A 63716-nucleotide genomic window follows, 5' to 3' on the forward strand; every position below is an offset into this window, starting at 1 on the left:
GAAAATATCCTTCTTCGTGTGTCCTCGATTCTTGTTGTCTTTGATAACCGCCCTAAAATTATATTATCCGTCATTTTGCTCTATTAAAAAAACTTACATGAGCAGGGGCATATAACTAAAAGTATAAAAAATCGCGGGAAAGCAGGTCAAATCGCCACTGATGACTGGATAGGGAGGAATCTTCTGATTTATTTCTTTCCACTCGGAGGCTTTCCAAAAAAGAATAATGGAGATGATGATTGTGCTTGGAAGTCCAAAAATAGCTGCTATTCTGGAGAAGAAAATTGACGATTTTACGTTGACGATGAAAATGATGACGACCAAGAATAGCGGAATGGTGCCAGTGAGACTCCAGTAAGAAGAGAAAGATTCTTCGACAGAGAAATTTTGGGATATATTTCTGAAGAATCAAAAAAAGTCATTTCCTCGTTAACCTTACTGTAATTCATTTTCATGAGCAATCTCGTAGCATCCTAGGCCAAACCAATATAGAGAATTGGATAAGTTGATATAACTTGCGAGCAAAGCACCAAAAACTTGCAGAAATGCGAAAATCAAGCAAACAAGTCCCCAGTTGCGACCAAATTTATAATCGACGATCATTGACAGTTCTGGTAACTCGTCTTTTTCAAGCGTGGGGATCAAGCCGACGCATTTTTCGCTCTCGGAAAATATCGTGATTCCGATGTAGGTGTAGCCGAAGACTTTGATGATCGCTGTCAAGAGACAGGTAAGGATGGAGCCATTGGCCTTTTTATGAGTTTTCATGATGAAAAGTTTTTTAAGAGAATTTTCTTAAAAACTCGTTTCCACATCCAAGGAATGGCGAAAAATCCATTTGCTTGGCCTGCAACAAAGAGCGAAACCACCGTCGTGAAGTCACCATTTTTCGCAACTTTTTTAAGCGACTGTAAAGAAGCAACAGAAGCATCTCGGATCGAGGAAATAATTCGGGTCGAGAGAGTCCGGAATCTAGAGGGCTCTTGAGTTGCATCAGTGGATTCCGTTGTGGATCTTTTTGTGAACACGCTGTCGGCTAAATTAGGCCATGACTATTATCTGTAGTTCAAAAAGCCAAAAAATTCCCTTCTACAATGTTTTTACCTTCAGATGTATTCCGAAAGCTCAGAATTTTGTCTTCTAGCATTTTCATATCAAATGCGCGGTCACAAAAATCTCTTTTTTTCTCTTAGTCAATAAGTATTTTTCGTCATTTCCGCCCTCCAAGAAACAGAATGTTACCATGATGGGCTTTTGGGTGCTTGTAGTGGTGCTTGTCATCAGTAAAGCACCACGGAAAGTGCCTAAAAGAACCAAAAATCCATCTAAATTGTATCAAGATTATTTTTGTAAGAATCGCTATTTTCTCAGGAATTTTGACGTTCGAAGCAAATTGTTTGATTTCATTTACCATGTTTTTTATTAAGCAATTAACAATTAATCAATTGCAGAAAAAGTAACAATGAATTGAAGAATGATGAAAATAACGCTGAGAACAACAAGGACTCCGGATCGAAGTAAAACATACCATGGTGATTTTTTGAATGAATCTTCTTTTCTCGCGTCAAAAACAGCAACCACTAAAACAGTCAAGCATTTTTCTTTTAAAGTTCTCACTTGAGCAAAAATACAAGCCAGTGATACTGCCAACGAGACTGAGAACACTTCCAGGCTTATTATTAAAAACTGCGCAAACAACCGAAAGTCCAATAACAACCATCGACAGCAAAATGCTGTAACCATATCCAGGAAAGATTTTTCTGAAAAAAGCGCCAGAAAGAAATGTTCGAAACGCATGAAAATTCATCGAATAAGCTCCAATGAATCGAAGAAACATCAAACCAAAGCAAAGAATTGTTGCGACTTTTGAGTCGCGGAAATTTTCGACAAAGTTTTGAGAGATTTCGCTTTTATCGCCCGGAAACGTGAGGAGAAATGTCAAGCCGACGATAATGTTGAGACTTTGACTCAGCTAGAATTCGTAAGTAAGCTATTTTTTGCTTGTATCTTACAATTTGAGATATAACAATGTCTCTTCTGGTGTGTTTTCTGTTTTCAACGTCCTTGAGAATTGACCTAAAAATGAAATTTATAATGAGAGAATATTTTGGCTGAAATTTCAAACTTACATGAGCAAAGGCATGAATGAAGAAACATAAAATGCTGCAGGCCAACAAGTCAGAGCGTCACTGAAAATCGGATACGGCTGAGTTTTCGAGTCGTTTTGAGACGCCCAAGGTGAGGCCTTCCAAAAAAGAACACAACATATGATCAAGGTGCTTGGCAAACCAACAGCAGCTACCAGTCTGGAGAAGAATACTGAAGATTTTACGTTCATGAAGAAAATGATCAGGATCAAGAAAAGAGGGACTGTGCCAGTAAGGGTCCAGTGGTTCGAGAAAGAAGAATCAGTCGTGAATGCCGTTGTTTTTATCAAGTTTGTTGTAATATTTTCGGAGCTCTCCAAGTACTTGCTAATCAAAGGTCGATTTCAATTTATAAATTTGATTATTTTTACCTTTCTTGGGAAATCTCGAAGCAACCGAGAATAAAATAATAAAGAGAAAAAGACAAATTGATATAACTCGTCAAAATCGTCCCGAAAACATGCAAAGCTGAAAAAGCGACGCAAAGCAAGCCCCACTTTCTTCCATATTTGTAATCAATTATGAATGAAATATCAGGCAGCTCATCTTTTCCAAGACTTGGAATCAAGCCGACATGTCTCTCGCTCATCTCAAAAACAGTAATTCCAATAAACGAATATGCAAAAATCGTCAAAAAAGCAAGCAAAAGACACGGCACCAGCGATCCGTTCGCCCAGACCCAAGGAATCGTAAAGAATCCATTCCCCTGCCCGGCTGTGACAAGAGAGACGATGGTGATGAAATCGCCATTTCTGGCGACTCTTTTGATTGATTCGATCGATTGCTGGGAAACACGTCGGATGGATGAGAGGATTTGAGTTGAAACATTTCGGCTTTTTCGAGTCCTTGGAGCGTTTCTTGTAGATAGGGTTCCAGATCTCTCTGTAAAAACACTTTCAGCTAAAAACGGACGGATTTTTCGACAAATTTGAAGATCTTTATTTGTACCTTCTGAAGCGTTTCTCGAAACAGGGTGATTTTTGTCTCTTTCCATGAGCTATCTTACTTTGTTCGATTTTTTTTTTCACTAAATCAAAAATTCTACTTTGGCGTAGTCGAAAAATTCATTTCCGCTTTAAGTTTTGTTACAAATATATTTGAGTTAATATCGAGTCAAAACAACTTTGCACAACGAATTCACTTGCATATCAATTTTCGATTTTTTTTTTAATTTTCTTCTTTTGATATTATATCTATGATATAAAAAACGATTACTCTTTTTAAGGTTTGATGAGGAGGTTATTCTTTTTATTGAAGAAATTTGCATATTCTTTTATTTTCTTTATCTCCTTTCAGTCAAACCTTGTGTCTAAGTTGTGAACAATGAAAGCGAAAACTTATTGGGAAAGGTTTTTATTTTAATTTTCGACGATTCAGAATAGTTTTGGCGTTGCATCTTTGACGACATCCACCAATCTGTCGAGATCTGATTTGTTTGTGTAGCAATTGACACTTATTCGCATCCACATATCACTGAAAAGACAGATAGAGATCATTATTCATTTCCTTATTTTCGTACCCGTTCGTCGTAGTAACTGCAACGACCAAATTATAGTTCGCCAATAATTGAAGAATTATTCTGTCGGTAATCGCAATTCCTTTCAGTCTTAAAAAACCCACGTTTGAGAAAAACAAAAGAGAAATTTTTTTCGATTAAATCACAAATCAAGAATTTTCTTCATTCCCTCAACCAGTTTATCCATATCACCAAAGGAATTATAGCAATTAACAGAAATTCGAAGATAGTTATCACCGTTAAAAGCCTTGATCTTCGCCGCAACTCTTTTTTCAAACATTATTTCTTTGAATAATGTTTCGGCTGAATCAGTGCTAGAATAAGCTTTTGTATTGAAAAGTGAGTTGCTTTTTTCTTACTCTGGATATCGATCTGTCCGCGGGAGTTTGACGATTTTCATAAAAGGAGCTTCCATCGAAGCAGGAACTGGGTACATTGAGCAGCCAGCTTCTTCACAAAGCCGTTTTCTCCCGTATTCGAAGAGTTCGGCGGCGTGGGCGTGGAGGTTTTCAAAGCCAAGGTCTTCAAGAATATAGGGACTTTCGATCAATGATTTCGAACCTGAATGATATTTGAGCGAAACTGGAATCGTAAAGAAATTGGAGTAGTCGTCAGTTCCTTGCTGAAAAAACTTCTCATGGAGGGTTCCTTTGTACAGATGACTCGTTGTCAGCGGCTCGAGAATCGAATGAAACTTCGGGTCAGCCCAGAGAATCGCCGCTCCGCGAGGGGTGTATGCCCATTTGTGAAGATTTCCGACATAGAAATCGGCGCCAAGCGTGTCCAGGTGGAGGTCGATTTGACCTGGCGCATGAGCGCCGTCGATAATGACGATGATGTTTCGCTTTTTGCACTCAGCTAAAAATAATAAACGATAAAAATCGCCATTGAACGAACCAATAAGACGCTGAATCGGAAAAACCAGCGCGGAAGCCGAAGAAATATGATCAATAATCGCCAAATCCAAGTCTTCATTCGCATCCATCACCTCCGTAAACGCCTTTACCACCTCATCTTCTGATTCAATCGGTATGTTAACCTCAACTTCCGCAACTTCGCAGCCCCATCTCGTCCGATGCAAATCGGTCATATTTCGCATGGCATTGTAAGTGTGACTGTTGATGAGAATTTTCTTGGTTTTTGGAAAGCAGTTGACGATGGTGTTGACTCCCTGGGTGGTGTTTTTGACGAGAACGAGGTTTTCTACTGATGAATGGACGAAATCAGCAGCGCATTTGCACGCTTCCTGTTTCGTGGCTACACAAAAAATACAGAGAAATTGACAGTAGCTCGTCTTGGGAAGAAAGTTTAGCCCGATCCTTGTAATACTCGAGCGCGTTGTTTCGAAAATGATCATCTGGAAATCTTTCAGCTTCATCAAGCAACTCTTTTTTTCTGTCCAAAACAACCTGAAATACAAAGAAAAGACAATAACTTTAAAAATTTTGAATGAAAAGAATCGTCTTCTTATAATTTAACGTCTCTTTTTTACCTTGGGAACAGCTCCATAACTCCCATGATTGAGAAAAGTATTCTTGTCGAAATCAAGCAGGAAATCCTCTCTATAATCTTTTGAAAACACCATTTTGGAAGAAAAAATGAAGTAATGGGTGTGTCAGTTGGATAAGCTGACAAAGGGAAATGAGCTTTGCAAATTCTGTTTACACAAGGTGTCAACTGGCTCCGGGCATAAAAATTTTCCCAAAGCAGTTGAAGATCTAGAGATTCAAAGCTTCGTTAAAATTAAATAGTTTATATACAAAAGATTGAATTTGAATAAAACATGAATTTGTCATGGACCATGACTCATGGTAGTTCAGTGGCTCCTCATAGTTCTTCAATAGTCGAATCTTCTGATCATTCTTTATGTCATCTGAGATTTGACGTCTTTGTTCTTTGAAACTGCACCTTTTGAAATTTCTTATCTTTATTTATCATTTTCAGATTACTTGTGAACAAAGAACAAAGAAAATTTAATATAATAATCATAGATTCAGATAAGTTTTCAGGAGACGTTCTTCCATTCGACCCGTGATTCGTTGGCACACGTTGATAAGGCGGTATCGAAGTCGTCTCATCTCACAGCCATCGAGAATCCCGAGCTGAAAGACAATTAAATCGTATCTTTTGTTAATATTGTCCCTAAACCGGCAATTGTTTCTTGTATCTGCCATTTTCGCAAAAATATCTCATCAAAAAAGTCGTGTCGGAAGCAGCCACGGTGGCCAAAAATAAACCTAGAACGTTTCTTTTCTGTCTTCCTCTACGCCCATTTGAAATTGGGTTTATTGACATTTTCTTATTTCATAAAATCTATTTACATAAACCATCGCATTTTCCATTTTTGTTGATTCTTCTGATTCAATACACAATCAATAATCCGCGAAACGCCTCATTGTTGCTTTCACTAGAGATTTGAGAGATTCTAGAGCCACAGCCGTCTGGGCCTCTTTTTTCGACCCTCCTTTTTCATTATAAACAAAGGAATTTGCAAGCCATTGTGAATTTAGCTCTATTCTGATAATCAGACCACCTGTAAGCAGAGCTGATTAGATGCAGCGCAATTATCACCATGAACCTTTCTTTCTCATTTTCCCAAAAAGCAGAGACTCGAAATACTCAATTTTCAGACCAAAAGGTGGATGGGAAAACAATATGTCTAGGGTCTACATTGGGGGAAATAAACTCATCCATTTTATTTGTTGATAATTACGAGCAATCAAATCAACGGGTGGTCTAGGAGGTGGTCGCGAGGGCTTGATATCATAAATTTTGAGCCGGAAAGATTAGCGTTTTCACAGACTTTGAAAAAATTTATGAAATCGATAAGTGAGGAGTTTTAATTCACAAAAAAAAATTAATTTAAAACTTATTTTCGAATTTATTTCTTGATGAAATACTGCAATGACGCCCTTAACTCATTTATGAAAAGGTTTATTTTTGAACTTTGATATTTGCTCCAATTTTCTTCAAAACTTGCTTCAAAGGAGAGTTACTTTTGATTGTCAATTGAACTTTTTTCTCTGAATTATCAATAAAATTTTATATCCAATAAACATATAAAAACTTATCCTGGTCAACAACTTTGGTGAAGATAAAAGTAGTTCAAGAGCAAGTTCGAATGTTTCATGATTCGACTGATTTCGCCAAAATCTATCATCCTCCGACGTAGACAAATTGTTTTCCCCACCAGAGACGGTATCTACCCGGCTCGCCAAAGCGAGTAGACCACCCTTAAATGGGGGCGTCACTACTTTTTAATATCTACAATAATTTTTTTTGGTCACTTTCGAAATTTGGTAGAAGAGATTTTTTTTCTAGAGCTTGAGAAACAACTATTAAATTTGATTGAAATTCTCCTCAGATTTTACCGTCTGCATATTTGTACAAGGCAAACAACGATTAAGAGTTTCCACATCCGACCAATTCGACCTGACCAGCGGCACTGTAATTCCTCAGTTCTAGAGACAACTCCCATAGACTCTCATGATAACGAGGTCGAAAAAATGAAAGAAGAGAAAAATAAATTGTGAATAAGGATGGTCTTAAAATTTCGTACACGCTCGAAATTTTCGAGTCGAAAATCGCTCCAAAATCTTCAAAAATCCAAATTTTTTCAGAGAAAAATGCGTTTGTCGACAGCGATTCTAGCTTCGATCCCCCTCTGTTCCTCCGACCGCATCCCCAGATCTGCTGGTTCCTGGGGTTATGCAGGTATCCAACCCCCTTTAAACCCGGCCCAATCCGATTCTAGAGCAGGGAAACGAGTGGGGCGATTCCGTTGCCGCCTGCAATGGAGTTCGACAATCCCCGATCGACATTCCAAAGAAAGTCTCTACCGCTGAGTTTCAGCCGTTTGAATTGACGAATTTCGATGAAGAGCAAAAATGGACTCTGGTGAATAACGGCCATGCCGTCCAAATGACTGCTTCAGAGCCTTTGTAAGTACTTCGAAGAATATTTACTTTTCTCAAATCGATAAAAACGATTCTTTTCAGAAACATGAAGACAAACGGCGGAGCTCTTCCAGGAGAATACACCCTTGCTCAGTTTCATTTCCACTGGGGCTCATCGGACCATGGTGGTTCGGAACACACGCTCGAGGGGGAACAGTTCTTCTCAGAAGTTCACTTGGTTCACTTCAAATCAGAATATGGAACGATCGGAGACTCTGTGGACAAATCCGATGGGCTGGCGGTTCTCGGCTTTTTCATTGAAGAGGATGTTACCGCAGAGGTAGATTATCTTAAAAATGAGGGAATTATGCAATTAAGGATACACCCCTCGATAATTTCTTCCTAAACATGGTCGGCCAGGCGGTTCAAGATCCAAAGAAGACTTCTGAAATTCAATTCTCCATGTCTGAAATTCTTCCCTCAACTCTTGACAACTTCTACAGGTACATTTTGAGATCCTCATTTAACGAAGGGATACCCTTAGTAAATGCCGAAAAAGTTCGAATTTGACTTTTCCGGTCCCAAAGTTATGATTTTGTCACCTTCGTTGAAATTCAATAGATCTCGCGGTTTTTTCGCCGCATTTACGGTCTTTGGAGGGGAAAATATACCAACTTGTTAATCTTTTTCTCACGATCACGTGATTTTCAGATATCTTGGAAGTCTGACTACTCCCACCTGCAATGAAGCAGTAGTCTGGACGAATTTCAAAGAGCCCCTGAAAATCTCGACAAAGACGAAAGAGTTTATGACTCAATTCGCCAAGGTTTATAAATATCAAAATATATCAACTCATCAATGAAAATATTTGCCACAGTCGTTGAAACGCTGAATCAGGACGATCACGGCGCAGAATTGGTGAAAAATTTCCGAAACGTTCAACCTCTTAATGGTCGAGAAGTCACTTTCTTTTCCTCGATGGAGAAAATCGTTGCGCCAATGGAACCGGAAATCAAAAGCGGTGGAGAAGAACCAGCTGCGGAGGGAGAAGAGCCAAGTAAGGGCAAAAAATGGGATGGTGTCCGGAACCGACAAAAATTTCGACAAATTTTGCGTGGGCGGCTACTCAGCTGCCGATTTGCCGGTTTGCCGAATCCAAGCTTCTTATTGGTTGAAAATTTCCACGCAAAATTTGTCGAATTTTTTTGTTGGTTCCAGACACCTCCTCAAAAAATAGGCTTTTTCGCGATTTTTATTTTCAGAACCAATGTGGGCTTGGATCGTTATTGGAGTCAGCTCTGTAGTGTTTCTCGCCGTTGGGGGACTTGTGCTGAAAAAGTGCAAAGATCGAAATAGCGAAGGATATGAAGCCGGACAAAACTGATCGTTTGAATTATATTGATAACAAAAATCTGCCTCTCCTGTTCAAAAAAATACTAAACACTTGACACTTCAATCTTTAAATAAAAAATTAACGAAATAAAAAATTGATAATATTTTAAGGTTTTTTACATTCTAAGTGAGAATTTTCGAATGTCATTTTTTCCCAGAAGTTTTCTCACTAGACTGAAGTTTTGACGGTTTTCTTGATTTTTGAAATCGCCTGAGACAGGAATGATCTTTTTCTTGGCGAGAATTAAAAGTCTTAGGCTAAGCCGGAGTGACATTTTGAAGAAGCTGGGTGCTGTTCTGACTCAGAAAACTGTGTTGAATCTGACATATCTTTGTGATTCCAGGGACGAAACCCCCTTGGTTAGGCTTTAGGGGGTCCAGGGGGGCGCCACTTGGGCTAGGCTTAAGGGTAAGGGTTAGGGGTATCATACGAATTCTAGCCAAATTATAAAAGAATTTGTCCTATACCCATTTTAGTTGCATACTCCCTTGCGGCATATATATGGGGAAGAGATCATAAGTCATGATTTTCGAGATGCTCTAGGGTCACTTGGGTCCTCTAATCCTGGGGGTCCGGACCTGTTACGTTCAGTTTTTTACATAATCGTAAGATTCTTTTTTTTTCTTATAATCTCCAAAGATAGGATTCTTTATCGTTTTTATTTTATATTTCTGTCATTATTTCAGCCGGCTTTTCTTTTGATATTGCTGAATCATTTAACCATCATGGAAAGGGATAAGTTTTCATTTATCTGAGCTCTTTATCCCGCTCTATTGAAATAATTCCCTTCAGACGGTCCCTTCTGAAAGAACATGAATCGAAGTATATGTAACTTATCGAAAAAATTGATCATTGATCCTCCTGACGATCAGTCAGAAAACAGATTCTTGGGATAAACATTCTGCTCAGAAGCCCACACTTGTACGACTTGTGACGGCGCTGTTGAACACGGACATAAAACCTGCTCGCGTCTCAGAAGAATCAACAAACGGAGAACGAAAAACAACGAAAACTAGCAACAAAGAAAAGCTCAAAATGAATCTTCTATTACTATTCATCGCCATTTTCACCGACAGTATTTTCGCCAGTCCAGTTTTGCGGCGAACAAGAAGGGATCTCATCAGCTGGAATCGATATCAAAACAACATCAACAAACACAACAGAGCCTTGTTCATCCAAGACGAGCCATTGTACAGAAAACACAGTCACAAACGCCATGCATTGGACAAAAACGAAATGAGCTATCTTCAAGACCTCTACGAACAAGCTCTTCAAATGGCATTCAGAGGACCGAAGAAATAATGAAACTTTCATTTTCCTTCCTTTTTCTTTTACAAATAGGATATTTGATAGAAGGAGAAGGAATTTTTGCCTGCAAAAAAATGATTGTGTATGTTCATAAATAAAATTCTGCTGAAGTAAAGCATCAAAAATCGTCATAATCGAGCAGGGCTCATTTGAAATGAGTCATTTCTTTTCAAGCAGAAATCAAGGAAGACTATTTGTCAGTGTGAAATTTTCGGATGCCCATCCTCCAACAGGACACGGGTCAGAATGAAAGCTCTGTAGCTCTCGAATCGCCAGGAAATGAACTGCTCCGGCTCCGACGGCGAAAATGTGAAAAATCTAAAAAGGTTTGACGGTCCCGCGATTTGAGAAAAACTTTACTTGATGGCTATGGAAGAAAATATCGAATTTTCCGGGGAAGAATCGCTCTGGAACTTCAGTAGCGTAAATGAGGACTCCTGTGGTTCCAGAAGAGAAGAATATGCAGAGCAATGAAAAGGCTTCTTCATTAAAAGCAACATCGATTCCGTGCTGAAATTTTTTTTTTTAATTTTTTTTATTTTTTTGAAAATTTGTTGAAAATTTTTTGAGTATTTTCGAAAATCTTTTGGAATTTTTTTTTTGAAATTTTTTTAATTTATGAATTTTCGAGGAAGGAAAACGAGTCGAAAGTTTTTTTTCTTCTTTTTTTTAAATACCTTAAAATAAGCATGAAACGTCGGAAAAATTGTCAAAAGCCCAAGACTCATAAAAGCAACAGCCCGACACGGTCTGTACTCCGTCCTTCCAAAAGCCTTGAATCTGCTCATCGTCAAAATGCCAACAGAAACAACGCACAAAGTGATCATGTAAGCAGATTGCGTCGTTGAATCACAGCGAAAGGAGAAAAAGATGATCGGCAAAAATCCGAAAAGCGCGTAAAACAGGATTCCGGTGTAGTCGAGTTTTTCGGAGTGCTTGGCGATTTTCGGGGAATGGCATCGAACTGTGTGGAAGTGGAAGGAAAAGGCGAAGCAGAGCGTGGCAGAGGCAACTGATAAGCATATCTGACGGCTCAAATAGCGATAAATTGAAAAAAAGGGTTGAAAAATTGGGGTAGCGTCAGGAACCGACAAAAAATTTCGACCAATTTTGCGTGGGCGGCTAATCGGCTGCTGATTGGCGTGTGAGCCGAACCTGGGCTTCTGATTGGTTAAAAACTTCTACGCAAAAATTGTTAAAATTTTTTGTCGGTTCAAGACACCTCCCCGAAAAATCGACTAAATAATCATATTTTTTGAGCCTTGCCAAAATATTCTCCAAAATACTAATACTAAGTGGGTTGAAAATTGCAACAAAAAATAAAACAATGAATCCAATAAAGCCTAGAAAATGCGACCAAATGTTGCCAGTTTCAGTATGCAATCGAAACCAAGAGCTGTAGCACAATTTGAATGATTCTAGCGGCGGTCGCATTGAGCCAAGAAGATAACGAGAACTAAAAAACCATGTCAAAGTGTCTTCGCTGATAAGAACCTTATCATCCAATCAGGAACATCATCAATACCGACCAAAGCCCAATTTCGATCGAGGCCAAAATATTCCTGCGATTTGACATGTTCCGGGTCTTTCAAAAGCTCAGCCATTTTCGATTCTCTCTCGTTTCCTAGATTTACTTCTCTGCATGAATTTCGAGATGGTTGCCAAAACGTAAAATCGGCACAGAATGTAAATAGCGCTCTGTTTGATTTTGTTAGTCAGTCCGCGCGCAATAATTAATTACAGTGATTCTTCTTTCCTGATGAAGTAGATAATTTTATTATTGATATTTTGCAAGTTTTTTTTTCTTTTATTTTATTCATTTCACAAAATATAAATTGAATTTTTATTAAGTTTCGAATATTTTCCTAACTCTTTGTCGTCATTCTATCTTCTCTTTAATGCAAATTGCATAAGCCCTGTTTCCGAATTCTCGACCAGCAAAAACATTTCCGTTGTAAAAATATGCTCCTTTCAGGCAGAGTTGCAAATTTTGATTAATTTTTCTGAGCTGAGCTGAGCTGAGCTGGCCTTTTTCAGAGGTCATTGAGCGGAGCCAAGCTGAGCAGACCCTAATTAGAGCTGAGCTGAGCTGTTTTTTACTGTTGTTTTGGTAGTAAAATTGTATTCAAATCATTGAGCTGAGCTGAGCTGAGCAGAACAGACCATGTTCGAAAATAATTGAGCTGAGCTGAGTTAAAATTGTCTCAGCTGAGCTGAGCTGAGCGACTGCTCAGCTCACTCAGCCAGCTCAGCTCACTCAGCCAGCTCAGCTCACTCAGCTCAGCAAATTTGCAACTCTGCTTTCAGGCGATTTGGATTATGCGGACACCACGGCAGTCCTATATTTTCGCTTATATTCTTTGTTGGGATCTCTCTTGTGCGATATCCAGTAAGAATCGTCACTCTTTTCGATGGTCTTTCTGCTGTTCGCTTCCAAGAATTCCCTTCCAGTAGGGAATTTGCATTGTCATCATTCCAAAGATCGTGTTTTGCAAGAAATGATGCATTGATCTTGAAAAGAAATAATGAAATTTTTTCACCAAAGTAAGAATTTTTAACATACTTTCAGCAATTCACAATTGACAGTTTTGTTCACTTGGATTAAAACTTTGTCGCCGTCGAAAACTCGCTCTTTGCAGATGAATTCGAATCCAGTCTCATCCGTCACATCGTCAGTCACATGATTGTTGAGGCAATCCTCCGGCAAGCCAAGACCTTGTTTTCCAAGTGCACAGTCTCGGCAAATAAGCACATAGTCTTTTCTTCTCTTTGCTGTTTCAAGTTCGCTTTCGATTTTCCGGCGGATTTCGTCGTCAATGTCGGTGAACTCGTAATTGGCAGTGTATTCAGCGTAGATCCAGTATTTTAATCTGGATATTGTAATAAACGCAGGAATCGGCGAGATTCGGCTGATCGGTTTTCGCAAAAGAGAACTGTTCTGCTTGAAACAAAAAGCTTTTGATTCGTCATATGCTAAATTTTCAAAAGTGAATAAAAGGCCATTTTTATTTAAAAAATAAAAATGTTTTTTTTAGTAATTTTTTCTCCCCCCCCCCCCTCCCGTCAGCTTTTTTCGAAAAATCTAATTTCGGAATTTTAAAATTTTAACCCCGGAAATGGATTCTTCAGGTGAAAAAACAATTTTGAGGCTGCATTTTTTGGGGGTCTATCTCGACTCCTTCGCCCCCAAAATCGCATTTGAAAATTGGACTTTTCGCCAAAAATTGACGAATTTGCCCTAATTTTGCCAAAAATATTGATTTTCTTGGTCAAAAATTCCTCTTATCATGTTTTTGGAGCAAATTTAACCTGAAGACGCATAAAGAACCAAAAATATTGTTTTTTTAAAAATTTCAATTTTTCGAAGGAAAATGCTGACGGGGGGTCCTTAAGTATCAGCTTCTTGTTTTTTTCACATACTGAGCCTCGTAGTTGTTAGGATTGCTGCTCTTTTATTTCCGTCGAAGAAAGCATCAACTTCCACGGATGAGCCGAGACTCAAGTAGAATTCATCAAACAAGTCTTTTTGATTCTCGGTTAAAGAAATCGGTTTGACAAAATTCGCGCTTTCCTCTTCATTGATAGGACTAGTCTCTTCTTCAGTCGCAATAAGAGGTTCTTTCGCTTCTTCTTGTTTTGAAGCAAACTGAAGAATGAAGAAAACGGACAGTCCAATTAGAGCAGCGCTAAAAAATCTCTTGTTTTATGAAATTATGAATAACTACCAAAGTAGGAAAGCTAGAAAAACTAAAATAATAGTCTTCTTTTCCATTTTATTTATCAGTTTCGAAATTCGAATGTTAAGGCCGAGAACAAGACTTCCTTATCTGACAATTTCCACTCAAGCGGCAAAAACATATTCAAAAGCGCCTCGCTTATCCCCTCATTTTAGTTTGTCAATATAAAAGAGAAAGAGAAGCCATCTAAAATGGCTCTCAAAATACAGGAGAAAGAATCTGCCAAAAATTTGCCAAAAAGAGAATTTCAAGAAATTTATTGTTTGAAAGAAAAGATATCAGATGAACTTTATCAGGCGTTTCTTTTTTCAAGTTTCACTCAGAAGAAGTGTATCGGTCCTTGTTCCAGAACCACTTGCCCTTGATCTCGGCCTTCACAGTTTGGCAAAAATCAGTTTGGGCTTGTCGACCAGCCGCATCCGTAGCGAAGCAGGTTCGGCAGACAGAAGGTCGAATCGCGTCGTTTTTGTCGGTAATCAGTTTCGTGCACATTTTTCGGTTGTCTTTCTTGTCGTTTTCGCACGCTTGAAGAGCCTTTTTTGTGTTTTTTTTTACGAAAAAAATCGAATTCAAAGCTTATATTTTACCATAATAAGAAGCTTTTTTGGGGAGGAGTTTGGGACCGACAAAAAATTCGACAAATTTGCGTGGGTATTTTCAACCAATCAGAAGCCCGGATTGGTTCACCGGCGAATCAGCGGACGAGAAGCCGCCCACGCAAAATTTATCGAAATTTTTTTGTCGGTTCCGGGCGCCATCTCTTTTTTTTCTAGATAAAAAACACATTCCTTGCAGCCCATTTCGACGAATTCGACAACTCCGCCTCTTCGTCTTTCAATCAGCTGGCAGCTTTCTTCATTGGCGAGGCAGTCGACTACTGTTGCGTTTCCGACGCAGTCCTGTTAATAGATCTCACGATTAATAATAATGGGGGGCTTACTTCATAGTTCTCAGCGATGCAAGTGGTGCAGGCAGAATCAACAGCATCAGGATCGACAACAGCTCTTTCCGTGACAACAGTCGGATCAGGCTGGACTTGAATCCCATAAACAGCTTGAATGTCATCTGGACTGCTCTGGGCGGCGGTGAATCCGAAAAAAACAAGAGCTGCTTTGATCATTTTGTTTTTTCTTTGAATCGTTACTATTTGCGATGAAAAGTCTAGTCAGAGTCGGTATTTATGCTCTGGAGAAGACCGTGACTGAGAGTCTTAGGGTGGATTTCAATGACCGCATGACGCAAGAAACTGTTGGCAGCGTTACTTGCTGCTCAACTTGCGGAAATGAGAAAGTTTGGCAGTTTTAGAAATGGTTCAAATAATGCAAACTATACAAAACAGAATCTTTTCTACCGATGATTTTGATGATAGCCACGAGAAATAAGCGACACCAAGCGAGCAGATTTCCTTTTTTGTGCCTGGAGGACCCCCCTACTGGAAGAGTTCAAAGCTAAAAGAAGAATGATATTTTCCTGGAGATTTTTCCGTTTGCTGATTTCTCGGCACTTGAACAAAGTAAAGGCGCACAGTTTTATCATGTGAGCCTTCGGAGGACCCCGGAGGACTTCAACTGATGGAAGAATTTGAATAGAAATTAGTTATTTTTATTCTTTATTTTAAATCATTCGTAAAAATTCCGTATTCTAGAATCGATAGCGAAAATTCATTCAGTCTTCTTTCGCAGCGTGTAGAAAACCCATTTCTCATGATAGCTTGGAACAGAAACCGCTTCACTGGAGATTTCAACATTTAGCGAGTTGAGAATGGCACGATATTCTTCAATTCCATGCGTTGATCGGTAAGCGTGGCCTTGAGTGGTGTAGATTCCATCTTCGGGGAGGAGGAGCATGCATTTGTTTAAAATAAGCTTCATGAAATCCCTTGGAATAACGTTTTTTAGCGCGAGATTTTTGATGTGTCTTACCATTGGTTGTCGTTTTCTTTTTCGTCAGAAGCATCAACTGGAATAGCAGTCAAGTCGGAAATGATAAAGTCAAACTTTTTTCCTTCTTCGCCATATCTCGTCAATCGAGGGACACAGTCTTCCGCAAAGATTTCATACCCTTCTCCCTTGAACTCGTCTTAATTTGTGGTTAAAGATTTGAATTGAAAAAGAGGAGTTTACCCATGGCATCTCCGCAAGTAGCTCTCATGTGTTTTGCGCAAGCTTTCATGACCATTTCATCAATGTCGATCATTTCAATGTACTAAGCAAATAAAACCCTCGGGTCAACAAAAAACCCACCTTTGGTTTGGTCGGCGAAAGATTGCGAAGATAGTTGATAATTCCACCATCTCCACCGCCAAGAATCAAGACATTCTTTCCCGTAAAATCGAATGTCTCACTCCCGCAAATTGCTTTTGTATAGGCAATGTCGCTATCTGCCAGATTCGGGTCATCATCGAGAAGGAGGTAGGAGCCGAAGTTGTTTGAGCGGTAGATTTTGATGTCTGAAATTTTCTTTCGCCCTGAATTTCAAACATGGGAAGAGGAACTTGCCTTGGAAAGGAGATTTGTCGTGAAAAAGGAGTTCCTGAAAGTCGTTTTCGACAACGGTTCCATCGCAATTTTGAATGTAAGGGTTCCACTCCAAGCCTCTCTTCAATGGCGGCGTCTGAAGATTTTTTGAGCATTTATCTCTAGAAAAATATATAGTTACGAAGACGGTAGAAGTGGCGTTCTTCTCCTCAAGTTCTTTTTTCAATAAATCTGCAAGTTGTTGAACACGAGCGGCTCCACTGATCGTTGCATAAAGCTTTCCAGGGGATGCTTGAGTAAAAAAGGTCCCGATCCGTGAAAAAAATACAAAAATACCTGGATACCACTGAATCAACAAGCTAAGTCCATCGCTGCCCGTGTACAAAACTGTGCCCGCAATGTCCTTCACATTCCAAGTCTGGAGGGTCAGACCCAAATCGACAAAAGCAGCTGAATTGGACAAAAGTTCAATTGTCTCGCCGCACGGTTTTTCGCAGTTGAAATCGACGAGGATCGACTGAAATTGAAGCGGTTTTTCTTTTTTGTAAGAAACTTTTTATTTAATTACGAATTTTTCTTTAAATAATTTTTTTAATATTCTGAAATTTTTTTAATAAAATATTTAATAATAATTTTGTTAAAAATTTTAATAATTTTTTTTGCTTGATTTCATAATTTGACTTGCATTCTTCTTTTTTTCGAATTTTTTTCTATGAAATTTTTCTCTTATTTGACCAATCGATAACCTGCTCACGTGCAAACCGCTTTTTATTTACCTTGATCATTTTTCTGTTTTCTTTGTTTTTGCGTCTCTCCGACAAATTTTCCGTGAAATTCTTTCACTTGAAATTTTGGACTCTTTCTTTTTCTGTTTGGAATTGACCCAAACGAAAATGAGTATTTAGCGAGAAGAGCCTTTTGTAGCTGTTAGAAAATGAATTATTGAGCAAACGATGAGCCGGATATTTACTTTTTATTTTTTCTTGCCCTTTATATTGAGGCGAACAAATTTCAATTTAAAAAACGATCAGTTTTTGTAAATACAAAGGATGCGCGCATTTCTGTTTCGAAAAATCTCCAGATTCTCTTTTTGAACCAGACGACAAGTACCCATAGACTCGAAGTCGCACAATTTGAGTCCTGATTCAGTCAAGTTTTCAGAGAGTTTCCAGCCAGAAACAATCCTCGCATAGCCTCCGTTTCCAATACTTTTGGACGCCCAAGTTTCTGAAAAGAGTGGTCTCCGTTTGCCAAAGTCCCCGTTTGCCCAAGTCGCCGTTTGCCCAGCTTGGGGAAACGGCGATGTGAAAAAAATTTATATTAATTGATCATTAAACATTATTTGGCTTCCTCGATGTCAATTCTGGCTTCTTCAACGCCAATCCTGGCTTCACCAACATCAATCATGTCTTCCCCAATATCATCGTCACTATATCAATCATGGCTTCTTCGTCGCCAATACTCGTTTCACCGACTTTAAACATGGCTTCTCCAATGTCCATCCCGGGTTCTACGACGTCAATCCCGATTTCTCAAACTTCAATCCCGACTTCTCCAACGTCGATCCCGCTTCAAGAAGCCATGATCAACATTCGAGAAGCAATGATTGACAACGGAAAGCCGGGACTGACGTCTGAGAAGCTAGGATTGAAGTTAGTGACGCCCGGATCAGCATTGAAGAAGCCGGGATTGATGCTGGAGATGCCAGGATTGAAGTTTGAGCCACCAAGATTGACGTCTGAAAAGCTAGGATCGAAGTTAGTGAAGCCATGATTTACTTTGAAGAAGCCAATAAATTGAAATTATATGATCAATCAATTAAGATTAATTCACATCGCCGTTTCCCCAAGTCACCGTTTCCCCAAGTTGGGCAAACCAAGATCTTGGGCAAACGGCGACTTGGGCAAACGGAGATCACTCTTCTGAAAATCAATTTGATCAATTTTTATTTTGCCCTACCGCCTTTGAAGTTATTATCGAGAAGATGGTAGTCTTGAAAATGAGTGATATTTATCTTCTGTAAATCGCATAAAATTTCTTGACTCTGATAGAGAACTGCTCGTCCCAATTCGTCAGTCGTGTTTTTGCAAAGATATTCCTTCCGAAATCCTAAGAAGATTTTTAGTAAAAATATTTGTTAAACACTTCCACTGTTAATTTTTTAGAGGGAACGAGACATGGAGAAAAGCCCGGTATGGAAGGTCTCCCAATCAACTCTAATGTTTGATGCTCCTGAACAAAGCTCGTCATAAGATCATCCAGAATCGTTTTGCTGAAAACATATTTTTTTACGTTTTGTTGATTTGTCGAACCTTATTTTGTTTGAAGCTTCGATTGTCTTTTCAAAATAATCACACTCTGATTCAATCCAAATCTGTCTACTACTAAGAAGATTTGAATTGGCAAGCTCGAACCAAGGCAAAAACGCTCCTTTTTCTTCGCAAAACTGCTTTGCTTCAGAGGGATTTAACATCTTTCTCAGTTCAAAACCGATCAAGAATAAAAATAACAATAAGCCCTATTCCTTCGTCATATGGAACCATAATCCGCTCATTGACTATTAAGCCTTTGAAAACCTCGCCCGAGGAACTGACGACTGTGATGTTTGACACATCTTCCTCCATGATTGTACTTTGGATTGGTTTGGCCATTTGATCCAAAAATTGGCCCTCAAACTTGCCAAGATCTCCAGCAGGAACTTGCCTCATTTGTTGGGAAAGCACTTAAAATGCACAGAAGTGATATGAATTTACTGTTCAATAATACTTTTTTTGATGAAGGGTTTATTGGCCGGGCGCCCTTAAATGACTGTGATCTATTAGCCCTTAGGTTAGGGTTAGGTTTAATGGACTTAGGGTACCTGCTTGGGTTAGGGTTAGGGTTAGGGGTTGAACCTAAGGAGGGATCCCGCGCAGAGTTCCGAATCACTTTACTTTAACTTTGAAGTGAAGTTACTTTGAAAAAATAACTTCATTGCCATATTGAAGTGAAGTAAAGTGATTTTATTTTTGAGAAAAATAAAGTGAAGTGATTCCGAACTCTGATCCCGGGGGCGTTGCCTCCTTGGTTAGCTTAGGGTTAGGGTTAGGCTGCCCGACTTTTGACCCTACTCCTTTTTTCTCTTACTTACCGGCAGGATGGCTTTTGTTTATCATATTCAAAGCCGGTTTTGTAATCATCAACCTGAAATTGCACTTAGCTCATTTATCTCAATTAGCTTACATTGTTAGAGCGAAAGGAAACAAAACAAAAATCCATGTTTTCCGAAAAAACAGCTCTCTTAAAACCGTCTCATCCATATCTGAAGTTATCTTTCTCGAAGTCGCATGGGATCAAAGCATAGTTCCAATTCGTTAACTGTCAGTAGAGAGCGTTACGGTTGATGAATTTCGACACACTTATGTTTCGATAATTTGTTTATTACATTTTTCTTCAATCCGCGCTCTTCCAGCGAGAAAAGTCCTCCGCCTCGCGCGCCGTCCCCGCTGTCCTCCGACCCCGATTCTCGAAAAACAAAATTAGCGAGCAATAAAGAAAAATGGGATGCGAGAAATGCGTGGTCGGAAAATTGCCACAATGTGATTTGAAATTAGTTTCGAGCTGTTTTGAAGAAGATTTGAAGGGAAGAGAATTGCAGCATATTTCGGCGCTGGAGCATATTTGCTACGATTGTTTGAATTTTCTTCAGAATCAGGTATTTTTCGGAAGTTTTTAATTCAAAAATGGGATCGAGAACCTGTGTATAAACCTGAGTCAGGGCCTCAGCGGGGTTAACAGGACCCTGACTCAGGTTTTTACTCAGTTTTCCGGGCCCGAATGCATACCCTTAATTTTTCAACGCAAATTTAAGGACACCTGCTACAAAGAATGGAAAACCCGCTGGGAGCAGGATTCCTTATCCCAAGGCACAGTAAAAACATATCTGACGGAAAAATTCTTTCCTTACTGGATCCAGGCAGGGCTCAATTTTCTTTCTCCTTTTTGGGAAAAAATTCACACTTCATAAAAAAAACCTAAAATTGAGCCGCAATAAAAAGTGCATCGACTGTCGAAAATGGCGGCGAGTTCAAACTGCGCATTTGAAAGAAGATAAAATTATAGAAAACGATGTGGATGAAGAATTCCTGCAGAAATATAATTGCGACATGGGACATCTGCTTTTTGAGAAGAAATATTCAAAAGAAGGAGCGAAGTATTCAATTTCAACGCTTAGCAGGTAAAGAAAACGGGCATTTTTGAGCGGAAATTGAGCGGTATTCGATTCTGCTAGATTTCGATCTTAGTCTCTCGCGATTTCGAGCGAACTTTCAGCAAGTTTTTCACCAGATTGTCCGCTCCTTTCCGCTCGTTGCCAATTTCGGACTTGTTTTTGAGCGGATATCGATCGTTTTCCGCTCAATTTTGCCCCTTTTCGTCTCAATTTTTACATTTCTGAAGTAGGTCCTGTGAGCCGCAAGAAGAACTCAATCCAATCACCAAAGAACTGTCCTTCATCAACACTATTTGCTACCCTCCTCTTTTAAAATTCTCCCCAGCGGAAAAGCTCTTCAATGGATACTACCCAGATGGAGTTGGCCAATCTGTTATCGATAGTTCGAGGTTTTTAAGCCTCTTGACCCCTTTTCTTAATTTTTTCTTTCAGAAAATGCGAGCTTATCGACAACGACGACGAGAAAGGAACTCCAAAGAAAAAGACTCCTCGAAAAATCTACCGCAACCGTTTCTTCCCCTCTCGCAAGCCAAGAAATACCAACTCGAAAAACAGCTGTTTCAGTCTTCGCAATCGCCGTCCGTTCTACCAGCCTGGCGACAACCCAGCAGCCTTGACGCTCAAGCCCGATTCTTTCGAACCAGATGAAGTTGCACACTATCAATCCTTTCCTCCCGCCGCGCAGAGATTGATTCTAGCGGTGAGAAATCTCGTCGTTTCGATGTGGTCTATTTCTCCAACGATTTTGGTGACCCCAGAGAGCTGCATGCAAAACGCGATTATAAGAGGATACATTCGCGCCGCTCTCCCAGAACTGTTCAATCTTGTTATAGAATTTCTTACGATAAAGGGAATTATCAACTTCGGCATCTTTGAGGACATCCCAAGGCCGTTGGTTCTGAAGAACATTCCGCTAGAGAAAAGAGAAACGATCGTTGTAATCGGAGCTGGACCATCAGGAATTTCTACGGCTAGACAGCTGCATAACTTTGGATTCAATGTGAAGATTCTAGAGGCGAGGAAGAGAATTGGCGGACGAGTTCATGATGTTTGGGCTCCTAAGGTTAGTTGGGAAGGAAAAAGCTCTCTTATCGTCCATTTTTAGGTAGCTGCAGGAGCAATGGTCATCAACGGCTGCCAAAACAACCCAATTATCACCATGAGTCGTCAAATCTACCACGATGTCCACATCCTCGGGAGCCAATGCGACCTTTTTGTCAAATCCGAATCGATCGCTCGAGGACCAGATTTGAGAATGGAGCATCATTTCAACACAATTTTGGATATTTTATCCGACTGGAGATTGGACAAGAAAGAGGACATTCCACTCATCGACGCGATTAACCTCGCTCACAAAGAATACGTCAGTCAAAGCGCAGAAAGATACTCAAAAACAGAAATGAAACTGCTCGACTTTCACATCAACAATTTAGAATACGCCTGTGGAGCGAGCCTTTCTAGCGTTTCAGCGCTCAATTGGGATCAAAATGAGCGTTTTCCGCAGTTCGGTGGAGATCATGCGATCGTGACATATGGATTTTCTGATGTTTTGGAAGAACTGTCAAAACCGCTGAATATAGAGTTTGAAAAACCAGTGGCGAGTATTGATCATTCTGGGGAAAAGGTGGTCGTCGAGACGATTCATGGGGAGAAAATTGAGGCCGATAGGATTGGATGCAGATAAATGATAGAGCTTTAAGCCGCAAGCGGTTTGCAATTTTGTAGAATGGGTTGAAATAGGCCTTTTTTATCCATTTCAAAGATGCGTCGTGACAATCCCACTCGCCCTCATGAAAAAGAAAACCATCAAATTCACCCCTGACTTATCCCCGCGAAAATGGCGCGCTGTAGAAAACATCGGCGCCGGCCTGATAGAAAAATGCCTCCTCCGCTTCGATTCAAAATGGTGGAGTTACAAGATCGGTGGCGCTGATTTCTTTGGCTCCATCAGCGTTTCTGGCTCCGACTCAGGCGTCGACGCTGATGATGAACACGATACTTCGGGGATTTTCAATGTGTTTTACGATATTCCATCGCCTGAGAGTGATCATTTTACGCTGATGTCGATCGCAGCTGGAGCTTCGCTTGATATTTATCATTCGATGAGTGATAAACAACTCGTTTCTAGCGCGATGGCGACGCTTCAAGGCAAGGGTCAATAAACAAGCCTTTTTATCCTATTTTACGCCCGTTTTTCAACAAATTTTGACCCTTGAAAAAAGAAATCTTCAAGGAAATCACGGTCCCAGAGCCTCTGAGCTTCCACATTACTCGCTGGGGAAAAGAGGAATACTCGCAAATGAGCTATTCCTTTATCAAACTCGGTTCAACCGGAAAAGATTACGACGAAATGGCAGAACCAGCTTCCGATCGATTATTTTTTGCTGGAGAAGCCACCAATAGGTGCATTCTTCAGCTTTACTAATTGTTAACTGTATGTTTAAGGCACTTTCCACAGACAGTGACAGGAGCTTACCTGTCGGGAGTTCGCGAAGCAGCGAGAATTTTCAAGCTAGAACACAAAAAACTCAACCCTGATTCGAAATTCTACGGTGACTCGATTTTCGAACAGACTTCGCTCCTCCCTCAGGTAAAGAAATCATCCCTTTTCTTCCCTCATCCTTCTCAAAGAAGCGAAAGAGCGAGTCGATCCACCAAAAACCGCCTTCAAAGAAAATCGAACGACGAAAATCTGAGCCAATTCCGACCATGTAACCTCTAATATTTAATCTTGTTATTCCTTCCTTATTTTTTCATATTCACATGTTCTTCTTCCAAAGCTTTACCTTTTTCTCACTGCCTTCATTTTTATTCGATTCTGCTGCAATATCCTTATTATATTTTCTAATGCTTGAATTAATGCTGAAAATTTTGATTCAAGAATTCGAAACTTTCAATTTTCAGATGTACTGACAGGAAAAAAGAAAAGGGATTGAAATGGCCCGATTTTCTCATGTTTCAGGACTGATAATTTTCCTCCTAGCGCTGGTTTTTCTTCTTATAATCGACTTGCATAGGTAAGTTCCTCGCTCGACCCCTGTTTCTACGTGTTTTCAAGTAAATCTTCAACTGCCAGAAGCCTCAAAGAGCGCCTCTCATTTTCCATCCCTCAAGAGTCACCAGCTGTACTTCATGAAGAATTCGTCTCGTCGCTAGAAAGTCCAATCGTCGTTTACAACCGCGTTCCAAAAACTGCCTCCACTGCCTTTACCCATCTTCTCTACGACCTAACCAAAGGTAAACACCCTTTTCCCGGCTCTTATTTTCAAAATGCGCTAGAAAACTCAATCTACGTCATCCATGTAAATACAACTGTGCCTAAACAGAATGCCGCAATCATGTCTCTCCACGATCAAATGCTTCTTCGACAAAATATGACGACTTGGGGCCTTACTCCTGCCTTTTATCATGGTCATTTCGCCTTCTTCAACGTCCCAAATGTCTTCTGGATCAATTTAATTCGGTAAAAGCAACCTTCTATTGTCTTTTTTTCTATTCGGAATATCTTCAGGAACCCATTTGACCGCCTGGTTTCGAACTACTATTTTCTACGATATGGTGACAACTTCCGAAAAGGACTTCTGAGAAGTAAGAACGGCGATACGACGACTTTCAACGAATGCGTGGAGAAAGAGTCAAGCAAAGACTGCTCCATTCAGAAAATGTGGATTCAGGTAATTCGACTCAAAGTCACTTGATATCACCTGCAGTCCTGTAGATCCCTTTCTATGTCTAAGGACGTCAATTGTTTTTGATATCTGATTTTAATGAAATTAATAGATATCCATTTATCTAAAGCCATTTTGAGCAACATTTTATGGCTCTCTAAATCCTCAGATGTTCCTTAGATGCCCCTCAGCCTTATTAAATGTCTGCACATCTCTGTAGATGTAAATAGGGTACCCTAGATGGATCTAGCTTTCCTTCGACCTCCGTGGGTGTCCGTAGACGTCCCTGAACGTCTCCAGATGTTTAAAGCTTTCCTTTAATGTGTCTTGACTCAAGATGCCTGTGGACGCTGTTGAATAGAAGTAAAAGGTTAAATTCATCTTCAGATTCCTTATTTCTGTGGCCAAGTAGCAGCCTGCTGGGAACCTGGAAGCCAGTGGGCTCTTGATCGAGCGAAGCAAAACGTCCTCGAACACTATTTTCTCGTTGGAACAACTGAAAATCTGATGCAGTTTGTAGAAGTCCTGGAGAACGAAATTCCTGCAGTTTTCAAGGTATTTTTCAAGCTTTTATTATGAAATAAAGTTTGATTCAGGGTTCGTATGAGAAGTTTAAAAAGCAAGAGCCAATTCGAAAAACGATTCACAAAGATGAAATAACAGAGGAAACGAAGGCGAAATTGAGCAACACGCGAATTTGGAGAATGGAGTTTGATTTTTACAACTTTGTCGTCAAAAATTTCAATCTCAGTAAGTTCCTTTCTTATGATTTTGAATGAAAGATTTTAATGAAATTCTGGAATTCGGAATCTTGGTCGAATTTCTTCGGCAATAAACGAGCAAACTAAGTGAACAATATTGATGAAGAATAAAATGTGAACTATTAGCAAACAAGCAAGAATGTAGAACAGAAGCATTAATACCCGTTTTAGTCTACACGAGGTCGATAACAGATGGAAAACTGACGAAAAAGAACTTTTTCTACGAAAAAATCTACGGCCCAACTGGCAAAATCGTCAAATAGTTGCCTCTTTTTTCTCTTTTTGCTGTCTTACTTTATGTGCTTGTATATATTGCTTGATACTTGTTACTTCTGAATCCTTCCTGTCCAGAAACTAAAAAATCTGTTGCCTTCTTCTTCAAAAATCGAAATAAATATATGAGTGAAAATGGAAATTCCGTGATGATTTTATCCAAGAAAAAACGAGGAATAAATCATCCAAAATATTGATTAAAGTAGCTAAGAAGGGGCTTTCCCCGAATTTGCAGAGTAAAATCGCGGTTAGCAGTCTCGACCTGCTTATTTTGAATATTTCTTATATCAAGCAAATTTCCAGTGAATTGATATTTCCCAAACAGCAACCCGATAACGAAATAAACGGACTTAATCCTGCCCCGGCGATGCGCTTATCTACGTAATGTCCGATAATTTTCCCCCTTTCTGAATTTTGAAGAGCTGAGACTTCACTTTAGAGCTTTAGTTTTTTGAAAAAAAATGAGAGATAAATTATTTATTTTTACACTATCTCCATTTTTATTCGAGCAGGTAGAGGCACAAAAGTGGAAGAACAAGTGGAAGACCAAGTGGCAGACGAGCGGGAAATGAGATTGAAATGAGCTTATAAAAGAGAGTTGACGAAAAACATGTTTTTTTGGCTTGTGACACCCTTAATCAAATCTCCAAAAAGTAAAGTCAACAGCTTTATCAAGTTTGTCCAATCTCCAAAAAGCACCAAAGCAGTTGTCGCCTCCTCCACCACCAAAGCTCCAACCACCACTTCAACAACAACCACAACAACGACCACAACAACGACAACAACAAACAATTTCTCATCCTGTGAATTGAGCGATGATAGCCTCAAAGCTGTTAGTATTTGTTCTCCATCAACTTTCGGAGTCGATATTCATACTTGCGTTTTTGCCGATTTGAACATGGCGCCAGGTGATGTTTTCTTCGCTGGAGCAGATGGTCTTTCGACGGTTGCTGATGGAGCATCGGCGAATAATACCTGCCAGGGGACCCTTAGTGATGATGGAACGCACTACAACTTCGCAATCAACGGAGAAATCCGCGACTGCGGCACTGAAATCTCTTCAAACGGCACCCACATTGTCTTCAGCAATAGCCTCCGCGGAACAGCTGGAGAAATCCTCGGGAAAATCACTCGACAGCGCGTCATGAATGTTCAATTCGAATGTCATTTTGAGAAGGTTCAACGAGTCGCGCTGGCGGATCCGATTGTCGCGAATTTGTTCCAAGTGACACTTGATAATGGAGAAGATTTGTCGGAGTTTGATGTGTCTTTTGGAATTTATGAGGATGACTCTTTCAGGAACGCATAATCAATACGAATTGCGGATCTTTTTATTCTAAAGGGAATGTTTTCGATAACGGATTTTTTATTCAGAGCTCTGATTGAACGGCTTCCAAAATGCCCTGATCTGGCCAATCAACGCTCTGAATGAAAGAGTTGATGTTCAAAGCACCATTATCATGCTCTGAAAGCTCCTTCTTGGCTTCCAATGCTACAACAAACGTCCCAAGCGACATTTACCTCGGCGTCAGTCTCGACAATTCAACACCTGGTTACGTCATTCAAATCGAAGAATGCTGGGCTACTCCAAGGTAAACCCGTTTTCTCAGCTAATTTCTCAATTCTTCAAGCGACAACGCAGAAGACGCGCAAAAATACATGTTCATGGAAAACTTCTGCCCAGTCCAAACCGAGTTCGACATTGGCGTCATCAAAGTTTTCGAAAACGGCGTCGGCGATTTCGCGTCTCTTAGACTTGAATCTTTCATTTTTGAAAATTCGACCGAAGCGTTTTTTCACTGCGCTGTTCAAATGTGCGATGAAAATGCAGGACCTTGCATTCCGAATTGTGGAGCGAGAAGAAGAAGAACCGCCGGAGAGAGCGAGGAGGATAGAATTTTGTTGTCTGTTGGAATCACTGGTGAATAAATTCATTTACTTAGTTTTCGTACTTCTTCATGAATCATGAAGGATTAAAAAAAGAATTTGGGCTCGGAAACCTGGGAAGAAAGCCTGAGTCAGGGTCTGAAAAATGTCTGAAGATATTTCAGACCCTGACTCAGTTTTTCTACGCAGGTTGCCGAGGCAACGTAAGATTGTCGACTTTTCAGTATAGACTATACTGTCGCATGTAGGGCTGTTTATTGTAGATCCTGTAGAAACATGTTTGGGATAGATGTTTTTCTTTCAAAAACTTCTCTTGGCTTCGGATACGGCTTTACTCTAGCGCTGACAGCTGATGCTTGAATGTACAATTTGTGAAAACTCTTCATCGAGTTGATTTTCCGTCTAAAATTTGGAAATTTTTGAAAAAGGAGGAGGAAGGCTTGCCTGATTTGACGCTCGCTGATGAAGAGATAGGTGAAGTAAATTGCGGTGAAGACAAGGAAGCAAATGAATAAGAGAATCAAGGCGAATATAATGTAGTTCTTTGGAAATTTATAAATCAATGATGAATTTAAGAATTTTTTTTCTACGAGAAAGTTTAAAAAAAAAGGGTTGGGTCAGATACCGGCAAAAAATCTCGAAAATTTCGCGTGGGGGGCATTTCGGTTGCTGATCGGTCGGATAGCCGAATCAAGGCTTCTGATTGGTCGAAAATCTTCACGCAAAATTTGTCAAAATTTTTCGTCGGTTCCTGACCTCGGGCGAGCAGCGCTGAGCCAAACTTCACGCGCTGGCCGTTCTTCTTAGAAATGAGATTTTTTGAAATTTCTTTTTGTAAATTTTATCTCCAAATCTTCAGCTTTCTATTCCGATTCTTAGTTTTTCTCTATCATTCTTGGTTGATGAGCTAGCGACAAAAAAAGAAGCCCAACTTCAAAAGGCATCAAGTCTTACAAACTTTATTTTTTCTGCATAAAACTAGCACCATTGAAAAGCGCGTTAAATTCTGAATAGATTCCACCCAATCAGCTAAATTCAATCGGTACTCATTGGCGTGTAAGGCCAGATAAAGAAAACTACTTAGCGCGCGCAGCTGGTCGCGGCACGGCTGGACGCTCCGATTTAGCTATTTTGGGCTTCCTGGACATGATTCCCGCTGGGCGGGCGCTAAGTTATCTTGTTTATCTGGACTTACACGCCAATGAGTACCGATTGAATTTAGCTGATTGGGTGGAATCTATTCAGAATTTAACGCGCTTTTCAATGGTGCTAGTTTTATGCAGAAAAAATAAAGTTTGTAAGACTTGATGCCTTTTGAAGTTGGGCTTCTTTTTTTGTCGCTAGCTCATCAACCAAGAATGATAGAGAAAAACTAAGAATCGGAATAGAAAGCTGAAGATTTGGAGATATAATTTACAAAAAGAAATTTCAAAAAATCTCATTTCTAAGAAGAACGGCCAGCGCGTGAAGTTTGGCTCAGCGCTGCTCGCCCAGGTCCCTTAAAAAAGAGCTTATTTATAAATTTTCCTGAAGAAGAAAAGCCAGAATTTCATTCATCAAATTATGACCCATCTCTGCGATTTTTCCTCTTCATCTGAAAGAGTGCTGTTTTTCTCCCCCTCTCCAAGGACTCCTTCTCTGATTTATTAAAAAGTGAACCGTCGATTAAAATCAAGAAAGTTTGGACGCAAAGTCCGCTGATCTTTGCTCGCGTGTCCCTGTCAGTCAATAATGAGATGCCGATTTTAATTTGAATTACTCGGCGAAATTGGAAAAAAGGAGAAGGCGAAATACAGCAAATCGCCTCTCAATATGAACTGATCGACGGACGATTCATCTGTCACCGATCCAGGATTTCTTGTATTGATTTTATTGAGGACAAAGTTCAGGATTTTGGCTTTCTTATCGGAGAAAATGACAGATCTATTGTCAAAAGACTATTGAACATTATTCGCTTTTTTAGTTATTAGTTGGAAATTTTTTTTCTGCTGAAAAGTTTTAATGAAATTTTCAATGAAAAAAGTGATCACAAAAAAGAGCGTCATTTTTCAAGAAACAGAAGGGAAAATAAAGGTCGATTCATTGTTCAACTAGTGACAGTGTCAACCAGTGTTTGAAAAAACCCGCCCGCGAACCCCGCGGGGGCCGCGGGCGGGGGCCACGGGCGCCCGCGCCCCCCGTACCCGCAAGAAATCTCGGATTTGGCCCCCGCGCCCGCCCGCGCCCGTAGAAAATTTTTGATCTGGCCCCCGCGCCCTCCCGCGCCCGTGGAAATTTTTTTCGCGCCCGCGGGCGCCCGGGGCTCACCATAAATTGAATTAAGCTAGTTAAGAATGTTAGGTTTTCATCTGAAAAACTTTGCGTAAAATGAATGAGCCCAGTTCCTTGATTTATGAATAAAGAAACAGTTTTTTTTAAATAAAGGCCGTTTTGGCAATCTTTGACTGGAAAATCAGCCGATTTGAATTATGAATCCTGACGAACATTATTGTCAAAAGAACTTCTTCAAAACAGAGAAATCTACCTTTCTCATTGCATTCTAAGCTATCGATAGACCCCTTGTTTGTTAATTTTCGGGCCGTCTCAGCCCCGTTCCTTGATTTTTTGATTTAAGGGGCTTGACGGCCCTTCGGGCCGTCTCAGCCCCGTTCCTTGATTTTTTGATTTAAGGGGCTTGACGGCCCTTCGGGCCGTCTCAGCCCCGTTCCTTGATTTTGATTTAAGGGGCTTGACGGCCCTTCGGGCCGTCTCAGCCCCGTTCCTTGATTTTTGATTTAAGGGCTTGACGGCCCTTCGGGCCGTCTCAGCCCCGTTCCTTGATTTTTGATTTAAGGGGCTTGACGGCCCTTCGGGCCGTCTCAGCCCCGTTCCTTGATTTTGATTTAAGGGGCTTGACGGCCCTTCGGGCCGTCTCAGCCCCGTTCCTTGATTTTTGATTTAAGGGCTTGACGGCCCTTCGGGCCGTCTCAGCCCCGTTCCTTGATTTTTGATTTAAGGGCTTGACGGCCCTTCGGGCCGTCTCAGCCCCGTTCCTTGATTTTTGATTTAAGGGCTTGACGGCCCTTCGGGCCGTCTCAGCCCCGTTCCTTGATTTTTGATTTAAGGGCTTGACGGCCCTTCGGGCCGTCTCAGCCCCGTTCCTTGATTTTTGATTTAAGGGGCTTGACGGCCCTTCGGGCCGTCTCAGCCCCGTTCCTTGATTTTTGATTTAAGGGCTTGACGGCCCTTCGGGCCGTCTCAGCCCCGTTCCTTGATTTTTGATTTAAGGGCTTGACGGCCCTTCGGGCCGTCTCAGCCCCGTTCCTTGATTTTTGATTTAAGGGCTTGACGGCCCTTCGGGCCGTCTCAGCCCCGTTCCTTGATTTTTGATTTAAGGGGCTTGACGGCCCTTCGGGCCGTCTCAGCCCCGTTCCTTGATTTTTGATTTAAGGGGCTTGACATAGGCTTGGAACATTTAGTTGATCAATCTCAGTTTTGTCCCCAACCCCACCCACACCCATTGTTTTAAAAGTCAAATTATCTTAGTTTTTAGCTTAATTATGGTTTTTTCTGAGAGTTATTCTTCTATAATTCGCAGATTCATATCCCTCGAACCCGCGGGGCCTGCGGGCGCGAGGGTAACGGGCGCCCCCTGCCCCCGGGCGCCCGCGGGCGCGATTTTTTGCGGGGCCCCCGCCCGCGCCCGCCCGCACCCGCGCAAAATTCTTGAATCGGCCCCCGGGCCCGCCCGCAACCGCGCAAAATTTTGAAATCGGCCCCCGCGCCCGCCCGCGCCCGCGGAAAATTTTGAAATTGGCCCCCGCGCCCGCCCGCGCCCGCGGAAAATGTTGCGGGTTTTCAAACACTGGTGTCAACACAGTTGCTATGACCGCCATAAAATTAAATACAAGTGTTATGAATTTCCCTTCTTTGGCAAAAAGTGGCAAGTATCTTGAACTCCACTGGACAAAATTTAAAAATGTCAGTCTTGTCAGATAACAACAACAGCGAGAAAGAGATGTATGACATCCACGAGGATATGCCTCTGTTTGCAACAAGCAGTGTACAAAATACAGAGACAAATAGGCGAAGAATTGCCCGCGAGGCTACCTCGGTATCTTTTTCCTAACGATAAGAAAAAATTTTCTCATCCTTTTCTAGGCAGGATGTCAAGAAGCAGCACGAGAAGCTGCTGTTCAAGTTGACGGGCCACCAGAAGACAGACCGAATTCTAGTTACAGTCGACTTGTGAAATGGCTTCCGCGGGATCAAATCGATAATTTGAAGCAAAGAATCAAGGAATATCTCACATTTGAGGTCGAGAAAGATGGTGATGAAGATGAAAAGAAGGAGAAATTCCTCGAAAACGCGAAAGAACTCGTCAGGAAGGTGATGGACGAGTTCGAAATAGATGAAACTCTTTCGAAACTCAAACAATGTAGGAATAAAAAACCCATATTCTTTTTCATAAACTCAATATTTCAGTCTCGATGGTGATTTTCCTCCACAAACTGATCGTTTACGAGCTGAACAAGCACGTCAGCTTCTTCCAAATCGGCAAAGTCTATCTCGGCGCTTTCACCGATCTCCTCTTTGGTTTCCTCACCAGCTTTTCTTCCGCCGAGTTTTCGAAGATCTGGAACGCCGCCATGAATGCAACTCAAAATTTCTTCAATGCAGAAATGCTCATTGGAGTCGGACTTGCTTCCTGTGCCTGTTTTTATCTGTACAAAAACTTTCAGAAATAAACATGTTTTCGAAGAGCTTATCTTTCCGCCAGGCGATTTTGTCTTGCCCTTTTTTCTTATTTTTGTCTTTCGAAAAAGTGTTCATGCGTCACTAGCTGAGCAAATAGCTCTGAGGCAGTTCAAACAATGCTCCAACAAAAAAATGACTCCGCGGATTAGTCGACCAGTCATTAAAATAAACGCAAGCGCAATAATTACGTCTCTTTCCCTTTTTACAGCTTCAGATTTCAACTTTTTTTTTCACTTTGAAATGTCGAAGAAACACGAAGAAAATGAGCCGTTGCGAGATTTGCACGGCAATGTTGAGAATACTAAGGAAAACATAACCCATGTCGCGGAAACTGCTGCAGACGTGAGTTAAAAATATTATTTTTTTGGCTATTCGATGTTGTAGTGGATAGTTTAAGGAGGTCGATATCAACAATCGCCATTTTCCGTCAGTCTTTTCTTTCAAAGTTAAAATAGTAACACCTTTATTTTACTTTGAAAGCAAAAACTTTAGACCTTTCTCTATTTTTGTGGAAGCTGAAATTTCGAATTTCAAAAAAAAAATAAATTGACAAAATTGTTCGTCAAAGATTGCCAACTTTCCTAAAATGGTTATTTTCAAGACAATCGGAGGTGCCAGATTTGCATTGTAGCACCTCGAAAGCTCAAGAAATCTTAATTTTTGGCTTCTATAGGAAAGAGATTATCGCCTAAAATACATTTTGAGCCGAAAAATTAAGGGGTCACTATGTGAAAAATTGGAGAAACCACTGAAAATCAATCCGATTCTTGATATATACCCCCTTAACGAGAAAAAGGAGATTAAAAGCGTTTTAAGGTCGGCCTTTTACGAGGAACCCAAGAAGCAGTCGACGAAGGTTCTGCCGAGGAGCAGCAGGCGCGCCAAGCCGATGCAGTGACCGGCGTTTCAAACTCGCCTTATATCAGAGATTGGTTCGACCGACTGATCACATGGCTTCCTCAAGAGCAATTCAACAACATCAAGAACAACGTTTCTGCGTTTATCAATGATGGGGTTTCCGAAGAAAAAACTGGCGAGAAGAAAAAAGAAAGGATCTTTGAAAATGCAAAGACTTTGATTGAGAGGGTCTCGAGCGAATTTGGAAGTGATGGATCTTTAACAAAGCTGCAGCAATGTAAATGACACCTTTCTCGATTTTTTGTTCATTTTTTCAGTTTCTTTGATGATTATTCTTCACAAAATGATCGCGAAAGAGCTCGCCAATCAGATCAGATCGAAGCTGCTTGACATGCGCGACATTGCCCGAATCTACCTCAAATTCTTCAAAGATTTCCTCGTCCAACTTCTGTTCGGCTTCAATCCCGATGAGTTCCGTCAGATTTGGGACGCTACGATCGTCGCTGTTCAAAACTTCGGCTCAATAAGAATGTGCGTCGCTGTTGTGGTCGTTTCTTACGCGTGCTTTTATCTGTTCAATAATTATTTCAGAAAATAAAGCAATAAATGACATCCGAAAATGCAAATAAAAAACAGGGGCTTCTCATTTTAGTGGTGCGCTGAGTCTCTTTATTTGCAAATACGTAAATATCATTGAGTTTAATAGCTTTCGCGAGTTCTGAAATCGTGAAGAAGAGGCAGGAATATCACTCCTACAATGGGGAAAGACGTTGGAAATTATATATTTCGGAGAAATCTGAGAGATGATGGAGCAGATTGTGCAAAGATGTTCTGGATTATGAGAAAAAGTAAAATGATTTTTTTTGTGATGTAATCAATTATTTCTTTTTTTTTTGTAGAAAACAAAGAATACCTTCTAAAATTCATGAAAAATCGCGCTGCTGGCAAAAAAGAGTTCAAGATAATGGAAAGTCTGAAGCATGAAAATGTTGTTCGAGTGATTTCAAGCCAGCTTTTCAACTTTAAAAATGTTGAGTACTTTGGAATATTCATGGAATTCTATCTTCGAGGCGATCTTGAAGAATTTCTCAATCGAAAAAAAAGTGACGAAGGAAACTGGTCTGAAAATGATGCGCTGAAATTTAGCAGCCAGCTTATTTATGGCCTTTCTTACCTTCATGAAAATCAAATTGTTCATCGAGACATTAAGCCAAAGAATATCTTTCTCACAGAAAGCGATCAGCTTAAAATTGGAGATTTCGATGTTTCAGGAGAGCTTTTGATTTTCGATTTTTGGCTCAAATTTCTGGCTTTTATTTCGAAAGCTAAATCAGAACATATCTCGACAACCCGAAAAACAACAAAAGTCGGGACGGAACTCTACATGCCTCCTGAGTCGCTGGACAATCATGGAGAAGAAAATCTGAGTCATAAAATCGATATCTGGGCATGCGGATGTGTTCTTTATTATATTGCCTACCTAGAGCATCCGTTCCTTGAAAAGTCAAGATTTAAAACTTCCGCGAGAATATATGAAGGTAGGCAATCAACGATTAATCAAAATAACCACAAATTAGTTGATGCAAAAGAACCCACAACAATTTTTCCGAAATGCCAGTCATTGATCGAGATTTGCTTGAAAAAAGAACCAGGGGAAAGAGTCGAGAACGCGATGATATTGTCTGAGCATCGCGATATCCGGAATCTGATTTGTCAACTTGAAGCAAAAATCGAACCTAATAATCTTTCTTTTTCAAACAGCTACGAAGATTGCGTTCGACTTGCGAATAAGAAATTGAAGAGAGACAAAGAGTTGCTGGAAGAGATTCTTAATCATCATGAAGATTTAAGAAATTTAGAAATCGAATATTCTGTCAAAAAAGTTTTTGATTTTATCGGAAAGAAGACGAAAAAAACTGTTGAAGACTTTAACAAAGCATATCCGAGAAATTTTCTTATAAAATCAAGACTTCAAGGAATAGGTTATTATTATTCGTTAAATTTTGGTGACGTTATTTTTGATCAAGGTTATTATTTTGGGGCCGACGATAGAAATGTTCGATTCAGCAATGAATATAAAGAAAAATTCAAACTTTCGTTTATTTTCGATGCCGTTGACCGTGGAATCCGACACATAAATCTAAAAGTTTGTTTTTTTTTATAAACTTCTTGCCTTAAATTTTTCAGTTCTGTTTCGACAAAAGCATTGATATTCGACATGGCGATTGGGAAATTAAGTCGCCAAAACTTATCGAGTTTGACCCTCCTGTTGATGGAAAAGATTGGTCTGATTGGAAATTATCGATAAAAAATAACAGTAAGTCGAGCAAAAAAACCGAAACTTGTAGAAAAGATTGAAACGAAGAAGAAAACTCTGTGTTTTTTTAGGAAAGCAATTAAAATTCGAAGCGTTCGCCGAGAACATTTGTTATGACACTGGCGTTGTTTCTTCTCGAGTGGAGAATATTCAAAGCAAGACTGTCGATGGAGCAGAAGTTGTTGAAACTCCAGCTATCGGATATCTTGGATATCTCAGATGGAACATAGCGTTATTGATGTCATGAATCACGATTCGTTTCATTGGTCTTTAAATAAAAACCAACCATCTCACATTTTTCAATTTCTCAAATTTCCTTTAACAATTCAGCTCTTTTAGACAAGCTATTCTTTATTATTATATCTTGTCCCGAGAAGGCGTTGTCCTTCCCAAAAACAACCAAACAATCACTTAGTTACTCAAAGGTACTTAAACCGAACCACTGCTCCCCTTTTATTTGATCCAATCGCAAATTTAATCCCCCTCTTGATCTCCATTGAGATCTCGCGAAGTGAAAAATGTTCCGCTTGAGGTACTCTTGTCGATAAATAGTGCTTGAGAACTTTGCTTGAAATTGGGACAATTCAAATTCTTTTTTGAACGCAGAAAACTTATTTTGGAGTGAAAAAGGAAAAGAGATGTTCAGGCTGAGAAGAATGAAACTTTTGGAACTTGATGATAGATTTTGGATTTATAGGCTGAGGCAATACAAGGTAAGATTATTTAAAAATAGCGACAAAAATAATATTTCAAAAAATAACCTTTTTAAGATTAAGCTTAACAATTATTTTTGTGAAAAACAGGTAAATAAGCGGTGACGTCATAAATCTTAGAAATTAAAAAATTTTGAAAATTATGAAATTCTTTTTTTTTGATAAAAAAAACTTTTTTTTTTCTTCATTATAATTGCCAAAATTATGATTCATAATTAAAAAAATCCTTTTCATTTTAAAGTTAACGCAAAAAAAAATTCACCCGAAATTAGCTTTGGTGCCATTTTTAGGTGACCCAAGGTGAGTTCGTTCCTAGAACGAACTTCTTTCCTCCACTTCAAAATCCGAAAATCAGCTGACTTGTTAATCCCCTCTCTAACATAAATAACTTCAGGCGAACGACGAAAGAGTAGCCAGAACCATGATTTGGGAAAGGATTCTAAAATCTGAAACAGTTTTTTGTGAAATTTTTGAGAAGCGAGAAATTCTGCCCATTTTGGGAGACATGGAAGAGAACAGAGGAAAAATCCTTGAACAGATTCTTTACGTCACCATTTTGCTCGTCCTTTGCTGCCAGAATAATTCCCTTGCTTCTTCTATCCGGTAAAATTTCATCCTTTATTTCATTTTCAATCGAAAATTAAGGGCTTATTGCCTCCTTGCGCTGCTCAAGCTTTCTGAAATCACGGCGGACGCGATTTTCAACTCCCTCGACATTCTAGCGCCCTGTTTTCTCATCGGCTGGTATTTCTTTGAAGCCGTCCGTGGAATGCGACTGAATCTTCAATCTGTAGTAAGTCACATTTTCTTCATAAACCCCCCTTTGATTTTCCCCTAAAAATCCCAACAAATTTTGCGTCGAAATTTTCATCCAATCAGAAGCCTCGATTCGGCCAGCCAGCCAATCAGCTGCCGAGTAGCCGCCAACGCAAAATTTGTAGTTTTTTTGGCGATTCCTGACACCACCCCTTAATTTTCCTTTCTTTCACCTCTTTTCTAGCAAGCAAAACTCTCCTCAAATCCAGGAAACGAAGACTTCCCAAGATCGATTGGCGTTTCTTGCGCCAAAGAAGAGCGCGAAACTCAGCATCGTTACGCAAGATTGATTTGAAAAACATCAACTTTTTAAACAAAAATTTTGTTCGCCTGTTCATCCTCAAAAACTGCCGCATTTTCCTTGTAAATACAATCGCCTCAAAATCGACAAAAAAAAAACTGACTGACAGACAAAATTAAATTTTCATCCCCTCCATTTCGTGTCGTTCAGAAAATAATGACCCGCTAGGCCAGATGGTCTGTGGGTGAAATAATTTATGAAATGGTCAAAAATTGATCCTCGATTTTCCCAAAATCTTCCGCGAAAAAACGGCATTGAAGCATTTTTCGTATGAATAGGGCGACAGTTTCTCCTCGCCGCAATTCACAGCTTGGAACTCAAGACCCTCGAATGGTGTTTTCTTTTATGTATTCTTCTTTATTTTCAAAAGAAAAAAGAAGCGCGGTATTATTCAAGCGTCGCTTGGAGACGGAAGTTGGGCAACTTGCGTTTTTAAGCAATTTTATTCATGATAAATGAACTTTACTGCTTAATTTTCCAAACTAAAAATAATCCTCATCGAAAATTTTTCACGTTTGTTATCAAAAAACACCTGATCCTCAAGGCACTTTCCCGCCATGATTAACCTTCTGTAAATCAATCAGGAATCTGCACACTCATCAGAACCTCGCTCGTCCTGTGTTAATTTTATTACCCAACGCCGCGCGGGAAAATTCCCTTGGGTAACGGTCGCGCGCGCTTGCTGACTTTTGTACCCAAAGATCGAGGATGGTAAAATGCCGCGCAACCTTCTTTTTTGGTCACGTGCTAACGCAAATGGAAAAATTTGAACTTGATGAACCTGTGACTGTATTACAGTAAATATCCCTCCGAAAAATAAGGTCGAGTTCAGGGGAGGCGTCTGGAACCGACAAAAAATATCGACAAATTTTGCGTGGAAATTTTCAACCAATAAGAAGCCTGAACTCGGCTTTCTAGCCAATCAGAAGCCGAGTAGCCGCCAACGCAAAATTTTTCGAATTTTTTGTCGGTTCTTGAGTCTTGAATCCAGATAGCCCTCCTGATTCACAGGGGTTGGTTTTGAATCCCTTGAAAATTTATCCTTTTCCGAAAACAAGGAAATGACATTTAGATAAACCATCTAATGAAGCCTAATTCGCGCAACCTTCATCTTTGCCCTTGACCCTTGAGACGGCCCTCGCTCACGTCTTTCCATTAAAAAAACGAGCGTTTTCATCTTGGGGCGATTTTCGTTTTTGTTTCCTCAAGATGCGCCCGTCTTGGGCGCCCTCAGCGCCACCGAATCTCCCCTCTCCATCTCGAAGCTGCAATCTCAGAGCTCATACCGGCCCACGAGCGAACGCAGGAGACTCTCTCTCTTCCTTGTTTTTTTACTTTTTTTAAATAAACACTCTTTTTTTTGTAAAAATGCGAGAAATTGTCCACATTCAGGCTGGCCAGTGCGGTAACCAGATTGGTGCCAAGGTAAGACTTCTTTTTTCAATTATTTTTAGCGAAAAACAGGGTTAAATTTTTCAAAATTAATAAAAAATTGGCTGAGCCGCATGCGGCTTTTGAACAAGAAAATAAGTTAATTTTTTAAGCCGCAGGCGGCTTTTTCTCTCTTTTGATTTTAACGGCCGAAAATTTACTGCGCGCCAAATAAATCAGATTTGAAAATCTCATCTTGTTGTTTTCAAATTTTTAACTTATTTATCCGCATTTTTATTGTTTTTCATCGAAATCTGAAAATATTTATCTTTTCATTGATCATTTTTTACGCGCCAATTTTTTTTGCCTCCTTGATTTACCTTTACACTTTTAGTTCTGGGAAGTGATCTCCGACGAGCACGGCATCGACCCCACCGGCTCCTACCAGGGCGACTCCGATCTCCAGCTCGAGCGAATCAACGTCTACTACAACGAGGCCACCGGCGGCAAGTAAGTTCAAGGCTACAGTTGGCTACAATCGCTCACGTGGCGCGTCATTTTCACACTTTTATCGATCGCATCAGCAAAAAAAGTGGACGATTTGCGCAATGATGAGTAGGCTCTTGAGAATTCAAATTTTGAAACAAAAAAATCTCAAAATATTCTTTCAGATATGTCCCCCGAGCAGTCCTTGTTGATCTCGAGCCCGGAACAATGGATTCCGTCCGATCAGGTCCATTCGGCCAGATCTTCCGACCAGACAACTTCGTCTTCGGCCAGTCCGGCGCCGGAAACAACTGGGCCAAGGGTCACTACACAGAGGGAGCCGAACTCGTCGACTCCGTCCTCGATGTCGTCCGAAAGGAAGCCGAATCGTGCGATTGTCTCCAGGGATTCCAGCTCACTCACTCGCTCGGTGGTGGAACTGGCTCCGGTATGGGAACTCTTCTCATCTCCAAGATCCGAGAAGAATACCCCGACAGAATCATGAACACCTTCTCTGTCGTCCCCTCCCCTAAGGTCTCCGACACCGTCGTCGAGCCCTACAACGCCACTCTCTCCGTCCACCAGCTCGTCGAAAACACCGACGAGACCTACTGCATCGACAACGAAGCGCTCTACGACATCTGCTTCCGAACCCTAAAGCTCACCACACCAACCTACGGCGATTTGAACCATCTTGTCTCCGTCACCATGTCTGGCGTCACCACCTGCCTCCGATTCCCCGGTCAGCTCAACGCCGATCTCCGAAAATTGGCCGTCAACATGGTAAATTATCAAATCTTCCTCCAATTCGTTCGCTTTTCATTTCTTTTCTTAGGTTCCCTTCCCCCGACTCCACTTCTTCATGCCCGGTTTCGCTCCACTCACCTCCCGCGGCTCCCAGCAATACCGAGCCCTGACCGTTCCTGAACTCACCCAGCAGATGTTCGATGCCAAGAACATGATGGCTGCTTGCGATCCTCGACATGGACGGTAAGTCGCTATTCCCCAACCCCATATTTCATTTGCTAGATACCTCACCGTCGCCACCATGTTCCGAGGACGAATGTCGATGAAGGAAGTCGACGAGCAAATGCTCAACGTCCAGAACAAGAACTCCTCCTACTTCGTCGAGTGGATTCCAAACAACGTCAAGACCGCCGTCTGCGACATTCCACCACGAGGACTCAAGATGTCCGCCACTTTCGTCGGCAACTCAACCGCTATCCAGGAGCTCTTCAAGCGAATCTCCGAGCAGTTCACTGCTATGTTCCGACGAAAGGCTTTCCTCCACTGGTACACTGGTAAGTCAATCAAAACCTGAATTCCCGCTAACACCTGATTTCAAGGCGAGGGTATGGACGAGATGGAGTTCACCGAAGCCGAATCGAACATGAACGACTTGGTCTCCGAGTACCAGCAGTACCAGGAAGCCACCGCCGAGGACGACGCCGAATTCGACGAAGAGGAAGAAGAAGAGGAAGCTTAAATTTCTTCCCCTGTTTTTCTTAGTTCCGTACAAGTAGGACCAATACGCACCAAAAAGATTTTTATTTGTTTAAATTTTAATACTTATCATTCCCGGGACATCTTTATTTTGTGAACTAACTGTTTGAAATCATTCAATTACGGTTTTTCAGCAAATAAAGACATTCATTCCTCAACCAAAAAAATTATTCTATTGTCTTTTATTGTCGTATTTTCAGTCAGTTTTCTATCAATTGAAACGTCATACAAAAATAATTGAGCTAAAAAGACAACGACTAAAAAAGTGGAAAGAAAGACGGTAGAAGAATCAGCCCTCAGAAGAATAGTCTTCGTCATCTGCATGTCTAAAGTCGAAGTCTTTATCAGTTTTAAAATAAAACTTTTAAAAAGGCCGTACCGACTAGAAGGTGGGTTCTGGTCGGACATGGAGTAGGAATCATTTTGCTCTCCGTCTTCTGTTGATCGCTTTTTAGGCTCTGATGATGGGTTGAAAAGGATTCTTGGTTAGTTAAAAATCAAGATTGTTTCAAACCCGCTCCCGAATTTGCCGCGTTTTGTGATTTTCATGATGATGAAGGCAAAAATGAGAACAACGAGGATGACCCCAAGGATGATGAGGAAAATGTGCCACCAAAACCACCAAGGACAGTTGTTTGGCCAAAATTCTTCAGGATGAAGATTTTCTAAAGACATTTCTTGAGCTTTGAAAGAAAGAAAATGGCTAACCTGTGTAAGCCATGCTTTCTAATTTTCTTTTCATAAGTTCCATATTGTTATCATGGTCGCCAGGTCGGATACAGTTATTCAAATCGTTTTGTACCGTAATGATGTTTGGTTCGGGAAAGAAATTTTGGCAGAAATCGCGGCCACTTTTTATGACAGTTTCGAAGGTTTTGCATTTTTCTGAGCCAGTTACGCAATTCCAGTCTTGAAGTGGAAAAATATCAGGGTCTGACCCTCCCGTTGAGTAAAATGGATCGACATCGAGGCAGACGTGCTCGTATTTGCAGTGATCGTAGAACTCCTGGCACCAGTCGGAGCAAATTGGGACATTGACAAGTTCGTAGCCTGTTGGAGCTGGATCTCGATTGAGGATGACTGAATTGACTGGAAAAGAACTTTGCCAGGGGAAGAGATTCGGGGAGCAGCGGATTTCGGAAACGAAGGATTGCATCATTTCTAGAAAAAATAATGAATAGCTTTTTTTGAAAATAAAATTTTACCCGAGCAAGTGTCAGAAACAGCATTGCATTCTTCATTCTTCCAAGGGTTGGCGTTGCATTGACCAAAACTCCACATTCCAATTTTATTGATCGGACGAGTGTAGACTTCTCGATTCGTCTCTACATCGCAGCAAGAATGATCTCGATGCGCGGTGCATTCGAATCTACCCATGTTATCATGTTGCTGAGGGAGATTCACTGGTCGGATTGTTGAATTGAGGTTTTGAGGGTCTTAAAAAGGAGTTATTTTAAAAAAGTAAGAAAATTCAAAATCAAGATGACCCTGTCCCCTTATTTCAGGAGAACAGGGATCCCCTTATGTCCTAAAAATATGGTTATTCTTTGGTTGGTGTCAGGAACCGACAAATTTTGCGTTGGCGGCTACTCTGCTGTTGATTGGCCGGTGTCCCGAATTCAGGCTTCTGTTTGGTTGAAAATTTCCACGCAAAATTTTTCGAATTTTTGTCGGTTTCTGACATCTCCCCGTTATTGAATCTCTTTACCTCTTATTGCAGAACATCTATCATTATCTGTTATCTGATAGGCATCCCTAACGGCCAGAAAAAGTATCAAACTCTTCATATTTTCATAAAATTGAGATCTGACGTCAAATTTTTTCAAGCATTCGATTTTATAGGCAGCGATTTAGTTCAACAATTGTGTTGCATGTTGAATCAGCATTTTGCATGAACGCGCAGCCATAATGGGATGATTTTTGCTGGCATTGAATCAAAGGGACCTTTTTTGGGGCGGCTATTCAGAAGATTCCTCGCTTTTCAATGGACAGCTGGAGAAAAGCTTGAAGATTTTCTTTGATGATTTACATTTGAACATCAAATTTAAGAAGGCATGTATGACTCTTTATAAATGACTGTAACTCATTGCTTAATTGATTCATTTGATTGAACTTCGCGAAGAACTAAAACCGAGGGAGCTAAATATTCAATGAGGCAAAATATGATTTGTAGAAGATGCATATTTCGGATGTTATCGGCGACTAATCGATTAGCTCCAGGAGAACGTCCTTTCAATCACCCGTTTTTTTATCCGCAAAACTCAAGCCGAATAAAGAGATAAATCAGATTATGCTTATTCTACTACTTACGAGTTTATTACTGTCAGAAGCACTAGAATGCTACAAAGATACATGCGTGAGCCTAGGTACGTTATTTGCCAAAAAAACGGGGCCAACATTTGATTTCGTAGCTACAGAATGCAGAATAACAGTAAATACATCAAGAGAAATTTGCTCGGACGCAGAAGAATGCTGTATGATTGAGTATCAAGAATCAAGTCGTAAGTTTAAGGACCCCCTCATCGCGAAAATAGGGCTTTTTAGTGAAATTTTTTCTCAAAAACTATCTAAGATAGACCCTTCATTTCAATTGCTTCCCCTAGATAAAAGTTTTATCATAAAACCCCCTCATGCTCTCCTGATCATAAACTTAAGGATATACAGGCTCTTAAAAGTAAAGTTGCTAGGTACAGCCTGTACCGTACAGGTTTTTGGGTTTTTTTGGTATACCATTTTATTTTTTGCAAGATCTTCAGTCTTCAAAGTCTGCAAACTCAAGGCTTCCTTCTCACAATCTATCATTGTCAGAATATCTGACCTTTTGACCAAGAACTTGTACGCTCGCTTCCCTGTCAGATCTCATTAAATTTTACGGGAGACAAAATTTGATATGGATTGTATGAAGCCAACATGGCCAATTTTGAATACAAAATCGAATAAAACAATAATTTTCGTATAGTTGGGCGAAAAAAACGACCAGTAATCATCACAAGCTATGGATGCCGAAAACCTGTGGCAGCTGAAACAAAATGCTCTCAAATGGGCGAAGCAGACCAATACAGTAGGTTGCAAAGAAAAATCATTGAGTGATGATTTGTTAAGTCAGATCGTGTTTATTTTCATGCAAAACTTCGCTGTGCAATACTGATGAGATGATTTCTTCGGCGAGGACAACTTCTTTATTCACGCTAATTTTTCAAATGCTTTTTTTTCTGTTACTGTAAATGTTATGTACACAGCCATATTTTTGAAATAAATCATCATCTCATAAATGCTTAATTGATCAATGTTCCGTTTTGTTGTGACCCTTTTTGAACAGACTTTATTGTTTGTAAAATGCGGCTTGGTGGGATGGAACGTATATTTTTGGCACGGATCCAAAGCGCTAAAAAATGCAGTAATCAGGTCAGGAAAGGGTTCAAAATTGAACATTAGCTTCCATAGTGACTCCAATAAATCTGTTCACGAGAATTCTCAAATTCATCAAAATTTGAATTATCGTCTTGATACCCTTATTTTTTTTATTATTTGGGAGCTTTTTTGACACAAAAAAAAATATTTTGAAAAAATAAAAGCGAAGGCATTTGTCGCTGAGATAATTGCAGTTGATCTTGCTCGTACTCGTAGTTTATTTCCAAAAACAAACTTTTCCCTCATCCCTTTTTTCCTGAACCCTCTGACTTAGCCGCCTTGGCCGCTGGGCACTTTACTCAGGATGCCGCAGCGTCAAGCGGCGGTATCTCTTACGATAAAAAATTTCTACGCATAGAAAGTTCAGAAATAGCAAAATGAGAAATTCGCGATAGAGAAAAAAATCTGAAAAGAGAATGTCTTCCAACGCGACTAGTTTGTCAAATCTGCGGCGGCTGGGGTACAGAAGCGTTCAGAGACAACCGCTGGATAGATTCAAGAGCTCAAGTCAGGATTTACTCAATGAAAACAACATCAAATCGAGGTTGGAAGAAGAGTTGAATTGGTTCGAAGGATCTAGGCCGGCAAAATCAATTGAAAATCTGCTCTCGCCTTCGGAAAATGAGCGATCTCGTCCGACGAAATCTCGTATTCCAGCGCATGGAAACGTTGATGAGAAGAAGAAAAAACTCATGTCGCAGGGGCTTTTCAGGGATTCAACGCAGCTGCATCAGAATTCGGGGATTTCAGGGCAATCCAGGCTGCCAAAACCTTCCAGTATTTTATCTCAGGAAGAGGATAATGATTTTTTTTCAAGAAGAATGATAGATATTATTGTTTCTTTTTCAAAAATCACGTTCATAAGAAAGTCACGTAGACACTGTAAAACGTGACATTTTTTTTTGAAAACGTGACTGTTTACGTGACGTGGAAAATTGTTTTTCATTTTTCAAGAATCATCCTTTCAAAGCTCAAGAATCCGTCCCAGCCTCGTTCTTTTACGCCAACAACATCCCGAATCCAACCTCCTTCTATCTTCACCCCGCTCAAATCCGCCCTGACTCGTCAACCAGCAACGTACGAATCTTCATCAGAATCGGAAGCGGAAATGAATTTCCCCCCTCCTCCCCCAGAAATGGCATCAATTTCCGATCACGAATTTCCGTCTTACTCATCTCGGCGAGCTTCAAATCATTCCAGAGTTCCGCTTAAATCTGAAGATACGGAGGGATCCGAATTCAGCTACAGATCCGCCTCCATCACGGAAAATGCTAGGGTAGAGCAAATGGAGGAAAAGATCAATGCGTTGAATCGAAAGGTCGAGCAGTTGACCCATTCCTCTGATGAAAGAGCAAGTTCGGTTGATGATCGAATTTCAATGAGAAACAGGCTGAGCGATTCAGAAAGATCCAAAAATGAACTTAGCAGAAAATATCTCAAAGGCCGGATATTTAACAGATAAATAACAAAGAAAAATTCAAAGTCACGTCCGCATAATGGATACGTGACCAAATACGAGTTTTTTCGTCACGTAAACAGATTGCAAACGTGACTTCAAAGGGACATAAATTGACTACCTTACAATGAAATATCCGCTTTGGAGCGCTTGAGACAAATTCAAAGCTAGAAAAACAGGTCGAAATACTTCAAAAAGAACTCGTCCAAAAGAAAAACCAGATCATTAATATCAAGCAAGTTTCTGCAGCTGTATTTGCCCAGTTCAATTCGCTGCGCTCCGAAATCAGCTCAGCCCGGCGAGCGCAAATTGATATGCGTAGGACCATGCAAAATGAGCTTCAACAAGTTCAGGGATCGATTGTGATGATGATCGAAGAATACGAGGTTTCTCAGGAATGGAATATCAAAATACAATAATCCCTTTATCTAACCAAATTCTTGAAAATTCCGAAAAAAGGCTCCAAGGGTGAATGACTACACAACTGATACCCTCTCTCGTCTCCAGCAAGATAGAGCAAAAGTGGAACGGAAGAAAGCTGAATACCACAATGATGCAGATACAGTGGATGAAATCATAGCGACAGTCGAAGGTGTCGTGGAAAGGATGAGAAACGATGCTGTTGAAAAAAGGTCGATCATCAGTAGAAAAGAGGTCGAATCAGTCGGGCTTCAGGATTGGTTCGAAAATTGTGGTCACGTAGACGCTTCTCCTACGTGACCTCTTCCCTCTTTCATTTTTCGAACCCATAAAAGCTCATGAACATTGCCGGAAAAATTGGCGATCTAAAAGACCGCTTTCCAGATCTTGACGCTGTCCTCTCCTCCCTCGGCTCCAAAGAAGCATCATCCCTCGAACTGGAGCAAACGTTTCTTCAAGAAGAACCCGCAAGAATCGACGCATGCATGGAAAAATGCAAAGCGCTGACTCAAACTCTGACGACTTTGAAAAAACTCGCAGGAGTTCAAGAAGCTCGGACAAAGAATTATGAAAGCCACAGTTTGCGAAGAAGGGGACCAAATTATGATGACCCACAAGAGTTGCTGAAGGATGTCAATAAAAGCATAAGGGAGTTGAGTCCGGTTAATCACCAAAGAAGAGCGGATATTTTGGAAAAGATGGAGCCGAGATGGGCGATGCAAAAATATAGAAATCAAAATATAGGAATGGTTTTTCGATTAATTTAGCAAATATAACTCTTGTTATCCGAAAACTCTTTGAAAAACCTCCGACAAAGAAAGAACTCGCATCGAAAAGATGCTGCAGGACCGAGCTGAAACTCTCAACATCACCGACAACCTCGATTTCATCGCTCATCAGCGAGAACAAGCACTTCGGACGCTCTACCTTCTCGAATCTCAGGAAACCCGCGACACTTCTAGAAAAAATCAAACATCCAACGGCGGTGCCCATCTTCCCCTTGGCGGCGGGACTGTCCCCCGGAATCAGCCTCAGAAGAGGACTTTTCCAGCAGCTCATGCAAATCTCCATCGAAAACAGCGATCATGGGATGCTCTCGAGCCGTCAACAGTTGATGATTTGCAGATAACAAATGCTATGTCGTACGCAACGCTGCGGCCGAACAATTCGGGAATACGATTTGATCCGAATATCGAAAAGATGGCGGCTATTTCAAGCCCTAATTTGGTCAGGGCGACAATGCACATGCGCGGAGAACTGAATAATACAAGGAAAGGGAAAGATAAAAAGAAAGGTTTTGGAAGAATTTTGACCATCGATCGATATATTGTCACGTACACACTCAGCGTACGTGACTTGAGATTTGCGATCAGGTCACGTACGCATTTTGTGAACATGATCTCTCAAAAGTATAGTGTAATCATCATCCCTAATAGTAGACCTCGTTTGCCTCAGCAATCCTCCATGTCGACAGACCAGCTGCTCGAATCCGAGCTCTACAACAGCCCACCAAAACTTCGCGTCGAGACTCGCAAACAAGAGCGCCCAGCTTCTATGTTCGTCAGAAATCATCACACGGACGACGAGAACGACTTCGGTCCACTGATCATCGACTCGGTGGTTCAGCCGTCCAAGGGCTCTTCGAAAATTGATCTGACAGAATCGAAACCGAAGCGCTCGCCCGAGGCAAAGTCAAAGTTCGGTTTCGGCTTGAGAAAAGGAGTCTTCAAATCGCGTAAAAATAACGAGGAAAAAGAGAAGTCCAAGAGTCAGTCAGCTCTTGACGCCTCTGACCAATCATTTCGCCAGGAAAGCCCTCAGATGGCGGCAAAGAACCAAGATGAAACGCCAAAGAAATCATTCGCCTCCAGAATGGCGAGTTTCTCAAAGCGAAAGAAGCAAACTTCGAAGTCAAAACAGCCCGAACCACAGGGCGAAGTTCAAAACGCAAACCCTAACCCGCCAATGTCTCCGCGACAACAAGCGCACCAAAAACACTTGCACAACCGGCAGAACTCGCAAAATTCAAACAGCCACCAGCCAACTCAACAAAAATCTACCTCTCGATTGCCCGAGTACAGTCAAATTCGACCGCCATCAAATTCATCCCAACAATTTCTTTCCCCAAAACCTTATCGTCCGGGCGGCCAGCCAAACTTCGGAATTCAGCGAAATCATCCACCAGGTGCAGGGCGTGGAATCCCGGCGCCGCAGTTTTCTAAAAGCCCGCAAGTTAGGTTTGAAAAGGGGCAAAAACAGCGACCACGGGCTTCGACGCATGAATGGTCCAAACCAAAAAGAAGAGGAGATATGAACTCTCAAAGGAAGGGTTGATTTTTGTCTTGAAATGAACGTCCTAAATTCTCTTGAACATAAAATTCAAGAGAGAGGCGATTTTCTGGCAGTTAGATTTTCTGGCAGTTAGACTTTCTGGCAAAGGCGATTTTCTGGCACTGCCAGAAAATCTAATATGACAGAAAATCAAATTTCCAGAAAATCGCCTCTTTTAATTTTGAATATACAGTTAATGATCCCTGAAGGTAAAAAACGGAGAGAAGAAAAGCTCGGAATTCATCTTCTGATTCTTCTGAGGATGATTTCAAAAAACTAGTGCAGTTTTCTTAAGCTCGTCAAGACGAGTCGAATGATGGGTCTAACTCCTGATAACTCGTAGGATTGACCGGTTTACCGGCTGGTTACCGGAAAATACGTTGTCACCGGCCGTTTTTGTTCTAGAAGTGATAGACTAATGTTTGACACCGGAAATTGTTTCTTATAGTCAGTTCCCCTGCAGGGTAAAAGATGAAGTTTTAATCAATTCTCTGAAGAGAGTTATCACTAAAATACTATTTTTGGCGAAAATGGTACTAGAAATTAGGAACGTGCAGCAACAACAAAATTTAAGTAAAAAGTACTGTTCTTAGTGATAACTCTCTTCAGAGTATTCATACAACCTTCATTTTTTACCCTGCAGGGGAAATGACTATAAGAAACAATTTCCGGTGTCAAACATTAGTCTATCACTTCTAGAACAAAAACGGCCGGTGACAACGTATTTTCCGGTAACCAGCCGGTAAACCGGTCAATCCTACGAGTTATCAGGAGTTAGACCCATCATTCGACTCGTCTTGACGAGCTTAAGAAAACTGCACTAGTTTTTTGAAATCATCCTCAGAAGAATCAGAAGATGAATTCCGAGCTTTTCTTTTCTCCGTTTTTTACCTTCAGGGATCATTAACTGGATATTCAAAATTCAAAGAGGCGATTTTCTGGAAATTAGATTTTCTGTCATATTAGATTTTCTGGCAGTGCCAGAAAATCGCCTTTGCCAGAAAGTCTAACTGCCAGAAAATCTAACTGCCAGAAAATCGCCTCTCTCAAAATTCAACACTCAAAAAGCCCTGGCTCCTTCTCTGGTGGCCCTCCTCCGCCAACCTCTCCACCAAGCGAAGGCTCCTCCACCGCCAGGTTCGGCTTTGGCTACAACCGCCCGGATTCCAGAATGAAAACCTCCGACGTCTAAAATAAACCAAATTCAACAATTTTTTTGTCCTTTCTCATTCATTTGCTCAATAAAAATATTCTTCTCTACAGATGTTTTTTCTTATTTGTTTCCTCGTAATAAAGGGATAACACAATAACGCGGCATCTGAAAATGATTAGTAGGACAACGAAATTTTACGAGCTTTTTGTGACGTTAAGTGTCCTTGTGGGCTCTGGCAAGCCCAGATTATCTTTTTTTCTGGCACGAAAACAAAGGAAAAAATACACGAAACAGAAACAAAATCAGATTTTTTTTCAAAGAAAAAAATTTTCAAATGTTGGTTTCTCTTATTTTTGGATTTTGCGCAGGAGAGATTTTGTATATCAAGAATTATGGCGAAAAGATTGATTTGAGGCGATTTGCGAGCTGTCATATTTATGATATGGAGCTGACGAAAACGATTACTGTCAAGTTGTCAGAAGATGAAGACGTAGAGTTTTTGGATATAAACGATGTTCAAGTTGGAATTGGTCACGTGCCTCTACCAATCCAGGTAAAATTTGGGGTTTTCGGCACGAGTCGACAAAAATTTCGAGAAATTTTGCGTTGGCGGCAATTCGGCCACTGATTGGCCGGCTAGCAAAATCAAGGCTTCTTATTGGTTGAAAATATCCACGCAAAATTTGTCGAAATTTTTTGTCGATTCGTGCCGCCTTCCCAAAATTTTGGGTTTCTTGATGCATGAATAAGGGTTTCGAGCCGATAAAAGTAAGAAAAATTTTAAGAAACCGGTCGGCTACGGAAAACATCTAATCCAATGGATCACCGGCGAAAATACTTCAAAGAAAATTTCCTCCGAACTCGAAAAGCAGCTCATTTGCACAAAAGAAGAAGACGACTGCTTCATCCGGGTGAATTTCAGCGGCAAAAATGTGCTCAAAATTCGAGGAATTTCACAAAGCTTCTGTCAAAACGCATTTATTACGACTTCAAAGCGACCAGCTCATGATCTTTTAAAAAGTCATCAGCCGGATTTCAGAGTTGAGAATCATCAGCAAGAAAAGGAGTTTTTCTCGATGGTATGCCCTTAATTTTGTTGTAAAGGAGGGATAACATGTGTTTTTCCAGGGACTGATTATTGGAATTTCTTCGTCAGTGGCAGTTTTCTTTATTTTGGGACTCCTGGTCGTCATTTTCATTCGACGACGTCAAAAAAATCTTGAAAAGGAGGAAGAATCGGCATGGAACGCTCAATCGTCTGGCGAATCAAGAAGAGTGGAGCATATTTACGAAGAAATAGACGATTCCCTCATCGGGCAAAATCCTTCTTATCATGTTTACGACACGCTAGAATATGCAACGACAGGGAGAGCACAGACAAATGGATATGACCACCTTCAACTGTAAAAAAATGCAAAAAACTGTAAATAAATTCAAAGGAAACAGACCTTAGTAGTATGTACATAAGCTTTTTTCAATGATGGAGATAATGTAAACAAAGAAAGGTAAATAATTATAAATATTTATGAAATATATAAACAAGTTAAAATATTTATTTTAAACGCAAACATATGATAAATATTAGTAAACTAAATATAAAATATAAACATGAGTCATCCAAACAAAGGACGGTCAAAAATAACAAAAAATTTCTAGAAGGTTATTTGAATAACCAAGTTATTCAAATAACTTGTTATTGAAATAACTTGTTATTCAAATAACTTTTTATTACGATAACCGTTATTCAAATAACCTTCTAGAAACTTTTATGTTATTTTTTACAAAAACTGTCCCTTGGATAAGACTTTTCAAATATAAACATGAGTAGGGTTTGTATCGGGAAGGCGGCGCGCGGCGTGGCACTTTTCACCCAAAATGACGGAAATCTATTTCGTTCTTTCAGATAAAATTTCAATGAAAAATACTTTCCGGATACTAAAATGATGAAACTTCTTCATAATTTGCTCTTCAAAATTAATTGTACCGCCAAAAAAATTTTCAGGCGTAACAAAAACTCAAATTTTCCGAAACCTACAGAATACTGAGTGAAGGTCGTGGCGCGGTAGTGCATAAGAGGGTGAGCGCGGGCGAGAAATCAGTTTCTCTTACTTTTGAAGCTAGCACCGAGCTTAAAAAGCTCTAATTTTTGATATTTTCAGAAACAGACCTGTTAACAATATCTGTGAAAGTTTAAAAGCGTAACGAAAACTAGAACCTTCCGAAATCGAACGTTGATTGACTGAAAAAGATGGCGCGGCGGGGAATTACGCATTGAGCGCGCCCGGAACTAGTGCTCCTTCCATGGGCTCAGAGTCTATTGACATTGCGCTCCACGGAAGGTTCGAACCTTTCGGACTCAGTGGGTTATCTCAAAGAATGTGGCTCCCTCTTTTGGTTCATTTTCGAATCAAGTTCGCTCGAGCGGCAAGAATCTTCACACTCGACATAAAATGAAACAAGAAGATGAATAGCATGAACAGTACTTATACTTCTAAGAAAAAGTAAAATGAAACTCTAAAACACTTATTCCTTTGTAAGCTACTCTCAATATTTCTATTTCTGTAAAATGAAGCTTGATTTTTATTTATTGTTATCGTCATTGGATATCCTTAATAAATTATCTTAAATATAAAAAAAATCGTTTTTCTATTCAAGAAAAAAGTGTTCATATGAAGTAAAAAAGAAAAATTATCAGGATCGCAGAAGTCCAGCTAAGAAATATGAGCAACAATATCGAGTTCCTTGCTGCTACAGAGTGTTATTGGAATCAGGGATTCGGAACGGAGTATTGTTGGGCATAGACCAGCTTTTGAAAGTATTACTTGGCTCAGGCCGATTCCAAAGGTATTTTTGGGATCAGGCCGATTCTGAAAGGTATTTTTGGGATCGGGGCGATTTCTGAGGTATTTTTGGGATCGGGGCGATTCCTGAGGTATTTTGGGATCGGGGCGATTTCTGAGGTATTTTTGGGATCGGGGCGATTTCTGTGGTATTTTTGGGATCGGGGGCGATTTCTGAGGTATTTTTGGGATCGGGGCGATTTCTGAGGTATTTTTGGGATCGGGGCGATTCCTGAGGTATTTTTGGGATCGGGGCGATTCCTGAGGTATTTTTGGGATCGGGGCGATTTCTGAAAGGTATTTTTGGGCTGAGGCGATATTTTTACAAGTGGTCTTTTTGTTTTAGACCAGATCTTACGCAGTTCAAAAGAGGAAACGTCCTTTGACACTATTTATAAATACATCAAAGAAAAATATGCATGAGTTGAGTCAATATAGGTCCAGAGTCAATAAAATATTGTGAATTTGTTCAAACGCTGGAAAATAAACTGACATTTTGAACAAATGATCGCTTGAATTTTCAAAGCAACCGGTAATTGGCGTTGATAAACAAGTGTGCCAAAAAATCTACGTCGGCGCTGAAGATCAGTCCGTATAAATATCGTGCAAAATTTGGCCTATCTGTCAAATTTTAAAATGGCTAAGTGCTTGAAAATTCTCAAGAAAATACAAAAAGCAGATATTAATTACCGCAATGAAACAGACCGACTTGCTAGCGAGTTTGAGGACGAACTCGCAAATGTCGAGGACAAAGAACCAGTCCTTCGTGATTTACGTAAGTAGAGAAAAATACGATTCTTATTACCTTATCATATTTTCAGGGGGGACACTTGATATGACTGATAAAAGCTCCCAGTGCAACCTCAGGCTCGAACACATTCTCGAAGAATATAGCAGTGAGATCGATTGTGACGTTTCAAGTGCTTATGAGTCTTCCTCTGAAGAGGACTCGTGTGATGAAGAATGGGTTCCTACCACACCTCCCCACACCCGAGGTAATTCCCTTCCAAAAGCTCCCCGGAAGGAAAAACTCTCATATGTGAGGTCGAATCTTCGCGGTATATCATGGTGTTTACGAAAGAGTTTTAAAACTTTCTAGGCGCGAGACGGCGTTTGGTCTTTGACTCCGAGGAGGAAACCAAGTCTTCAGAGGAAGCGCGTCAGGATAAACTCAAGCAGAAAAAAGCCCATTCCTCAAAGAGACTGCGAGAGGAAGAAGCCGCGGAACAACCTTCAAAACGAGTCCGCCGAGAAGCTGTCCAACCAAGAAACGTTTTCGATGACATCGAGGATGAGCAAACTCGTGATAGTTTCGGTTATACACGACACGAAGAAAAGCAAGAGAATACCGCTGACGACTTAGAAGAAAACAATCAACAGGAAGATGAGTCCGAAAATGAGCCTGATGCTTTAGAGAGTGACGATTATTCAAACGTTGAGGACTACGAGTCGGAAGAAGAAGTCTTTCAGCCTGCTCATGATGTCAATAACAAAGACCATCACTCAGGACAAGAAGGTGAGTTGAGCTCTCAACTGATCGAAGACACCCCTGGACCAAGCTCTCGACTGATCGAAGACACACCTGGACCAAGCTCTCGACTGATCGGGGACGCTCCATCACCAAGCTCTCAACTGATCGAAGACACACCTGGATCAAGCTCACGACTGATCGGAGACGCTCCTACACCAAGCTCTCAACTGATCGAGGACACTCCTGGACCAAGCTCTCAACTGATCCAGGGCAGTCCTGAATCAAGCTGTCGACGTCAAGATGATCAGCAGAAGTCTGAAAAATGGCAACTCTGGAGTCCATCCCAATGGGAAATCATCGGTAAATCACCTCCACCTGACTACGATCCTAACCAGCGCTTCGGGAGAAGCGTTATCCGCTTCGCCGCACCTGCTGAAAACAAAAACGATCAAGGTTAGAGACATTTTTCTACCAGATTGTTTATCATGATTCAGTTATTGACTTAACAGGCTCTCCTGATCGGGAAATCAACGTCGATGGTCATATGAAAGACGGGTCAGAAGGTATCTATTATTAAAAAAAAGATATATAAATATATTTTCATAGTTATCGATCTCACTGATACCTTTGACGACGAGGACAGTGTTGACGATGACATGATCAATGGGTTGGTTGCCGAAGCAGAGGAGAGAGAAAGACAGCAACTTCAATCAGAACTGGAAAATCCTTCACGCGGAGGTACTCCAGACCAGGGGTGGATATTTTCATTTCAACTCCTCATTTCAACCCAAATTTGACCATCCTGATTGGTCGAGAACGGGAATTTCGGGGTTTGAAATGAGGTTTGAAATCAAAATATCCACCCCTGCTCACGACACGATTATAGAGCATTGTCTCAGCCCATACCTCTTAGGCGAAACACTTGACGACTGTTTCAGATTTGGGATTCTCACAAAAGATGCAATAGAATTTATCGAAGAGACCATCTATGAACAAGAAGACTACCCTGATCCTTCTCCCACAATTTCGCCCATAAAAACTTACACTCAACTTTAATTTCTACCTTCCTTTATGCGTTCCTTGGTGTTTCCTTTATCTTGTGTTTGTCTTTATTTACTCATGTTTACCGAAAAAAAAAAAAATTATAAATAAAAATGGTGTCTAAAAAACTTTGACTTTGTCATTTTGTTGCCAAGTTTGAAAAAAGCACTGATAATAAGCACTGAAAAGTCCATAAATATGCAACGATAAGGTCCACAATTATTCTTAAAAAAAAATGAATCGCTCACTTCCACTTTCGGAAGAGTTTCCTTTTTTCGATGTCATCTGCGAGCTCAAAGATCAACTTCTTTCAATCCAGCATCGTTTTTTTACTGGGGTTTCCGGCGTTGCCTTCATTGGCCTTATCATCACAGTTGGCTTCTACACAAAATTGTGTATGATCATCTGTGAGAAAAAGAAGAATGTTTCCCGAAAAAATCCTGACCGACGCGAGAATATCACGATTTCAGAACCTTTTGATGCCGTCCATAATACTCTTGTTTAAATAAAAGAAACAAGTAGATATGTGACCGAGTTTCTTTTTTATTTCAATTAAATTATTGAGGAACTGTTCATTTGAATTATAATGGCAGGTTATAATAGAGGGAAGAACTTTTTCAATAAGTGGCGCAGGTATCTTTAAGAACTCAGAAGAAAATGAACTGGTGTGATAAGCGGTTTCGAAGGTTATTAACGAGCGGATTTATCAATTATCAATAGCGTCAGGAACAAACTGGAGAAGATTTTCAATGAAATGGTGATTGTCGGAATCAACGAGGAGAGGAGACTTGTTTTTATGCTTCGGATGATAATAATTGTTGCTTGAGCTGGAACCGTAAAAAGAGCTTATTTCTGGTCGGAAAAGAGACGTAAATTTACCTAGTTTGTGTCCATATCGTCAGATTTAGCAGAGCCGGAAGTTTCCATTTCCTCAGTCTGATCCTCCGTGGTAGTATCCATTTTAGACGCGATCTTTTCTTATAGAGAGATAAGTTATTTTTCTTTCACGATTGAAAAATACCTGTTACGATTTTTTGCAACTCTGCAAGTTGACCGTTAGTGATCTTGATGATGAAAGTCGAAGCTGCTTGCTTCGCATCTATTATGTTTCAGAAATGAAAAGATGAAAATAAGAGTACCTAATTCAGATTGAATTTTGATGAGGGCAGCAAGATCTCCTTCTTCGATTTTGCTCATGAGATCTTTCTCTTCATCCGTATCTAGTATCTTTGTTTGATCTTGCAGGTTTATCATCTTGGTTCTCGTGGGAATAGGTGGTTTCTCACGCTTATCAAAAATGTGTAAAGAATGCAAGTTTTTGGCGCCTGGCCGAGTGGAGAATCTGTAGCAGCGCGCGCTTTACTGTTACTCGCAGTCTTAAACGCGTGGGGATGAATCGGCGAATCGGTGGCGAGAACCGCAGGGCGCGCGAGTTTTGAGCACGCTCCTTCACCCCTCGAATGCGTAGGCAATAAAATCAAACCAACTGATGCAGGTTCATCACCAGATCATAACTTGAAGTTGCCATAAAGCGCAAACAACATCAAGAGAGAATCAACCTTTTTATTTTCTTTATTTAAAACTGATTGACTTAAAATGACTTAATATTTTAATCTAAAGAGAGATTCTTATAGAGACGACAAAATGTTCCACGCGAAATTCGTCCACATGCGACTAATCCGAAACAAGGTATGAAAAAAAAAGATGAACAGATAAAAAAAATTCTAATATAGCGTAACAAAGGCTTTGGACGATAGAGTGCATTTCAAGAAACAAGAAAGGTTTAATTTTGCGTTTATTTTTTATTTACAAACAATAAGACAAGGCGATATGAAATAAGAGTTAAATTAACTTTCAAAGACTTCTTCCACTTGCCAAAATTATAACAACCGATATGAATTGACCGGCAAATTGACGCTCAAAGACTGTTTTCGACTTTTTATCTGACCTGCTTTACAAATTTTTTTCTTTCGCTGAAGATAATTGAACTGGGGTGTAGATTTTGATGTAAACTTGGTTTCAGGCAGTTATTCTTTCAAGTAAACTAAATTCATCTCAAAATCTACACCCTATTTTTAATAAAATCAGCTGAAAATTACGTTAAAATAAAGTCGAAAAGAGTTAAGAATGTTTTTTTTCCCAACAATCCACCCTCCTTTGACGTTCCCCGGTCACACAACGGACACAACATCTACAACCTCTCTTGGATCAACGTCGACCACTCACACATTTTCGACCGTTACCAATGGTACCTCAACGAATACAATCGAGCCCGACGAAATTTTCAATGGAAAAATCATCGCTGTCGGAATAGCGGGTAAATTTAGTTACATAGGAAGATCATTCTCATTTTCATTCTAGCCCCAGTTTCGGTTATAATAGTGATCATGCTCGCAATCCTCATTTACAAAAGACGAGTTCGAATAACCTCCTTCTGGGTTGACTTACGGAGAGTGCTTGTTTTGCATTGCTGTGATAATGAAGGTAGTTAGATCAGCCTATCTTATTACTAAAAAAGTCTTCTTAGAAGAACGCGACCTCGAATTGCAAAACAGACGCGCAGACGAAGAACGAATGATTCTGAATGAAAGACGGCAAAAGAAAGACGGACGGAAACCGACTGTGGATAGCAACACGCAGACAGAACAGCAAGAAGATGACAAAGAGGACAAGAAGGACGAATGGAGGTGCCCTCAAGTATCCTGGCAAGAATGGATCGACAGTTGGTGATTGAAAAAGGACTGTGAAAAGAATGTTTTTTGAATGATTAAATTAGAAAGAAAGTGAATAAATAACATCTTTTTGCATAAAAGACTGAATCGGTAATCTGGGCTAATGGACAATTACGAAGGCGACGACGTTCACGATTCGGACCTTGAGCAGCAAGTCAACAAGCAAAGAGGTAAAAAGAAAACAGAAAACTCTTTCATTTTTAACTTAATTAAAAAAAGGTCTCACTTTCATCGAATCCTCGATCCTTGTCTTTCTCGCGATTCAATGCGTTGGTCTTCTCGCTACATTCATCATCTACCTTGCTGGACTGGCTTTCGCGATTTTCCCCTTCATCAACCTTGTCTGGTTCTTGTTCCGTCGACCCAGAACCCCGACAATGTTTAGGCTGTGAAAGAAACTCAGATCGCTAGAGATTGCATAAAATTCTTTCATAAATAAGACTGAAAATCGTGACGCGATGGACGACTCGTCGGAGTTTGACCAAGATTATCGATGGGACTACTATGATGAACGAACCGTCTCCGAGCTATGCCGTCTTCGTAAGAATTAATGAAAAACAGAATTTTACATAAATAGTCGGTAACGAGTCGGCAAATATCACCTCTACACGGACACCACCGACTGCTACGTCATCCATTATCAATGGAACTTCAAACGTCAACCAACTTGGTAAAAGTAGATAGACAAAAAGATTCTTACCTTGAATAGACGAAAACAACACGCCAAAAACCTTCTCCATGGTTGAAATGATCGTCATCACCCTCCTCGCCTTCAACACTATTCTCCTTCTCACCTTGATCCTCATCCTCTGCCAGAAGAAGAAGAAGAAGACACCTAAGCCAACAAGAAACGGTAATCTCTATCATTCCTTTTCGCCTTCATAAAATATATTCTTAGTTCACTACACGCCGATCTCAGCACCACTTCCACTCGACATTTAAACCTGCCACTTAAAGGAGAAAAGCTGTCTTTGAATACTGATATGAAACTAAAACTAGAATATTGTAGACAGTTTTTCCATTCAGAAATGTTCTTTCCATTCTTCAAAGGATTCAGTGGGCCAAATCGAAACAATGGCCGAAACGGAGAGGGATTCCCGGATCAAGGCAGACAGCAAGACGATCAGAGCAGAAATCATTCGAACCCAGAGGGTGAATGTACAAATCCAGACGATGACTTCGAATTCGATGTCGACATACAAAAAGGACGTGTGCGCACGAATGATCGCGTCATCGCTATTCTCATCCTATTACTTTTCTTCTATATCGTCTACGAAAGTAAGAAATCAAATCTTTCAAAGGAGTTCTAAAGTTTTCAATAGACGGAAGAAATAGACAGAGACAACGTGAGCCCCGAAGAATTCGAATGATTCGGAATCCGGATCGAATCGAAGAGTTGGAGAGTGAGGACGAAATGGATATCACTCAGCGCCCGGCAATTGAGGATCATCAAGCTGAAGGTAAAATAAGCTTTCTTCCAAACAGAAAATAAACGCAAATTAGAGGCCAACAGACCACAACGCCGACGGACACGCACTCAACCCTTACAAATCTGTCACAGACAGAAACGCTATTAGGTAAGAAAACAAATTCGCAGGCAAAAACCTAATCATTTATTTAGATTCATCCAGAGCAAGACGCAGCTTCTTCAAACCGCCAAGAAAAACATTCGTGATAACAAGCTTCCTGTAGAAAAATGTGCCTTAAAAACAAAAATAAAAGACAAAATAGCTCTCAAAGATAAAAGGTTCTCATCTTTATTGCAAATAAAATGACAGGAAAAATATATTTTATAGTTTACGGATTGACTCAAGCAAATAAAGGGCCTTGTTCGATGAAGAGCAGTCTTCAGGAATTGACTGGACTCAGGACAGTTTCCGACGGTATTACTGAACTGAGACCAGCTTTTGGAGGTATAACTAGGCTCGACCAGTATCCAGAGGTATTACTCGGCTCAGACCAGTTTCCAGAGGTTTTACTTGGAACAGGCGAGTTTCCAGAGTTATAACTGAGCTAAGGTCAGTTTTTGGAGGTATTTCTAGGCTCGGACCAGTTTTTCGAGGTTTTCATAGGATCAGGCCAGTTTCCGGAGGTATTACTGAGTTTAGGACAGTTTTTGAGTTTTCAACAGAGGTTTTCTTGCTCTCGGACCTTGGTCTTTTTCGAATTTCACAAAAGGTCTTTTGGAATTTCCAGAAAAGGCTTTTGCGAGTTCAAGAATATCAGTAATCTCAGTAAATTAAGTTTGCGAATATTTTAATTGAATACTACGACTCAAAAGGGCCTTATACTTGAGAGACTAAATTGTAAAGCTGAGATAAAGAAACACAAGATTTTGTTTAGATCTAATGAATTTATTTGTCGAAATTTGCACAAGAAATTGGATGAAAAAAGAACAAAGAAACTAAGGAGACGACAATGACGATGATTACAGGCGTCGTTCAGCTCGGATGATTTGGCGGATATTTCGGTATTCGAAATCAGTCCGGCATATAGGGCATCTGTTGTTCCTTTCTTCCTCAGGTTCCGCTTTGAGCGTTCTTAGACAATCAGCGCACGTGTAGTGAAGGCAGGGTGTAGGATCCTAAAATTTGTTATCAAAATATCAGTCTTGCTAACTACCATTTGTTTGTTTTCTTCCCAGCATATCACGCATTTTTTCTTTTCATCCTCCGAGATTTCTCGTGATGCAAGCTTGATTTGGCGAGATCTTATTATAATTGTACCAATGCAGGCACCCGGAGAAAAAGTTCGACAAAGTAATCTCGGGAGAAGCGGTGATCGAGCAACAAAACGCTCCTCGGCGAATTCATCTGCGTTATCCATAAATTCTTTCCATTCAGATTTTGTATAAGGATAGTACCATCTCCCGAAACAGTCTTTACATTGTCCACCAGGCACTGAATTTGTTTCAAGCTGAGCACGAGTGACTTCTCTGAATGTCGGAGATAGACTTGTCTTCTTACGACATATGCGACAGTAAATTATCGCATCTTCGTCTGTTATTTTGACAAGCTTAACAGCGAGCATTTTTCAGTTTGAACAGAAATATTTTCGATAATTTATACTTCCTATTTTAGCGCCATCAATGAGCGTTGATGAGCATGCAAATCGGATAAAATCAGTCTGCTGGAAAAGTCTGAGATAAAATGAACCGGAAAGGGTAAGGAGCTTATGAAACGCTTTAATTTCTTTTTTCCGGGAATTAATCCTTGGATAGCTTTAGGAGAGATACAAAAACACAAAGAGAAATTCAAGAAATTTTTCAAAGATGGTAAGCTTTCTGACAGAAAATTTCTAGCACACTGTCAGTCATTGACAATTTGTAATTCTTCTAAAACAAATGAAGAAATTATTGCGTTTTATCAACTTGAAATTGTGCGGGTAAGATCAATGTCGAAACAGTCAATCAAGATCAAATTTGCTGACGATAATTTGATAACTAAAACAAGCATCTTTGTGGAAGAGAAGGAAGATTGTTTTTATTACTACACGTTTGAAACTGTTTTGGAAAAATTAGTGAGAGCAAAAAAATGCTCATCGAAATTAGATTTTGCTTTCAAGATTGACGGGTTTGATATTTTTGATGGACCAAAAGATGTATTTGCAAGAAATCTTTCAAAAATTTCTGCTGAAATGAAGAGAGAAATCAATTTCTACGAGTATCTTTATATTGACACTTTTCATAAATTCAATATTTTACAGTCTTTTAACCCAAAAAACTCTCTCCAAGAAAAGCCGTTGAATTTTCTTGTCAAAAAGCAAGATCTTGTCTCATCAAGCGAGCCTCTTCAGCTTAGATTTTTGTATAACATGGATGTTTTCTCCAATGTTTATAAATGCGAAAACCCTTCTTGTGGATACGAAAATGTTAAGAAATCAAATTTCGAGGCACATGTTAAAGCTTGTCAACACAAAAAAGAAACGATACCACTCCAATGTCCATATGGCGATACAATTTATCCGATCGAAATAGCAATACGAGCTGGTTACCTTTCAGAAAGGATGAGAGGCTTTAGAAAGACTCGTTTCGGTAGACCTTGAATAACAAACTCTCCAAATTAAAAAATTTTAGTCACTTTCGACATCGAGACAATGGAATGTCCAGTCAATACAACAAACAAAGTGACGACGATTCACGCTGAACTTCGCTTGCTTTCGATTGCTATCGGAAGTAACTTTGGCTACGAGAAATTTTTCATTCGTAGATGTGACTCAAACGAAGGAGCGCAGCAACTCGTTGAAAAATTTCTTGACGAGCTTGAACTTCTTGCTTCAAATGAAAGAAATTATCTTCCAAGTGAGATTTTAGAAGCCATTCAAAAACTTGATGGAATTGACATAAAATTGGAGCCTGTTTCGATCAGGAAAAGAATAAGGTTTATAAAAAGAGAGCTCGAAAATTATTCAAAGATGAATGTCTTTGGATTCAATAGTTCTGGTTTTGATTTAAAAGTTTTAGCTCCATATATAATTCCTTTTCTTAAGACAAAGTATAAAGCGAAATTGGTTTGTATAAAAAAGGGAACCCAATATTTCACTATTTCCACCCCTTTTTATCAGTTTAAAGATGCTCGGCTATTTAGTTCTCCAACAAACTTAGCTGGGTACTTAAAACAAGGTGGTATCACTGAGGTAAAGTCAATTTGGCCGTATGAAAAATATCACAGCGTGTTGGAAATTGTCAATGACAGGACATTTCCACCAATTGAGGACTTTTTCTCGAGCCTAAAGAATAAGGGAATCGATGAGGAAGAGTATGAAAAGTGCAAAAAGGAGTTTTATCAAAATCAAGCGATCAATCCGAATTATTCAATGGGACATTGGCTCCGCCATTATAACATCATGGATGTCACCCCATTTGCCAAGGCCATCGACAACCAGTTTCGTGTCTTCTTTGATGTTTTCAAGATCGATCCCTCATTCTGCATGAGTTTACCGAAATTCGCAATGGCTTGTGTTTTCCAGCGCTACTCCAAAGCTTCGCCCCTGACATGTAAGCAATTTTCTTATGGATATATATTCTTATTATTTATATCTAGACTCGTTTCACAGAAACTTCAAAAAAGAGCACCAACTTTTGCGTGAAAATATTATCGGTGGGCTGGTTAACGTTTTTTCTCGCTACACTGAGCTCCGCCCGGATGTTGATGCCCCTAAAAATGCCAAATTTGCCCCGAACGGAGATCCCTTCACGCGTATCGTCTTTTTGGATTTTAATGCCTTGTATTTGTTTGCTCAAAAGATGAGCTTACCGACAACGCCAGGTAAATTCAAAATGCAAAAATAAAGGTGAAATCGAAGAATGTTTAGGCATTACTTGGGAGAAGTTTGACAACGCCGTTTTCCGCAAAAGGATCATGTCTACGGGAAACAGTTTCGCAGCCCTGCAGTGGCTAACATTCATTGACGAATTTAGCCCCTTGCTTGTTCAATCAAATGGTGAAAGAGTTCCTTTGGAACATCAATATTTTAGGGGTGAACATCAAGTAGAGAACTTCAAAATCGACGGATATGCTAATGTCGATGGTCAACATCATTTTTTTGAATTTCTTGGATGTTATTACCATACTCACTGTGTTGACTGCAATCCAGGAGGAGCTGACAAGGAATGGGAGAAAAAGTTTCGTCGATTGAATGAACTAGGTCAGGTTCATGTAATGCGCGAGTGTGAATGGAATCAAAGAAGAAATGAAGCTCATTTGACAAAAATTTCCAGATATTGGGGTCATATTTTCAAATCGAAAGAAACAGAAAAAAGTCTGATAGAGGGTATAAAAAATGATCAAATTTATGGATTCATAGTTGCTGATGTAACTTGTCCCAAAGAAGTATACGAGAAAATATCGTATCTCAATTTTCCACCAATTATAAAGAGAATGAAAATTACAGATCAGCTTCTTAGTCCATACATGAAAAGCCAATTTAGTAAGCTTGGTAAAAATTGTGATCAGGAAACAGTTATTCAGACATACAATGGTAAGAAAATATTTCTTCTCACAACTCTGGCTAAATTCTATCTTGATATTGGTTTAGAGATAACAAATATAAGATCATTTACACAGTATAGAGCGTCAAAATCTTTAAGCGAATATGCTGATTCTATAACAAATGGCCGAGTCAGCGCTCTAGACGAGAATCCTCCTAATAAAGCCCTTGCTTTGGCTTTTAAAACGATCGGTAACTGTGGAGGATTCGGTAAAGCCATCGAAGTTGTTGATCGACCAAGTCTCAAATTTGATGATGAAAAACAACTAGCTAGATCAATAATTAAACCAACATTCAAATCAACACAGCCTCTCTATCAAGAAAACGGAGAATACTCAATTTCAGAGGTTACTTTCGAAAAAAAGCGAATCAAAGACGACAAACCGACTGTTCTTGGAGTTGCTATCCTTCAAAATTCAAAGCTTCACTTTCTGTCCTTCGTCTACAAATTTCTTCACAAGTATTTGAAGCCAGGATCATACAAGCTGAATTATTGTG

At 40.2% G+C, this 63716-nt stretch overlaps 15 protein-coding genes and 1 long non-coding RNA gene across 19 annotated transcripts in view; 9 read left to right on the forward strand and 7 right to left on the reverse strand.

The window, feature by feature from the left end:
- The window catches only part of LOC145703358 (sodium-coupled neutral amino acid transporter 9 homolog), a 1827-nt gene extending 680 nt beyond the window's left edge, over positions 1-1147 (reverse strand). Inside the window, exons 1-5 of the mRNA XM_081780712.1 lie at positions 1105-1147; positions 804-1036; positions 440-750; positions 98-400; positions 1-52 (exon numbers count right to left, since the gene is read on the reverse strand). The exon at positions 1-52 is cut by the window's left edge and continues 12 nt beyond it. Of these exons, the coding sequence (XP_081636838.1) occupies positions 1-52; positions 98-400; positions 440-750; positions 804-1036; positions 1105-1147 (942 nt within the window). The remainder of the gene's footprint in view (positions 53-97; positions 401-439; positions 751-803; positions 1037-1104) is intronic.
- A 2345-nt stretch (positions 1148-3492) lies between these two features.
- Positions 3493-5317, reverse strand: LOC145698548 (uncharacterized). Of its 2 annotated transcripts, XM_081775756.1 has the most exons (7): positions 5156-5317; positions 4981-5072; positions 4561-4907; positions 4225-4521; positions 4023-4185; positions 3667-3753; positions 3493-3620 (listed from the first exon to the last, which is right to left on the reverse strand). In XM_081775756.1, the coding sequence occupies exons 1-7, from the start codon at positions 5246-5248 to the stop codon at positions 3521-3523; spliced, it is 1179 nt and encodes a 392-aa protein (XP_081631882.1). In that variant the 5' UTR covers positions 5249-5317; the 3' UTR covers positions 3493-3520. The 2 variants fall into 2 exon arrangements, with proteins under 2 accessions (XP_081631882.1, XP_081631889.1); XM_081775763.1 differs by lacking the exons at positions 3493-3620; positions 3667-3753 and adding an exon at positions 3779-3977.
- Positions 5318-7185: 1868 nt separating this feature from the next.
- LOC145703924 (carbonic anhydrase 2-like) lies at positions 7186-9028 on the forward strand. Its single transcript, XM_081781340.1, has 7 exons — positions 7186-7377; positions 7418-7604; positions 7662-7899; positions 7938-8062; positions 8271-8385; positions 8457-8616; positions 8822-9028. The coding sequence occupies exons 1-7, from the start codon at positions 7203-7205 to the stop codon at positions 8941-8943; spliced, it is 1122 nt and encodes a 373-aa protein (XP_081637466.1). The 5' UTR covers positions 7186-7202; the 3' UTR covers positions 8944-9028.
- Positions 9029-10440: 1412 nt separating this feature from the next.
- On the reverse strand, positions 10441-11864 carry LOC145703427 (adiponectin receptor protein 2-like). The gene is made up of 4 exons (XM_081780787.1): positions 11755-11864; positions 10938-11292; positions 10621-10770; positions 10441-10578 (listed from the first exon to the last, which is right to left on the reverse strand). The coding sequence occupies exons 1-4, from the start codon at positions 11862-11864 to the stop codon at positions 10441-10443; spliced, it is 753 nt and encodes a 250-aa protein (XP_081636913.1).
- Positions 11865-14238: 2374 nt separating this feature from the next.
- On the reverse strand, positions 14239-15158 carry LOC145707374 (uncharacterized). Its single transcript, XM_081784931.1, has 3 exons — positions 14938-15158; positions 14793-14896; positions 14239-14538 (listed from the first exon to the last, which is right to left on the reverse strand). The coding sequence occupies exons 1-3, from the start codon at positions 15115-15117 to the stop codon at positions 14313-14315; spliced, it is 510 nt and encodes a 169-aa protein (XP_081641057.1). The 5' UTR covers positions 15118-15158; the 3' UTR covers positions 14239-14312.
- Positions 15159-15279: 121 nt separating this feature from the next.
- Positions 15280-17380, reverse strand: LOC145707281 (spermine synthase-like). Its single transcript, XM_081784820.1, has 8 exons — positions 17251-17380; positions 16811-16991; positions 16656-16765; positions 16496-16610; positions 16241-16446; positions 16121-16202; positions 15920-16076; positions 15280-15875 (listed from the first exon to the last, which is right to left on the reverse strand). Exons 1-8 carry the CDS (start codon positions 17257-17259, stop codon positions 15659-15661), a joined length of 1077 nt encoding a protein of 358 aa, XP_081640946.1. The 5' UTR covers positions 17260-17380; the 3' UTR covers positions 15280-15658.
- A 1631-nt stretch (positions 17381-19011) lies between these two features.
- On the reverse strand, positions 19012-19772 carry LOC145695518 (uncharacterized). Its single transcript, XR_014133746.1, has 3 exons — positions 19697-19772; positions 19605-19657; positions 19012-19196 (listed from the first exon to the last, which is right to left on the reverse strand). It is a non-coding gene; the product is annotated as an uncharacterized LOC145695518 (long non-coding RNA).
- Positions 19773-19955: 183 nt separating this feature from the next.
- On the forward strand, positions 19956-23559 carry LOC145703469 (lysine-specific histone demethylase 2-like). Its single transcript, XM_081780833.1, has 10 exons — positions 19956-20168; positions 20325-20429; positions 20512-20690; positions 20912-21073; positions 21117-21747; positions 21790-22344; positions 22385-22832; positions 22907-23087; positions 23130-23274; positions 23316-23559. Exons 1-10 carry the CDS (start codon positions 20013-20015, stop codon positions 23397-23399), a joined length of 2646 nt encoding a protein of 881 aa, XP_081636959.1. The 5' UTR covers positions 19956-20012; the 3' UTR covers positions 23400-23559.
- LOC145703950 (heparan sulfate 2-O-sulfotransferase 1-like) lies at positions 23554-25528 on the forward strand. The gene is made up of 7 exons (XM_081781369.1): positions 23554-23701; positions 23743-23921; positions 23964-24147; positions 24196-24358; positions 24740-24907; positions 24949-25102; positions 25285-25528. The coding sequence occupies exons 1-7, from the start codon at positions 23622-23624 to the stop codon at positions 25374-25376; spliced, it is 1020 nt and encodes a 339-aa protein (XP_081637495.1). The 5' UTR covers positions 23554-23621; the 3' UTR covers positions 25377-25528.
- A 451-nt stretch (positions 25529-25979) lies between these two features.
- Positions 25980-27315, forward strand: LOC145703488 (pancreatic secretory granule membrane major glycoprotein GP2-like). The gene is made up of 3 exons (XM_081780855.1): positions 25980-26683; positions 26857-26978; positions 27018-27315. The coding sequence occupies exons 1-3, from the start codon at positions 25997-25999 to the stop codon at positions 27313-27315; spliced, it is 1107 nt and encodes a 368-aa protein (XP_081636981.1). The 5' UTR covers positions 25980-25996.
- Positions 27316-31101: 3786 nt separating this feature from the next.
- Positions 31102-32012, forward strand: LOC145711294 (uncharacterized). Its single transcript, XM_081789016.1, has 2 exons — positions 31102-31690; positions 31738-32012. Exons 1-2 carry the CDS (start codon positions 31645-31647, stop codon positions 31998-32000), a joined length of 309 nt encoding a protein of 102 aa, XP_081645142.1. The 5' UTR covers positions 31102-31644; the 3' UTR covers positions 32001-32012.
- A 164-nt stretch (positions 32013-32176) lies between these two features.
- LOC145710486 (uncharacterized) lies at positions 32177-33496 on the forward strand. The gene is made up of 3 exons (XM_081788248.1): positions 32177-32352; positions 32827-33145; positions 33186-33496. The coding sequence occupies exons 1-3, from the start codon at positions 32251-32253 to the stop codon at positions 33464-33466; spliced, it is 702 nt and encodes a 233-aa protein (XP_081644374.1). The 5' UTR covers positions 32177-32250; the 3' UTR covers positions 33467-33496.
- A 138-nt stretch (positions 33497-33634) lies between these two features.
- LOC145701926 (serine/threonine-protein kinase Nek3-like) lies at positions 33635-35440 on the forward strand. The gene is made up of 6 exons (XM_081779141.1): positions 33635-33716; positions 33768-34406; positions 34446-34850; positions 34896-35014; positions 35056-35185; positions 35257-35440. Exons 1-6 carry the CDS (start codon positions 33695-33697, stop codon positions 35430-35432), a joined length of 1491 nt encoding a protein of 496 aa, XP_081635267.1. The 5' UTR covers positions 33635-33694; the 3' UTR covers positions 35433-35440.
- A 211-nt stretch (positions 35441-35651) lies between these two features.
- LOC145707493 (uncharacterized) lies at positions 35652-37150 on the forward strand. Of its 2 annotated transcripts, XM_081785030.1 has the most exons (6): positions 35652-35898; positions 35956-35988; positions 36293-36327; positions 36436-36501; positions 36544-36691; positions 36899-37150. In XM_081785030.1, the coding sequence occupies exons 1-6, from the start codon at positions 35824-35826 to the stop codon at positions 37007-37009; spliced, it is 468 nt and encodes a 155-aa protein (XP_081641156.1). In that variant the 5' UTR covers positions 35652-35823; the 3' UTR covers positions 37010-37150. The 2 variants fall into 2 exon arrangements, with proteins under 2 accessions (XP_081641156.1, XP_081641164.1); XM_081785038.1 differs by lacking the exon at positions 35956-35988 and having other exon boundaries at positions 35667-35898.
- Positions 37151-38304: 1154 nt separating this feature from the next.
- On the forward strand, positions 38305-40560 carry LOC145703911 (tubulin beta chain-like). Its single transcript, XM_081781313.1, has 6 exons — positions 38305-38440; positions 38781-38896; positions 39058-39655; positions 39708-39862; positions 39902-40173; positions 40219-40560. Exons 1-6 carry the CDS (start codon positions 38384-38386, stop codon positions 40356-40358), a joined length of 1338 nt encoding a protein of 445 aa, XP_081637439.1. The 5' UTR covers positions 38305-38383; the 3' UTR covers positions 40359-40560.
- A 1-nt stretch (position 40561) lies between these two features.
- Positions 40562-42193, reverse strand: LOC145703933 (uncharacterized). Of its 2 annotated transcripts, none has more exons than XM_081781352.1 (6): positions 42084-42193; positions 41581-41811; positions 41084-41536; positions 40897-41040; positions 40755-40833; positions 40562-40701 (listed from the first exon to the last, which is right to left on the reverse strand). In XM_081781352.1, exons 1-6 carry the CDS (start codon positions 42160-42162, stop codon positions 40665-40667), a joined length of 1023 nt encoding a protein of 340 aa, XP_081637478.1. In that variant the 5' UTR covers positions 42163-42193; the 3' UTR covers positions 40562-40664. The 2 variants fall into 2 exon arrangements, with proteins under 2 accessions (XP_081637478.1, XP_081637485.1); XM_081781359.1 differs by having other exon boundaries at positions 40586-40714.
- Positions 42194-63716: the final 21523 nt, after the last annotated feature.

This window comes from Oikopleura dioica, chromosome 1, assembly GCF_907165135.1.
Source record: "Oikopleura dioica chromosome 1, OKI2018_I68_1.0, whole genome shotgun sequence".
Lineage (NCBI taxonomy): Eukaryota > Metazoa > Chordata > Appendicularia > Copelata > Oikopleuridae > Oikopleura > Oikopleura dioica.

Excerpts from the sequence above, each read along its gene's own strand:
- LOC145703950 (XM_081781369.1), top strand. The coding sequence starts at position 23,622 with ATGGCCCGATTTTCTCATGTTTCAGGACTGATAATTTTCCTCCTAGCG. Across the intron at positions 23,922-23,963 it reads TCTCTACGACCTAACCAAAG|AAAACTCAATCTACGTCATC; the intron begins GTAAACACCCTT and ends AAAATGCGCTAG. Across the intron at positions 24,908-24,948 it reads AAATTCCTGCAGTTTTCAAG|GGTTCGTATGAGAAGTTTAA; the intron begins GTATTTTTCAAG and ends AGTTTGATTCAG.
- LOC145703911 (XM_081781313.1), top strand. The coding sequence starts at position 38,384 with ATGCGAGAAATTGTCCACATTCAGGCTGGCCAGTGCGGTAACCAGATT. Across the intron at positions 39,656-39,707 it reads GAAAATTGGCCGTCAACATG|GTTCCCTTCCCCCGACTCCA; the intron begins GTAAATTATCAA and ends TTCTTTTCTTAG. Across the intron at positions 39,863-39,901 it reads TGCGATCCTCGACATGGACG|ATACCTCACCGTCGCCACCA; the intron begins GTAAGTCGCTAT and ends TTCATTTGCTAG.
- LOC145698548 (XM_081775756.1), bottom strand. The coding sequence starts at position 5,248 with ATGGTGTTTTCAAAAGATTATAGAGAGGATTTCCTGCTTGATTTCGAC. Across the intron at positions 4,186-4,224 it reads TTCGCTCAAATATCATTCAG|ACCTTGGCTTTGAAAACCTC; the intron begins GTTCGAAATCAT and ends ATATTCTTGAAG. Across the intron at positions 3,621-3,666 it reads GCAGTTACTACGACGAACGG|TGATATGTGGATGCGAATAA; the intron begins GTACGAAAATAA and ends CTGTCTTTTCAG.
- LOC145701926 (XM_081779141.1), top strand. The coding sequence starts at position 33,695 with ATGTTCTGGATTATGAGAAAAA. Across the intron at positions 33,717-33,767 it reads GTTCTGGATTATGAGAAAAA|AAAACAAAGAATACCTTCTA; the intron begins GTAAAATGATTT and ends TTTTTTTTGTAG. Across the intron at positions 35,186-35,256 it reads ATTATCGATAAAAAATAACA|GAAAGCAATTAAAATTCGAA; the intron begins GTAAGTCGAGCA and ends GTGTTTTTTTAG.
- LOC145703488 (XM_081780855.1), top strand. The coding sequence starts at position 25,997 with ATGTTTTTTTGGCTTGTGACACCCTTAATCAAATCTCCAAAAAGTAAA. Across the intron at positions 26,684-26,856 it reads TTTATGAGGATGACTCTTTC|AGCTCCTTCTTGGCTTCCAA; the intron begins AGGAACGCATAA and ends TCATGCTCTGAA. Across the intron at positions 26,979-27,017 it reads GAATGCTGGGCTACTCCAAG|CGACAACGCAGAAGACGCGC; the intron begins GTAAACCCGTTT and ends CAATTCTTCAAG.
- LOC145703933 (XM_081781352.1), bottom strand. The coding sequence starts at position 42,162 with ATGAAGAGTTTGATACTTTTTCTGGCCGTTAGGGATGCCTATCAGATA. Across the intron at positions 41,812-42,083 it reads TAGATGTTCTGCAATAAGAG|ACCCTCAAAACCTCAATTCA; the intron begins GTAAAGAGATTC and ends CTCCTTTTTAAG. Across the intron at positions 41,041-41,083 it reads AGAAAGCATGGCTTACACAG|AAAATCTTCATCCTGAAGAA; the intron begins GTTAGCCATTTT and ends AAATGTCTTTAG.
- LOC145711294 (XM_081789016.1), top strand. The coding sequence starts at position 31,645 with ATGGACGAGTTCGAAATAGATGAAACTCTTTCGAAACTCAAACAAT. Across the intron at positions 31,691-31,737 it reads TCTTTCGAAACTCAAACAAT|TCTCGATGGTGATTTTCCTC; the intron begins GTAGGAATAAAA and ends TCAATATTTCAG.
- LOC145710486 (XM_081788248.1), top strand. The coding sequence starts at position 32,251 with ATGTCGAAGAAACACGAAGAAAATGAGCCGTTGCGAGATTTGCACGGC. Across the intron at positions 32,353-32,826 it reads TCGCGGAAACTGCTGCAGAC|GTCGGCCTTTTACGAGGAAC; the intron begins GTGAGTTAAAAA and ends AAGCGTTTTAAG. Across the intron at positions 33,146-33,185 it reads TTTAACAAAGCTGCAGCAAT|TTTCTTTGATGATTATTCTT; the intron begins GTAAATGACACC and ends TCATTTTTTCAG.
- LOC145703469 (XM_081780833.1), top strand. The coding sequence starts at position 20,013 with ATGGGATGCGAGAAATGCGTGGTCGGAAAATTGCCACAATGTGATTTG. Across the intron at positions 20,169-20,324 it reads TGAATTTTCTTCAGAATCAG|GACACCTGCTACAAAGAATG; the intron begins GTATTTTTCGGA and ends CGCAAATTTAAG. Across the intron at positions 20,430-20,511 it reads TCTTTCCTTACTGGATCCAG|TGCATCGACTGTCGAAAATG; the intron begins GCAGGGCTCAAT and ends CGCAATAAAAAG.
- LOC145703427 (XM_081780787.1), bottom strand. The coding sequence starts at position 11,864 with ATGGCTGAGCTTTTGAAAGACCCGGAACATGTCAAATCGCAGGAATAT. Across the intron at positions 11,293-11,754 it reads GTTCCTGATTGGATGATAAG|CCGTCAGATATGCTTATCAG; the intron begins GTTCTTATCAGC and ends TCGCTATTTGAG. Across the intron at positions 10,771-10,937 it reads CGTTTCATGCTTATTTTAAG|CACGGAATCGATGTTGCTTT; the intron begins GTATTTAAAAAA and ends AAAAAATTTCAG.
- LOC145703924 (XM_081781340.1), top strand. The coding sequence starts at position 7,203 with ATGGTCTTAAAATTTCGTACACGCTCGAAATTTTCGAGTCGAAAATCG. Across the intron at positions 8,386-8,456 it reads TTATGACTCAATTCGCCAAG|GACGATCACGGCGCAGAATT; the intron begins GTTTATAAATAT and ends ACGCTGAATCAG. Across the intron at positions 8,617-8,821 it reads TGCGGAGGGAGAAGAGCCAA|AACCAATGTGGGCTTGGATC; the intron begins GTAAGGGCAAAA and ends TTTTATTTTCAG.
- LOC145707281 (XM_081784820.1), bottom strand. Across the intron at positions 16,766-16,810 it reads GTTGATTCAGTGGTATCCAG|CATCCCCTGGAAAGCTTTAT; the intron begins GTATTTTTGTAT and ends TTTTTACTCAAG. Across the intron at positions 16,203-16,240 it reads TTTCGCCGACCAAACCAAAG|TACATTGAAATGATCGACAT; the intron begins GTGGGTTTTTTG and ends TTATTTGCTTAG.
- LOC145707374 (XM_081784931.1), bottom strand. The coding sequence starts at position 15,117 with ATGATCAAAGCAGCTCTTGTTTTTTTCGGATTCACCGCCGCCCAGAGC. Across the intron at positions 14,897-14,937 it reads GCATCGCTGAGAACTATGAA|GACTGCGTCGGAAACGCAAC; the intron begins GTAAGCCCCCCA and ends ATCTATTAACAG. Across the intron at positions 14,539-14,792 it reads GTCGAATTCGTCGAAATGGG|AAAAAAGGCTCTTCAAGCGT; the intron begins CTGCAAGGAATG and ends AAAAAAAAACAC.
- LOC145707493 (XM_081785030.1), top strand. The coding sequence starts at position 35,824 with ATGTTCAGGCTGAGAAGAATGAAACTTTTGGAACTTGATGATAGATTT. Across the intron at positions 35,989-36,292 it reads ATTATTTTTGTGAAAAACAG|GCGAACGACGAAAGAGTAGC; the intron begins GTAAATAAGCGG and ends AAATAACTTCAG. Across the intron at positions 36,502-36,543 it reads TCCCTTGCTTCTTCTATCCG|GGCTTATTGCCTCCTTGCGC; the intron begins GTAAAATTTCAT and ends TCGAAAATTAAG.